Here is a 72089-nt window from a genome sequence, read left to right on the forward strand (position 1 = left end):
TTCAAATGGATACATATCCATACTGCTTCCCTACCACTGACGTCAGGCTCACAGGTCTGTAATTACCCAGATTAGCCCTGCGAACATTCTGAAACCAGGGGACTACGTTAGCAATTTTCCAGTACTCTGGGACCTTCCCCGTGTTAAAGGATGCTGCAAAGATGCCTATTAAAGCCCCAGCTATTTCCTCACCCACTTGCCTCAGCAACCAGCGATAGATCCCATCTGGGCCTGGGGACTTGTCCACCTTAATACCTTTTAGTATACCCAAGACTTTTGCACTCCTTCCTCCGACATGACTGAGAGTATTCAAAGATCGATCCCTCACCTCCACATTCGACACGAACCCCTTCTTGTGGAATACCGGTTCAAAGTACTCAGAAGAATGTCACCTATTTTCTCTGGCTCCACGCGTATCTTTCCTCCTTTGTCATTGAGTGGCCCAACCCTTTCTTGAGTTAAATGTTTGCTCGCTTTATATGAAAAAATAATGTTTCGGGGTATCTCTTAACCGTGGTCGCAAAGGATATTTCAACAAGACGTTGAGAGTATTGAAGTCAGAAACAAGGTTTCACGGTCACAGTGGAGGACACACAAGCAAGACGTTGTTTTTAAATGTGTCTACTTTCACACCAAGAGCATTTGGAATAAGGTGGATGAACATGCACCATGGGTTGGTTCCTGGGATTTCGATATTTTGGCCATTTCAGAGACATGGGTAGAGGACAGGACTGGTTGTTGCAGGCTCCAGGATGTAATTGTTTCAGGAATAACAGGGAAGATCTTTAAAAACGGAAGGTGTGGTATTCTTTGTCAAGGACGGTATTGCAGCATCAGAACAAATGTTTTAGGATTCGTCGACTGAGGTAGCATGGGCTGAGGATAGAAACAGGAAAGTAGAGTTCCCTCTGTCGGGAATTTTGTTTAGGCCTCAGAAAGTTCCAGTGACGTGGAGGAAAGGATAGCAAAGGTGATTCTTGATCGGAGCAAAATCGCATGGGGTTTGTTATGGGGGACTGTAACTTTCCAAATAATGATTGGCAATGTTGTCGTTCAAGTTATTTAGATATGTCAGTTTTTTGCCCAATGTGTGCAGGGGGGCTTCCTGACACAGTACGCAGACAGGCCAACAAGGGGCGAGGACACATTAGATTTGTAATGAGTAACGAAACCGTCCAAATGTTAGATTTGGAGGTTGGTGACCACTTTGGTGATCGTGACCACAATTCGGTCACGTTTAGTTTCGTGATAGAAAGGAATAAGCATATTAAGCAGAGCAAGATTTAAAACGGGGGAAGGGCAATTAGATGCGACTGGGCAGGATTTAAGATGCATAGTACAGGGAAGCAACCTGCAGGAGATGTACATAATAGAAGTGTGGAGCTCAATCAAGAAACAGCTAATGCCTGTCTTTGATCAGTATGTATCTGTCAGGCAGAGAGGAAGTTGTCGAGCGCGGGAGCAGTAGTTTACAAAAGAAGACGAATCACTTGTCAAGATGAAGAAGAAGGCTTATGTTAGGATGAGGTGTGCATGCACAATTGGGGTGCTTCAGAGTTACAAGTTAGCCAATAAAGACGTTAAGGGAGAGCGAAAAAGAGCCAGGAGGAAACATGAGAATTCGTTTGCACACAGGATCGAGAAAAAGGCTCAGGCTTTATATAGGTATATCAGTAATAAAATAATGACGAGAGGAAGATTTGGGCGAATTAATGATTGTCGTGCGAACTTGTGAGTGGAGTCAGAGCAGTTGGGGACGGGCTAAGTTAGTATTTTCCGTGTGTTTTCACATTAGAAGAAGACAATATTTGTGAGGAGAATACTGAGAGAGAGGCTACTTGACTAGATGGAATTAAGGCTCACAAGGGGGATATGTTACGAATTCTGGAAAGTCTCAAATTAGATAGGTCCGAATGGGATTTATTTGAGGATTTATTGGGAAGCCAGGGAGAAGATTGCAGAGTCTTTGGCGTTCAACTTTATATCGGTATTGTCTACAGGAATAGTGCCAGAAGACTGGAAGAAAGCAGACGTTTTCCTTTTGTTCAAGAAGAGGATTAGCGTCATCACTGGCAATTATAGACCCGTGCACCTGACATCGGTTGTGCGTTAACTTTTGGAAAAGATTAGAAGAGATAGGATTTATAGTCATGCTGACATGAATAATTTGATTAAAGATATTCAACACGCTTTTGTGAAGGGGAACGCATGCCTCACAAATCTTAATGCGTTCTTTGAGAAGGTTACCCGACGTGTGGATGAGGGTAAAGCGGTTGATGTGAAGTATATGTATCTCAGTAAGCCTTTTGATAAATTTCCCCATGGTCGGCTGTTGCACAACATGCGGAGGCATGTGATTGAGGTTGATATAGAGGTTTGGATCAGAAATTGGCTACCTGAAAGAAGACAGAGTGTGGTAGTTTATGGGAAATGATCATCCTGAAGTTCATGTTACTCGTTGTGGACAGCAGGGATCCGTTTTGTTCCACCATTTTCTGTCATTTATAAATATCCTGGCTGAGGGGGCAGAAGGATATGTTAATAAATTTGAGAATGACACGAAAATTGGTCAAATTGTGGATCGTACCGACATATGTTGTACGTTAAAGAGTGACATGGATAAGCTGTGGAGTTGGGCGGAGAGGCTTCAAATGCAGAACGTGTGAGGTTGTTTCCTTTGGACGAAGTAACTGGAATGCGGATTACTGGTCGAAAGGTAAGAATCTTGGTAGTGTGGATGAGCAGAGAGATCTCGGTTTCCATGCACATAGTTCCCTGAAAGTTGCCACCCTATTTGATAGGTTTGTTAAGAAGTCATACGGTGTGTTATCTATTATTTACAGAGAGATTGAGTTTCACAACCATGAGGTCATGCCACAGCCGTACAAAACTCTGGTGCAGCCGTACTTGGCTATTACGAACAGTTCTGGTCACTGCATTATAGGAAGGATGGGGAATATTTGAAAAGGGATGAGAGGAGACTTAAGAAGATGTTGCCTGATATACAAGGGGCTTTTAACGAAGCAAGGTAGAGTGACTTGAAGCTATTTTCTTCCGAGAGTAGAAGGTTGAGAGGTGGCATAATTGAGTCATATCAGATAATCAGAGGGTTAGATCGAATGGATAGTGAGAATCGTTTTCATCGGATGGTGATGGTTGGCACGAGGGGACATAACTTTAAGTGAGGTGTGATAGATATAGGAAAGATTTCAGATGGAATTACTTAAGTGAAAAATTAGTAGGGATATGGAATGCACTGCCAGGCACATTAGTAGATGCACCAAATATAACAGGATTGAAATTATCATTGGATAGACATTTCGACGGAAGTTGAATAGAATAAGTTAGATGTCCATCAGATTGGTTCCACAGCTCAGCGCAAAATGGAGGGCCGAAGGGCCAGCACTGTACTTTAATGTTCTATGACTATTCTATTCTATGATTTTCTCCTGTTCTCGAGTATCGATTTGTGGTTCTCTGTGTCTCTCTCCATGCCCTCTATTTTCTAACTGAAATGCCCTCTCGTCCATCAATTCCGTTCAAACTATGTACCCATGTCCCAATCCTGTCCAGGTGACATTAGCTACGTCAATATCGTATTTTGGGGTAAAGTAATGAGACGTGTTGGGGGGTTTTCTGGGCTGGGGAAAGGAGAGATGATACAACCTATTCACATTTCGACCATCAGCAAACGGAGTCCAGGACCTGTGGAGAGGTTCATGTGATGTCAAAGGGGCTACCCACAGGCTGGCTGATGAAAAGAAAGAATCCACAGTCCGTAGTCGGTAGATTCGCTAATGGAGTTCCTGCACACAATTCCAGAGAACTCTCCACTTCCAGACAATGAGGACCGTGGACAAGGTGAATGCAAAGTTGTTGTCGCCCTTAATCCAAGGGCCAATAACGAGGTGACATCATTTTTCGCTGAAAAGGACGAGGTTTAGATGAGATATGAGGAAAACCCTTCTCACGTGGAGGATTATAGCGGCCTTCCAAGCAATGCATTGAAGACAGTTAATGTAGGAAACCTCACAAAATTAAAAAAAATATGTTTTTGATGAGCACTTGACATCTCACGACATTCACATCTATCGGCTACATTTTGGAAAATGGGACTGATGTAAACGAAATGTCATTTTAGTTTAACAAACACAAAGGACCAAAGGAGCTCATTTGTTCTAAATGGCTCTGAGTTGTAGAATTCTGCAGTTCAAGTTCTGAAATAGTTTATGCTTACTTTGTACTTATTTTCAGAAAATATTACTTCGTGGAAGTTCTAACTATTGTTCACATCAGTGTCAGCTTCAGGTTCTGAACTAAAGTTTATATTCATATGTAGAATTCCCCAAATCATTTGCAATACTGAACTACAACGGAAAGCAGTCGGATAACAGTCTGCAGCAGAACAACGATCCAGGAGCTCTGTACAATGAGTTACTGAATAACTGAATCGCCTCAGCAAAATGACGACCATCACTGAAAAGATTATGAAAAGATGTATTAATATTGGTAGGATTGGCAAAGTGGGATATAACGCACATATTGTTATTTGAAAATAAATTGCAACTAAAATTTCAGACCGACTAGGATGAGATTAATTCGGTCTTTGGGGTATTCAGCAAGAACTTGAATCTCAATGATATCATGTCATTAAAATAAAGCCGTTGTTTTAATCTGTTTGTTCAAAATGATGTTAAAAAAAGATGCAGTCAAACTTTCCCAGTGGAGATATCACACAATATAAAATAATGCACCTGGAACTGTGTCAGCTCAAAGAGAATTCTTCAATTCTGACAGATTGCCAGAAGCAGAAATGGAGAACTTGTTTGACAAACAACCAAATGCATCTTCCAAGACAAATGGTCGCTAAAGTGTACTACACCATTCTTGCCATTATTGGCGTTCCTGGTAAGTCTTCAAACAACTTACGTTGATCAAATTTCTTTGGTAAATTATGCTTACATCTACTCTGAACGATAATTATCTAATTTCTATTAACCAAGGGGATACTGAATCCAGACGTTTGTATCCTGACTTGCTGAGTTTAGAGTGAGTAGTTTGTCAGTTAGGTGGCTCTTCAGTAATGTGCAGCATTGTGTGATTCTCTATACTGTGCAGAATGGGTTTGCATTGAGATGACATTGATGGCGTTTAGCTGACCAAAAGCCCTAGCTGGTCACGAAAGTGTTTAGCAAGACCACACTCTCGCTGTGGTAGATCAAAGCCTGCTATCAGTCTGATGTGTTTAGCAACAACCCCTCTTGTCTGTAGCTTCAGACACTCTGCATTACCCAGTGGTTAGCTGAAAATGTGTTGATGGAAAAGCGCAGCAGGTCAGGCAGCATCCAAGCAACAGGACAATCGACGTTTCGGTCATAGGCCCTTAAACAGGAATCCGAAACGTCGATTCTCCTGTTCCTTGGATGCTGCCTGAACTGCTGCGCTTTTCCAGCAATACATTTTCAGCTCTGATCTCCAGCATCTGCAGTCCTCACTTTCTCCTCGAAGATTACCCAGTGGTTGATTGGAATGTTGCACGCTGTTGATCCAAATATCCGAAATTACTCTGAGCTAAGGCATTACTGACCATGGAATTGTACTAAATGGGGATCACAAACCTTAGGCTGGACCCTCAGATTGTTGTATCCTCATACAACTGGGAGGATGTGTCACTGTAGAATTGTACTGACTAGGGGTAACTCTCAAATACGAATCTCTGACCCGGTATTTTTGCCTTGCTTAAAGTATCTGTAATTGTAGCATTGTAGTAAGTGTGGAGCAATAACAGGAGACCTCCCTCAATTGCACATATAATTAGGAATATTTTTCACATTAGAGCTGTATTGTTCTTCACCTAATTTCAGTGGCAAAGTGAATAGGTGATCACCTTTCTATTCGAATTTTACCGAGTGTAGTTTCCGAGTAAAAGGGAAAAGAATACTAAACCCGGTGTCCTAGTTTTACAGGGAGCATCTCTCAAAGTCAAATTACACTGAGTGGGATTACTAACTGGAGGGAAACTAACTGGAGGGCTTGTGTGAGGAGGAGTATCTCTGATTACGGAATTTAACAGTTTGTAGGAACTGCATTAAATGGTATATCTGACTGCAATGGTATCGAGGGGAAGATGATATGGATCATTCATCGAATATTCCTGATTTCTGTTCTGTCCACTGTTGGAGCTGTCAATGGGTCTTTTAAATATGCAATGGATTGCAAGTGGGAAAATCGTCAAAACTGACTGTATATGTTTGGTGTTAAGTTTACAAAATAAAATATCTCATGGTACATAAGCAGATGTGAACTATGTCATAAAATGAAAACGGCAGAGCAACAATAATAATTCAATAAATTAGACATAATCTGTTGACGGAAATAATATTTTTATAACTGATTAATCTTCTACCAACGTTACGACAAGCCTTGGGATATGGCTACACTAATTTATAGTCCTTACCCTAATAATAATGGATTTTGAGTTGGAAATATTGACACAATATCACATTGACAGGTGGTTCAATTTGGATGAACATTTTGTAACTTTCAATTTGTAATATACTCATAGATAATTTTCCAGATATAGCTGCTCTTCGCATTGTGATGTGTCGCCTCTTTGGGAGGAAAACGTTTTCATGAGGATTGTGCATCAACCAGTTTTCAGGCAAAATTTAAAAACTAAATGCTAATAGTCACATTAACAAACACGGTTCAACAAATAATGGTATTTATAATTTTTAGTGTTATGACTATGGTTCATAATTGAGTTGGAGAACATTACATAAAATTAACATGCCAGACTGCAGAATATTTAGCAAGATGTTTTTAATATAACATGTACGTCACTACAATTACCAAGATTTCTAAACCTCAGCTCCGGTTGTGATCTGTCTCATTAGTGGAAGTATCATTTCCATATATGTACCTGAAAGTCCTTTATATTCTTTGTAACTTGATGTGTCAGTCTATCTCACTAACACAGCTCACAAATCAAATTTCGCTTTTTGTGAACACCACTCTTCTTCTAGTGAGATGATGACAAAATGTGCGACTCTGGTGGGAGCTCAGATCCTGTCACTATTTGCTTGTTCTGGGGTCAGTCGTGACTGAGTTGTCAACACAATTACGTTAACTATGCACTGCATGAGTCGCAGGATTGTTCGATTTGCATTAACAGAAGCATTCATTGGATGTTTATCAATCAGTTGTGCGTATTTATACGGTTAGAACTCCTGAAAGAAAACATCAGTTCTTAAACTTAGATGTTGTGAACACACATTCAGAATGAGGACGCCTCGGAAAACTGAACTAAGTGAGATTACACCTGTTGGAGTAGAAGAGTGTTGCACTAGAACAACACAGCCAGGCAGGCAGCATCCGAGGAGCAGGAGAGCTGACGTTTCGGACACAAGACCTTCATTAGGAATGAAGGGATGTCTAAGGGGATTGATAGATAAATGGGAGCTGTGAGGAAGGTAGCTGAAAATGCAACAGGTCGATTACCTTAGGGGTAGGGGTGATAGGTTGGAGAGGAGGTTGAAGCAGAAGGTGGGAAGGAAGATGGACAGGTAGGAAAGTTCAAGAGGGCAGTGCCGAGTTGGAAGTTTGAATCTGGGATATGGTGGAGGAGGGGAAAATGAGAAACAAGTGAAGTCCACATTGATCCTGTGTGGTTCTAGTGTCCCAAGTCTGAAGATGACGCGCTCTTCCTCCATAGGTAGGGTTTGGCGTTGGAGGTGGCCCAGAACATACATGCCCTTGGTGGAGTGGGAGGCGGAGTTAAGCCACAGGGAAGTGGAGTTGTTTTGTGCGTGGGTCCCAGAGATGTTCTCTGATACGTTCCACAGATTTGGCAATCTGTCTCCACAATGTAGAGGAGGCCACATCGAGAGCAACGGACACAGTAGTTAACGTGTGTGGTACTATGGATATATCTTTGTCGGATGTGCAAGGATCCTTTGGGACCTTGGATGGAGGTGAGGGGGAATTGTGGGCACAGGTTTTGCACTTCCTGCGATGGCTGGAGAAGACCGCTGTATGTTCTCCAACTCCCCGACCTCCCACTAAATAAGAACAAACGATCAGTCCTCAGTAAGGGCTCATGTTCATCCCCAACCCTCCCGGATCACTGAATTCGACTTTGAACTTTTCTTCCACCGTCTCCGGCTCTGGGTTTATTTTTCTCATCAGGACTACCGATCTTCTTCCGAGGACGCCTTCAATCTCCTCCAAAACACTTGATCCACTTGGATACCGCGTGCTGGCCTGTCACCTGCCCTTGACCTCTTCATTTCCAACTGCCACCATGACATTTACCTTCTCAATCTGTCCAACCGCTGATCCTCGTAATGCGCAGCTTTCCACTACGTCCACTCCAACCCCAATATTGCCATCAAACCAGCAGTCATGGGTAGTGCAGTAGATGAAACACAGCTGAAACCAGCTGCCAACTCACGAACACCTGCACCTACTGCCCCGTCGACCATGACATCACCTTCCAACACCAAATTATCATGTCCCAGACTAAACACAGCCTCAACACCTCAGGGTACCTCCTTTCCACAGACCCAAACCTCATAATCCGTGAACCCCACACCACCCATTTCTACCTCCTAACGAAGATTCACAAACCTGACTGCCCCGATTAACACATTGCCATCATCTGTTCATGCCCCACATAACTCATGTCCACATACTTTGACACTGACCAATCACCACTGCTCCAGACATTTCGCACATATATTCGGGATATCACCCACACCCTCCACCTCCTCCAACTCATTTTTTTCCCACGGCTCCCAACCCCTGATCATCACCATGGACATCCAGTCCCTGTACACATCATTCCAACATGGTGAAGGACCGCAAACACTCAATTTCCTCCTCTCCCGCCGACCCAACCAGTAACCTTCAACCGACACACTCATTCGATTGGCTAAACTGGTTTTCAGCCTCAATGACTTCTCCTTCGAATCCACCCACTTCCTTCAGACGTAAGGGTTAGCCATGGGTTCCAGCATGGTCTTACATATACCTGCCTCTTCTTCAGTTATGTGGAGCAGACCTCCTTCCACAGCTGTATCGGCATTATTCCCCACCTTTTCCTCCGCTACATCGATGTCTGTAGCGGCGCCAACTCGTGCTCACACGAGAAGGCTGGCAGTTCATCAACTTCACTAACACGTTCCACCCTGACCTTTCAATCAACTAGGTGATCTCAGATATCTCCCTTTCCTTCCTGAGCCTCTGCATCTTCATTTCAAGCCACGGAGTCAACATGGACATCTGCTACAAACACACGGACCCCAACAGCTACCTCAGCTGCTCCTCCTCCTACGCACCCCTCCTGTTAAAAGGCCATCCCTTATTGCCAATTCCTGCACCTCTGTCTCATCTGAACCCAGGAGGAACAAGTCCAACACAGTTTGGTGATCTCCTTCTGAAAGACGCAATTTCCACTTCCTCGAGGCCTCCTATGCATCTCCTGCAATTCTTGCTCCTCTGCCCTTGAACTCCACCCGTCCGTCTGCAACAAGGACATAATCACCCATTCCTCGCTATCCAACACAGCAACCTTCGAATACATCGCAGTATTCTCCGGCACTTGCGCCACTTACAAACAGAAACGACGACTGGGGAAATATTTTCCTCCCCATGACTATCAGCGTTCCTGAGACCATTCCCTCCGCAACTGCGTTAAAAGGTACATGCCCACCACCAGTCCACACCCCACACTCATCACCTTCACTTACCACGGCAAGAAGTGCAAACTCTTCGCCCGCACCTCACCCCTCTCCTCCGTCCAAGGCCCCAAAAGAACCTTCCACAACCGACTGAGACTGACCTGGACTTCCACACACATCATCTACTGTGTCTGATTTTCTCGATGTCGTCTCCTCAACTTTGCGGAGACAGGACGCCAACTTGCGAAACCTTTTAGAAACAGCTCTGGGACACACGCACTAAAGAAGGCCACTGGCCCTTGGTGGAACATTTTAACTCCACGTCCCAATTCACCAAGGACTGCACGCCTTGGGCCTCCTTTATTACCAAACCATAACAACTCGACGTCTGGAGCTGAGAACGCCTTATCTTCCATCTTCGGAACTTGCAACCACATGAGATCAATGTCGATTTCACCAATTTCCTCATTTCCCTTCCCCCTACCTTATCTCAGTTCCAGACTTCCAATTCAGCACTTCTGTCTTGATCTGTCCTACCTGTTCATCTTCCTTGTCACCTATCTGCTCCACCCTCTAATGAGAACTATCACCATCCCCCCAACTTCATCTAACTTTGTCATTCCCACCAATCTTGCCCAAGTCCTACGCCCGTGCCATTTATCACTCTCTCACGTGGCCCACATGCCTTATTCGTGATGAAGGGATCATACTCAAAACATCGATTATTAGATTAGATTACTTACATTAGATTAGATTACTTACAGTGTGGAAACAGGCCCTTCGGCCCAACAAGTCCACACCGACCCGCCGAAGCGCAACCCACCCATACCCCTAGATTTACCCCTTTAACCTAACACTATGGGCAATTTAGCATGGCCAATTCACCTGACCCGCACATCTTTGGACTGTGGGAGGAAACCGGAGCACCCGGAGGAAACCCACGCAGACACGGGGAGAATGTGCAAACTCCACACAGTCAGTCGCTTCTGAGTCGGGAATTGAACCCGGGTCTCTGGCGCTGTGAGGCAGCAGTGCTAACCACATCCTGACCCTCGGATGCTGCCTAACCTGTTGTGCTTTTCCAGCACCACATGCTTCGGCTCTGATTTCCAGCATCCTCAGTCCTCACTTTCTCCGATAGCTGTTTGAGGTCAATAACCTCGGTCGTCGTCCATCTCTGCACCAATGTTTCAATGTCTTATCCTCAGTCGCAAAACCTGCAGCTGCCTCATCATTGCCCTCCCTCCATCATTATTTTGAAATTAGAGATATTTGCTCGTGCATGTACAAATTTCAGCACCATTTAAAACTCCTGAGACAAAGAACAGGTCTCCGTCCATGCACCATGAGATAAGATCAAGCTTGGTTGACAGTTGGCAAGTAACATTTACATCTCATAGTTACCAAGCAATAGAAATCCCCAAACTGTGAGAATTTATCAATTCCTTTACTCTGACGCGAAACTTACTGAATGTCTGACGAGCAATATCTAGGACCAAACATTCATCAGCAAATGACCTGATCCAGACAAACTGAGGTTGTGGACACAGTTTTACTTGGGACAATCTGATGACTGTCGAATTGAGCTCCTTACCTGTATCTCCAACCATCTTCTCCATTCCGGAAGCATAGCTCAGGGTCCGATGGAATTCTCTTCATGTATCTGGCTGAGAGCAGTTCAAATTCAAAACGGAGTGCAACATTCACAAAGCTCCGTATTGTGCAGGACAGATAGCCGATTAATTGACGTACCAATCGCCGTATTACTTTTATTCAAGAAGTGGTGTCATTGGTCGCAATGCGTATCCGAACGGTATTTTAAGACACAGTTAAATGTAGTTAAGAGAAGACTCAAAGAAAGCAATTTGCGTAAAGATTAAGATGCATTGAGTTATAATTATAGATGAGAAAAGAAAGGCACATTAAGAGACTGACCTATGAACAAATGTTCATAAAGAAAGAACGGAAAATAAAGCAACGAGCGTTATGACCTCCTGCACGTCAGGGACCCCTGAATCGACGATTAATCTGGAGGCTGAGGTTGTTCCGGGAAGTGTTCGCCATTTCGGTCCGAGGTGAAGTCCAGTTTTTGGAATGAGACTCTCTGTCCCTGATACAATGTAACAACCAGTTACGGACAATAAAAGTTGCCTGTTAGTACTGTTACAGAAACTAAACTGCTATCCAATACAGAAAACAACTCCAGATTCACAGAATGCACAGAGTCGTAGATATGTATTGCACGGAAACAAACCCTTCGGTCTCACGGTACCATGACGAACAGATATCCTCATCTGATCTCGCCCCATTTGCGAGCACTTGGCCCATATCACTCACAATCCACGTACACATCGAAAAATATTGTAATTGTAATTGTACGAGCCTTCACACTTGCTCTGGCAGGTCATTCCATACACACACCATCCTCTGCGTGAAGAATTTGCACCATACATACGTTTTCATTTTTCCCCTTTCAACACAAATCTTCGGCCTCTAGTTTTGGATACCCCGTCCCAGGCAAAATACTTTGTCTGTTTACCCAATCCATGCCCCTTAATGTATTATAAATGTTATAAGATCACCCCTCAGCCAACAACCCGACAAGGGAAAAAGAACAGGTATTCAGCCTCTCCCATGGCTGAAACGTTTCAACCCTTGCAATATCCTTGGAATTCTTTTCTGATCCCTTTACTGATTCCCAAGAAATTTCAGGTAGGAGAGAGAACATAACTGCGTACAACATTCCAAAATTGGTCCAACCAATGTCCTGTACAGCCGAAACATGACGTCTCAAATCCGAGACTCAATGCTCTGACCAATAAAGGAAAGCATACTAAATTCCTTCTTCACTATTCTATATTCCTGAGACTCCACCTTCAAGGAACAATTAACCTGCACTCTAAGGTCTCTTTGTTCAACAACACCTCCCAGGACTTTACTATTAAGTGTATTAGTCTTATTTTGATTTAACTTACCAAAATGCCGCACCTCACGTGAATCAAAATTAATCTAGATCTGCAACTCCTCGGCCTATTGGCCTATCTTATCAAGTTGCCGTTGTATTCCGAGATGAAATTCTTCACTGTCCATTACACCTCCAGTTTTTGTTGTTACCTGTAATCTTCGAACGAGGCCTCCTATATTCACATCAAAACAGTTTGTAATAATGACGAAAGGCAGTGTTGGTACACTACTGGACACAGATCCAGTCTGAAAAACAACCTCCACCACTACCATATGTATTCTAAATTCGAGACTGTTCTGTTTCCAAATTGCTAGTTTTGCCTGTATTCCATGAGATCCAACTTTGCTAACCGGTCTCCCATTAGAAACCTTGAAGAAAGCACTTAAATATTGCGTGCAGTTCAAGGTAGTGCATTAGAGGAAAGATGTGGAAGCATTTGAAAGGATTCAGCGGAGATTTACTGGTTTGTTGCCTGGCATGGAGGGAAGGTCTTACGAGGAGAGGTTGATAGACTTGAGGCTGTTTTCGTTCGAGAGAACACGGTTGAGAGGTGACTTAATTGAGACATAGAAGATAATCAGATGGTTAGGTCGAGTGGACAGTGAAAGTCTTTTTCCTCGGATGGTTATTGCCATTATGAAGAGGCATATCTTTAAATTGAGGGCTGATTGAAGTAGGATCGATGTCAGAGGTAGTTTTGTTATCCAGAGAGTAGGAGAGGCGTGGAGCGTACTTAATGCAACAATTGTAGACTCGCCAAATTCATAGACATTTAAATGGACATTGGGGAGGCACATGGACAACAATGGCACTGTAGAAGTTAGATGGACTTCAGTTTGGTTTCCAAGGGCAGCGCAACGTTGAGAGAAGAAGGGTCCGCACTGCGCTATAATATATGTTTCATGTAACGCCTGGCTGAAGTTCACATAGATCATATCCATTGCCTCGAGCCTCTTCGCTACTTCTTCAAGGAAAACTTAATTACATCAGTGAGACATGATTTCCCATGCAAAGAAAAACCCACGTTGCCTGCCACTAATCAGTCCATGTCTTTTCAAATACATGCAAATCCTATCCCTCAGTATTCCTGCCATTAACTTACCATCCAATGTCAAGCTCACCGGTCTATAGTCTCCTGGTTTTTCCTTAACAACTTTCTTACATATTGGCAGCATGTTCACTAACCACTAGTCTTCTGTCACCTCGCCTATGACTACTGATGACAGAAATATATCAGCAAGGGGCACAGCAATCACTTCCCTAGCTTCCCACAGATTTTTATGGTACACTTGTTCATGTTTATCCACTCTTTTGCGTTTTAAGACACCCAGCACCGCCTCCTTTGTAAGATGGAACATTTTCAAGATGTCACCATCTACCTTTCCACATTCTATGTCCTACATGACCTTCTCCACTGTAAACACTAGTGTGAAATACTATTTCAGTATCTCCCTCATCTCCTGCAGTTCTACACATCTGCTGTCTTGCTTGTCTTTGAGGGCCCCTATTCTCTCCCGAGACCCATTTTGTCATTTGCGTATTCATTGTATACATTTGGATTCTCCTTAACACTATTTGCCAAAGGTATCTCATGTCCACTTTTGTCCTCTTAATTACTACTTAACTTTACTCCGACTGCATTTATCTCTTCACAGCATTCAGTCGATCTCTGTTGTCTATAACTCCCTTCGTTTTCTAAGCCAAAATCTAAATTTCTCGAGGCGTACAGCTTTACTTACAACTACGAGTCTTTCCTTTCACTCTAATAGGATTATACTATCACTGGAATCTCGTTGTCTCAATTTTGAAATATTACCATTTTCCAGCTGTACCTTCGCCTTCGAATATCTGCCCCAATCAACTTTAGAAAGCTCCAGCTTCATAACAGCATAGTGGGCCTTCTTCCAATTTAGAGCTTCCATTTTTAGATCCGGTCTATACTTTTCGATCACTATTTCAAAACTGGTAGAATTATGGTCACTGGCTACAAAGTTTCCAATATTGTCACTTGCCCTGCCTTATTTGCCAAGGGTACGTCAAGTTTCCAATTTCTCTCGTAGCCACATCCACATACTGAATCAAAATATTTTTCCTGACACACTTATCAAATTCCCGTTCCTCGAAAGCCTTAACATTATGGCAGTTCCAGTTTATGTTGGCAAAATTAAAATCTCTGACCATAACCTATCTAATACCGTTTCAGATTACTGAGATATCCTTACAAATGAGTTTCTCAATTTTCCGCTGACTAATCGGGAAATCTATAATACTACTCCAACAAGGTGATGAGCTTTTTCTTATTCCTCAGTTAAATACAAATAACTTTCCTGGACACATACCCAGGAATATCCTCCCTCGTGTTGCTGTAAAGCCACCCTTTATCACTCCACCTCCTCTCTTGCCCCTCTTTCAATGATTCCTATCGCATTTGTATCCTAACATTAAGCTGCAATTCTTGGCCATTCCTGAGCCTCGTTCCTATGATTGCTGTGACCTACTCGGCTCATGTTCGTAACTATGCTCTGAGTTCATCTGCCTTCTCTCTTAGGCCTCTTCCATTGAAATATATGTAGATTAATTTATCAGTCCTACCTTGTTCTCTGCTTTGTGCATTTCTGCCTTGACCGTTTGCCTTGCGTCTTTTTTTCCAAATGTGGCTGTCTCAGATTTATATATTTCGTCACTACCACACTGGGGCCCACGCACACCACCATTCCCCTCTCAAGTTTAGTAGTCTAAATCCGCCCGTGCCTCTCTACCAAATCTTCTTGCAAAGAACAGTCCCCTTCCCATTCAGAAGGAATCCGTCTTCATTATAAAGGTCATTTCTACCTCGAAGAGATCCCAATGATCCAAAGCATTGAAATATTCTACAGAGCATCAGCTCCTCAGCCACACATTCGTTTGCTCTGTGTATCTCACTAGCTCTTATCACCGAGATTAATTCACCTTTAATTTCCCTTGAATATTTCGGTTTTGCTTTGCTGCCCAAGTTTCTGTATTCTTTCATGGGGATCTCATTCATTTCCCTCCTATGTTGTTGGTTCCTATACGTACAACGACCTGCTGCCGGTCCCTCTCTACTTGAGAACATTCTACATCTTCTGCGTGATATCCTTGATCCTTGTGCCAGGGAGGGTACAAACCATTACGATTTTTCGATGGTGGCCACAGAATCCTCCGTTTGTGTCTGTGATTAGAGAGTCCCCTTTTACAATCAATAGCATGAAATCGTACGTACCCCTCACTATAGTTGCGCGATTCTCAGTACCAGAAATCTGGCTATTCGTGCTATATTCCCTTGAGAGTCTATTGTTCCCTACATTTTCCAAAACAGCATACTTGTTTGAGATATGGTAAACCATAGGAGATTCCTGCTTAACCTCCCCCCCTCTCCTATTTTTCGTGGCTTTAACCCATCTACCTGACTGCATCTGTATATTTTCTCCCTTCCTTTAACTGCCATTCTTCACACCATCAGATCCTCTGAATTCCACATTGCCTCAAACTGCCACTCCAACCGGTCCGTGGGATCTGATAGGATTTGCAACCAAACACAAATCATGCAGACATAATCATCAGGAACATGGAAACTCTCCCTTATCGTCTACATCCAACAGGAAGACCACATCAGTGTACTAAATGCCAGCCTTGCTCCTTCACAAGCTACAGACCCAGAAAATAGCACCGACTTATTGTTCTAAAAATACAGTACTCCCGGTTAACATAGTACTTCTGGTTTATGCATTTTACATTTAATTAAGAGACAGATCTAATCAAGAAATATCCCACTCTGCTCACTCTTTCAGATTTGCAGCAATTTTGCACTTAAGAACTATGCACTCCTCATTGGCTGTGAGCTCTCACACACAAGTTCATCCAAACTCAGCCTGTGAATTTCGGCGTTCGTTAATTTTTTTTTGATTTATTCAGATGTCCAGTGATGTTTGAACACAAACAGCATAAACTGTAACCTTGCAGATTCATTGTTGTGACAGATAGTATTGTAGGTTTCTTTCACTGACGTTCTGGTCACTGTCTTTGTCTCTTTTCCTCCTTTTTAAAGTTGCATTGTTTTGAGAACAATGTGACATCTTGTAAAATAATAATTAGGGCTCTTGAAATTCGAAGCAATCACCTCCATCCCTCGTCAAATATTTTAAAAAGGAGTGACTCCTTCAGCCAAAAAGCTTTCCCAACATCCATTTGGAGTCATTCAATATCGTGTAGCATTTTGAGTATCAGAAACAAATGCAGCTCTTCAGACGATCCCAGAATTTTTTTTTGCCTCATGCATCTCTTGAATATCATTAACATTTAGTGCTTCGGCCCATACTATACAATCCATCCTTACGATTTATGACAACACGTGTTGTAATAACAAAGATAGATGCAAATCAGCGACAGCCATGCAAGACTGCATACTAAGTATGGAAAAGAACTGGGAGATTAAAACTACTGTAAAATAACTAATATCCATATGGATACAACACCAATAACGTGCATCATTTCAATGCCATTTCGTGACCAATCGTTGTATCGCCGCACTCCCTGCTCTATAGTCAATACTGAAAAGGAACCAATGACTCTGCCAAGTGCCTGTCTTCCTGAGATCTCGTCAAAATTGAGAGGCACCCACAAAGGATAAGCACTTTTATTCTTACGCTAATATTAGTATTACCCATAATTACAGTCGCTGTGCAACAACAGCGTAACATATATTTAATTGTGATCTCAATCTATCCCACCTCTCATTCCAAGATATGGATCCCGTTTCTGACGAGGGCCTTAAAACCTGCAAGGGGCTGAGAGAAAAGAAAGATAATTTACAGAGTAGCTATATGTTCTTTAATTCCTTTGTGATCTGGCGGCTGGATCGTTCTATGTACATTAATATTAATTAATGATTCAGGTTCATTAACTTGTGTTTTTCTTTAATGCTCCAGAAATCTCTCCATAGATCACTTCACCAAATAGCAGGAAAATAGCACCATACATGGACTGAAACTTTCGGCTGCTCTATTTATGAGTTTCTGTCTCGTGGATGACTCTTCAATATATTTCCCTTTTGCCAATTTTATGAATAGCTGTATCGGTCAGTGCTAACTTTCTGCAAATGCAAGTAACCGCTTTTCAGATAAAATGTTCAACCTATTAATCAATACAGTTCTAACGTTCAGGGTGCTTTACCTTCAACTTGTGCTTCCTGCATTTTATTTTACCTAGGAGTCTGATGCACCACCTGAGACTTAGCTTAGAATTTTTTTCACGGAAACTAACTGTCTTAATGTATTACGACCTCACCAACCATCTAATTATCTAAAAGCTCATGATGGGCAGTGGGGTAGAATCTGTGTGTCATCCGATGGGCCCCATCAAACAGTCCAACATTAATCTTCCCAAAGTACATTTTCTTTCATTTCTGTAATATTATGGCTGAATGGCCAATCACAGTCATTCTCTTGATTGTAATTATTTTGCCGCGCCGTCACTAATGATACTCTCAAAGTTTTAATGAAAGTATCTCGACAGATTTTGTGTCAGTGTCTTCTCGTTTAAGCTGTATTTTTCTGCTCTTCCAAATCACATTAATACTTCTGTAAAGTAGATGTATATGTCTGGGAACTGGTCTTTTGTGCATGTTTTCCACTGTATCATGTTTGTTACATCCAAGGTAACATGCATTGTTGCACACTTACGCCGGATCCAAACATGACCTCATCAAACGATCAGAGAGATTTAATTAATCTCTCCACACACGATAATGTTGCCTCGGGTTGTGGCTTGATCACCAATTCAATGTTTCCTAAAATTAAAGACAATGACAACACATCATCACAAGAAAACGATCAGTTTGGTGCTATCGTCTAAACTTCCTTTTCACTAAAATTCATTTTAACCTTCATTAGCATTTCAACACATTCATCTGATATTTTCTTCTGCTATTAATCTCCACCCCTAATTACTTCATCAGAAATAATTTTGCAGCTAAAATATTGCCACCATCTCAAAATCCCCAGAGATCTTCGTGATTTGCATTGGATGGAACATAATCGTATAATATTTTTACGCAGATGTCAAATATTTCCTCTTGATTCAGGCACAATATACTTTATTTGTACTTTCTCTAAGATGACCCACATTTTTTTAAAGTTGCTACGCAACACGCTCTAGAAATTTGAAATGTCTCATTGTAAATTTGTTCAAATTCAATATTGTGCAGACTCCATCAAATTTACTTCCATTTTGTGTACATTGAAAATATTGAGACTGTGTGCATGCACTTTATCATCTTTAAAAAATCCCTTTAAGTCATCAGATAACTATTACAGTTAAATGTTTTAGAATAACATTCCACCTGAATCTAAATTTACTTTTAATTATGAAGGCTCATTAGTTTCGAAATTCCTGACATTCACGAAAATTAATAATTCCACAGTCCTTCCCAAGCACTGAGATGCGTTATTAATAAATGGCTTGATGTGCTCATCCATCATTGTGTTGTGACGTTGAATTCCACAAACAGGTTCCACTCTTCAGTGTCTCCAATTCCTGAAAATACGAACAAGTTCCATCCACTCCACTTCAAGCAGAATGGGTTTATTTGCATCAAGCTTATACGGATTATAAAAAGAGTTGGGATGAAAACTTGTACATGTAATTACTTTAGCCGTCTCTCTTCCGTCTTGAAGGAAGGGAAAGCTCATTCATTTGTTAAATTTGGATTTCTTAATCTTTTTGCGCATCGGCAATTGCATTTCCCGCATTCCGATGTCCCTACCATAGAACGTAGAACATATAAAAATACAGCACAGAACTGGCCTATCGGCCCTTGATGTTGCGCCGACCTGTGAACTAATCTAAGCCAGTCCCCCAACACTATACCATTGTCATCCATGTGCTTATCCAATGATTGTTTAAATCTCCCGAATGCAGCTGCGTTAACTGAATAAGCATGCAGGTCTTTCTACGCCCTTAGATCTCTATGAAAAAAGAACCTGCCGTTGACAACTGTCTTAAATCTATCATCCCTCAATTTGTAGTTATGCCCCTCGTGCAAGCTGATGTCATCATCCTGGGAAATAGACATTCGTTGTCTACACTATCTACTCCTCTGATCATCTTGTACGTGTCTGTCAAGTCCGTTCTTCGTCTTCTTCTTTCTAAAGAGAACAGACACAAGTCTCTCAACCTTTCCTGATAATACATTCCTTCCAGATCAGGAAACATCCCAGTAAATATCCTCTGCACCATTTCCAATGCTTCCACATCCTTCCTGTAATGTGGAGACCAGAACTGTACACAATATTACAAGTGTGACCACACTAGCATTTTGCATAGTTGCAGCATTACATTACAGCTCCAGAACGTAATCCATCTACCAATAAAACCGAACACATCGTATGCCTTCTTAAAAGCACGATCAACCGGGTGACAACTTTAAGGGATCTATGTACTTGGAATCCAAGATTTGCACATCCACACTAAGAAGTAGCTTTCCATTGTCCCACTATTCTGTCTTCCTGTTATTCTTCCCAAAATGAATCACATCACATTTATCTGTATGACCTTCATTTGCCACCTCTCAGACCAATTCTGCAGTTTATTCAATTCCCCCTGCAACCTGCAACATTCTTCCACAAATTCCACTACTCAACCGATGTTCGGATCGTCTGCAATCTTACTAATACATCCCCCTATGCCCCCATCTTAGTCATTTATAAATTGACAAACAGTAGTGGTACCAAAACAGATCTTTGTTGCACATCACTTGTAACCAGACTCCAGGATGAATACTTTCCATCAAACCACATTCGCTGCCGTTTTACAGAAAGCCAATTCCTAATCCAAATTGCTACATCCCACTCAATCCCATGCCTCCGCATTTTCTGCAACAGCTTACCAGATGGAGCCGAACCAAAGGCTTCACTGACGTCCTTGTGTGCACCACATTAACTACCCGCATTAACATGTTCGGTCACCTTCTCAAAAAACCTCAACGAGGTTTGTGAGATATGACCTGCCCTTGACGAAACCATGTTGACGATCTGACATGAAATTGTTGCTTGTGAGATGCGTATAAATCATATCTCTAATAATCCTTTCCAACACCTTTCCTACAACAGAGAGAAGACTTACTGGTCTGTAATTACCCGGGTCATCTCTACTGCCCTTCTTGAACAAGCGCACAGCATTTGCAAACCTCCAGTCCTCTGGTACTGAACCTGCAGACAATGACGACTGAAAAATCAAAGCCAAAGACTCTGTCATCTCCTCCCTAGCGTCGCAGAGAATCCTCAGATAAATCCCTTTGAGAGCAGGGCACTTGTCTACTTTCAGTCCTTCCAGAAATGAGATACCGCTTCCTTACGAAGCTCGATCCTTTCTAGTCTAGCATCTCATATCACATTCTTCTGCTCTACAACATTCTCTTTTTATTGAGTGAAAACCAATGAGAAATATTCGTTTAGCGCATCTCCGATCTCCACAGGGTCCACACACAGCTTCCCAATTCTACTTTGACTAGCCCTGTTCCTACTCTCGTCATCCTTTTGTTTCTCACATACCGAGAGAAAGATGTAACGTTCTCCTTTATTCTACTTGCTAATGACCGCGTATATCCTCTCTTTTCTCTTCTCAACTCTTTTTTCAAATCCTTCCTAGTTAATCTGTACTCCTTCCTTGCCTCAAGCGAACTATCTCGTTTCATCGCCACGGAAGCGTCCGTATTCTCCTTCGCAATGAATGCAATCATTTCCTTAAAACAGCTCCACATTTCGATTGTCCCCATCCCCTGCATTTTGCTACCCTTCTTCTATGCATCCTAAGTCTTGCCAAACCAACCAAACCATCTGCTCTCAGAAAGTTCCAGTCGATATTTGGAAAGTTGAATTCACCCATGACAACAATTCTGCTACAGCTGCATTTTTCCACAATCTGAATAGCAATGCTACACCGTCTTTTTTTTTTCCATCCTCGATGTTCTTTCTAAACGTTCTAAACTCTGGAACATCAAGAAACCTTTCGTGTACCTGTGAAACCTATGTCTGCTTATGGCCACAGCCTCATAGACTCAGGTTCTGATCCATGCTCTCAGTTCATCAATCGTTTTTCTGATACTCCTTGCGTTAAAACAGACACACTTAAACCAAGCCCTTTGTTTCATCGCGTGGGAAACCTTACCAATGCATTCACTACATCCTGTCAGTGGCTCTGATTTCCACCCAATCTAGTTTAAATATTCCCGAAACACACAACCAAATCTCCCTCCCAGGACAGCTGCGACCCTCCAGTTTAGGTGCAGCCTGTCATTCATGTACAGATTCAACCTTCCCCCGAAGGTTTCCCAATGATCTAAGTCTATGAAGGCTTCTCTCCTGCACCAGCCTCGCAGCCACGTGTTAAGTTGCATTCACTGACTCTTCCTCACCTCTCTATCTAGTGGCAGTTATAGCAAACCCGACATCACTACTCTACTCGTCCTGCTTTTCAGCTTTCAACCTCGCTCTCTGTAGTCACTTTTCAAATCCTCAATCTCTTTCCTGGCTATGACATTGCAGTCAATACGTAACACAATTTCTGGTTGCTCACCTTCCCCCTTCAGAGTCCTGAAAACCCGATTGGCGACATCCTGGACCCTGGAACTGGGTAGGAAGAATATCTTCTGGGAACCCCATTACTGACCATAAAATCTCCTGTCAATCCGTTGAACTACTGAATACAGTAACACAAGCGCTTTTCTATTTTCCCCCCTTATCTTCTGAGCCACAGCGCCAGGCTCAGTTCCAGAGATCTGACAACTCTGACTTTCTGCTGGTCGGCCGTCTAGACCAGCAGTAACCAAAGGGGTATAGTTATTACTGAGGGGAACGGCCACAGGGGAACCCTGCTCTGACTGTCGCCTCCATTTCTTCCCCTTATTTGTAGCTTCCAGTATTTGTTCTATTGTTCGGATTTGGGATGAGGATTAGAGTACTAGAAGGCAGCAAGTAGTAGATGTTCATGGATTTTCATCCTCGTCGTAAATTTGGTTGTTCCAAACAGTGCTTGTTTTAGTAATGCCTCTTCTAATTACTCAGAGTTTTAGGACGGTGGAAGAAGTGCTTTTTGTGTGTTTCACGAATGTAAACGAAGCAATAATGTTGGAATTACTAGTTAAGCAATTAAAAATGACGCAGCTTGAGTTAAAGACAAAAGAAAAATTAAAAGAAAAATAAATGAAACGGCATGAATTATGATTAGAAACAGAGGTAAGCAAAATAACAAAACCTAGTAGACCAAACATGAAAGGTAGAATTACTTTAGCAGTACTAAAAGAAAATGAGAGAGAAGAAAGAGAAAATGAGACACAGCAAAGGTAGCAATTGGGCGGGTGGGTGTTTGAACATCATAAATTGTCACTTAGATAAGAAGCCAGTTTAAATGGATTGAGATGCAGGCTGAAGGTAAGCTTCAGGTGGAAGAGAATGAAGTTGAGGAAACGCACGGTAGCCAAAGTCCTGGTAAGCACCTGTTTAAATACATTCAGGCATTGTCTAAACTTTATGAGAAGGATGTCGAAGCCTTTATTGTTCTTATTTGAGAAGGTGGCTGAAGATAGACATTTCTATCTCAGAGCAATTAACTGAGTTGCAGTGGCAGTGGCCATGTGGGTTTTGTTGATCCAAACATAACTGATAAATAGAGGGAGTGAAGTATTTGCATCATTATCAGACTAGGTATCCGGTGTGTATGAGAGGGTGAAGAAAGCCAATTTAATTGCATGTGATCTTGGACCAGACGCCTACAGATAATGTTCCAGAAATCTCACGAGCGTACCTGGTCACACCTGCACTAGGTTTGAAAGGATCAACCAAAATAATTTTGATAGACGGGTAAGGCTATCAAAATACAACAAATCTCTGGTGCTTTACGAGAGACGATTATTTTGGAAGAGTTCAAAAATTCACTTCCTAAGGTAATGAGAAGTCATATGAAAGAACAGAGCGTTAAAACGTCAAGATTAGCGGCTAAATTGGCTGATGTTTATGAGTTGTTTCATAAATCGAACTTCAGCTTCCAACATCAATTTCAGTCAATGAGGCATAGGATTGGGAGTAAAGAGAAATCCTCATATGGTAAAGGAAAATAGATCACTGTGAAGATCGTAAGCATAACTTACCACATGGCGAAAAGGAAACCCTTGAAGCAGAAAGATAAATTATAAAGCTCCGGTGGTTTCACTACAATGAAGCAGGGCAGGAGAATTCGCTGCGTTTGTGGGTTAGGAAAAACACTGGGAAGACAGATGTAGGAAAACAGGATAAGCCAGTTTTGTTGGAACGCAAACAGAAAGCACAATGGAGGCGAACAATCTCCACCAGAATGTACAACCTGGATGTAGGTTGGTTCAGGCGGAAGTGGCAGATCTTCTTAAATCATATACCTGCGAAGGCAAGTTTACTCGCAGAGGCCAGGAGGAGCAGGTGAAGAGATTACAATATGAAGAGACACAAGATCGTATCAACCTTTGATTTTGAAACTTGAGTACAGATGGACCTCTAAAAGGCCATTACCAGAAAAAAATGCTATTAAAAGTATTTCACGGTGAGACAAGAAGTATTCAGCTATGCAGAATGAGATTTGGGAGTCACTGAAACGTGGAATAGTCGTGGCAGGAGTACTGGACATTTGCTGAACTCCAGGCGTGCAATTTGTCCTGGCTAATGATACATCTGCCTCACAGGTAAGAGCGCTACCTACTGTGGTTCAAAAATGAGTGGAAAATCAGGCAACTAATCTATTCTAGAAGCATATTGAAGCATTTTCATGACTGTGTGATAACGATTTCACAAAGTCAGCAGTTGAGCAGGAGAGATCAAAGAGGAAAATAAGGAATTTGAAGGTGAATTCACAGAGACCCTGTTTGACAGGAGCAGATGGATAACAACATAGACATTTGTATCTCACAGCAATTAACTGAGTTGCAGCAGGAAAATCAAAAACTAAAGCAATTTATCATAAAACCATACACAGAAATATTGTGAATGTGTTTGAGTATGAGTGTGTTAAAAATATGCCTTTTGAGGAAATGTAGACCATCATATATTCAGGCAGATGAGAAATGGGCAGAAATACATCAAATTGTATTGGCAGTGACTTTTCGAGGAGATATTGAGGTAGCACATGCAGTGCTAGTAGACGGTCATTTAGAGTTAAGGAAACTCAAGCTAAAATGCAAAAACATCTTTTTTTCTTGCCTGGTCTGCACAAGGATGCAATTGAATTTTTTCCAGATATGCCATACATGTCAGCTAATTGAAAAACCACACACAGTAATAAAACCCGTATCTTTAATAACTATTCCTGCTTTTGAGAAACCTTTTCCAAGTGTCTTAATTGATTGCAGAGGACTCGTACCTAAAACAATTCCGTATTTGTTAACAATAGTGAATGCCCACTAGATTTCCAGAATCCATTCCATGCAAAATGTTACAGCTAAAAGGATTGTGGAGGATTTACTCAAATTTTTCAATAGACATGGAATACCAAGTGAGCAATAATCAGATTAATGGTCAAACTTTGCATTAGAATTATTCAAAGAAGTTACGGACTGTTTGGAACGGAGTAATTCAAATCTGTTACATGACAAACAGAATTGCAGAGAACGCTCGAAAGTTGGCATCAAACATGAATGAACACACTGAAGACGGACTGTTAAGTCAGTCCAGATGATTGTGAGAAAGAAATTATGTTTGTAAATTTTGCCATCAGAGATGAACCAAATGATCATTCATTTGCATTAGTGTTTGGGCATGAAGTGAGAGGGACGTTAAAATTAATTAAGGAGAAATTTGTAAATCTTAATTCAGACACCATATATTTGAACAAAGTGTCAAACTTTCTGGAATGACTAAGAAGATGGGAGGAGTTGGCTCAACGGTATTAAAAGGTGTCACAGCATATAACGAAACAGGAAGCAGACAATTAATCCAAAACTCACCATTTTGCTATTGGAGATTACGTATTAGTTTTCCATCCAGTGACAGGTACACCGTTAAAAGTAGGGTTTAGTGGAACTTATCAAGTCGAAAGGAGAAGAAAGAACCAAGATCAGAGGATTCTGAAATAGACAGTTCACAAATTAAATTGGAAAACGTGGATATTGTTAAGCATTGATTTCAAACTTATTGAATCAACTTTCAGAGTAAAATCAAAATGACCTGAATTAACTTTTGATATCAAATGGGGAGATATGTGGAAATAAGCTGGGAAATACTAACTTAATTATGCATTATGAAGAAATCGGAAATGCTGTTCTGATAATGCAACATCTGTATCAGCGTAAACCTCAAATTTGGCAGAATTTCAAAAAGAGATTGAATGCATGCTTCAAGTGAACATAATCGAATTGAGTTAGTCACTGGAGCTCGTCCGTCGTAATGTTGCCAAAACCAGATGGTACGAAATGGGTATGTGTTGTCTATTACAAAATCAATGAATTTGGAAAGTCTGATCCGTATCCGACACCCTTGCGGAATGCTGTATTTAATGGAGGGAACAAGCAACTTATATTTATAAGTTGGACATGCTCAGAGGACACTGGTAGGTAACATCGTCAGAAAGAGTGGAGACGATTTTGTCTCTCGTAACGCTGAAGGAACTATATCAATTTAAATTCATGGCATTTGTCATGGAAAATGCGCCAGCCGCATTTCAAAGACAAACCAACAAGGTCATTGCCGGATTGCACCGTTGTGCAATTTATATCGACGACCTGGTGACTTTTAGTTACACACGAAGAAACATTGGCAAAATTTATCAGAATTATTCAATCGACTATGGGAGGCAGTCTTGCTGATAAACCTGGCTCAGAGTGCATTTGTCAAAGTCCAAGTCAAATGCTTTGCCATGCTATTAAACTTGGACAAAAGACCTCATGGGCTGCAAACATAAAGGTAGTTTGCTAGTTTCGCTTACCATGGACAAAAGGAACCGTGCCACCATTCCTGGGATTGAATGGATTTATTCAGAAGGTCGTTCCAAATTTTAGTTGTATGTCTGGTATACTCAGTGAGTTGCAGAAGCAAGTCACGAAGATTCAGTGGACAGCGGACTGTCAGAATATATTTGACATCCTGAAATCTCTGTCACCACTGCCTCAGTGTTAGCTCTATCTCAGTTCGCAAAGCCTTTCCAGATGTCTATCTATCCAATTGATTTGGGAGTCTGTGCAGTATTCGTTCTGGAATACAGGAGAAAATAATAAAATCTATCGCGTATTTCTTCAGGATATTGAACATTCAACAGCAGAACTATTCGACAGTTGAAAAGGAGACTTTGAGGTGAGGGTTGGCATTACAGCATTTCAACGTTAGTGTTACCAGTAATCGATCTGAGACAATCTTATACTCTGATCATAACACACTGAAGATTGTAGAGAGAAATAACGTCAAAAATGCCAGTCTATCTAGATGGATCTTGGTCTTGCAGCCACTCAATTTGAAAATTGTGCACGTGGCAGGACGTGAAAAACTGATAACCAATATATTGTGAAGACTTGGATGACAATTGGAAGTGTCTGCTGGCAGCAGTAACGTGCTTGAAATAGAATGAAATATCGCATGTTTACATGGTGACTGTCAATGTAATGTATTTGTATTGTCGTGCACCAACAATCGAAAGTTAAGGGATTTAAAAAGGAAGGCAGCTTGGATATTGATGTTTCGGTTCTGTCTTGAGTGGAGAACCGTGAATTTGTTGCTTATTTAATAAGATTATGCTATTTTGGTTATTTTTCGAGGGATGTCATAAAGACAGATGTGCTGTAATGTCTGAACTGGCCTTAAACCATGGTGAATCGACGCTGCTGAAGTCAAAAATGAGAAAATGCTTTCAGTGTTTTTTTAAACACGTGTGCAATGAAAGGGGAGCGGCTACGTTCAGGATGTTTTCTCGTTTAGGGTTAACTTTAAATTGCCCCAAAGAAGCAGCTCCATGCTGATCCTGTCTGTTTCTGACTTCTCTCTCCTGTAAAATCCTGTGTTTGAATTTACCATTTTACAAAGGCGTATGGTTATGGGGTGTTGCAGGAAATGGGAACAGCTCTTCATTAACTTAGGTTTTAGTGTCAGTTGTGTTTTCAAATATTTCTGGGTTTTGTTTTTGTCTGTGAGTAAATAAATTCTGTTTTGATTAAACCCAAGTGGTTTGTCCAACTGCTTCGCACCTGGAATATTCACCTGACATCTGTTGAAAACAACTGGAAAATTTAGGTTCTGGTTCCCTTCCTGTAATGTGTTATGTGGTCTGGCCAGTGTAGTGATAACGTCATTAGACCATCATCTCCCCAATCTTTAGCATTGGCCATAATCCAGAGAGTCAATCTCTGTTGCCAATCAGTTTGTACAATGTTTGGTTCTCGTAAAAAAGGCTGTAAAATAATTCTGCTGATCTCTATGGAGAATGCTGGATAAACGATGGAGTATCTTTGAAACAAAGTGCGCTCTGAATATGAGATCAGGATCTCTGTTTACAAGAAAAGGGCCCAGAAGAGGAGCACAGGTGCAGGACATCTGACATGATGCAGGACGCTTTGCTTCAGACAAGATAAAGTCTCTTTTTTCCCAAACCAGAGCATTGCAATGACCATTGCATGGAATCAGGTTTTATTTGTGTGGGAGGTTTGGTGTACCGAATTGGACGGGTTGCGGGAGTCCATGCCAAATAGCCAAGTTCGTCTGATTGTGTTGGGTATCCAACCTGTGACGTCGTGATTGGCTTTTCAGCGTGATATGCTGAAAATCAACATCGTTCAGGTTGTCAGGATGTTCAAATGCGGGTTTTCACGGGTTTGTTTATATCATGGAGGCCATCCATTCCTGGGCAGTGCAGAGTGGTTCAGTGATCTATACTATAGTTTATATAGTGTGGATGTACAATTCTAGACGTAATCTCAACTATGATGGCTCCAAAACCAAATGCAAGAATTTTGCAAACCATGTTAGAATTTGGTGTTTCCTATTCATGTTTTCAATGATTGCGGGTGTCTATTTATGCATGTTATTGTTTTATGGAAATATCCAGCCAGTCAGACTAATCAATAAAGCAGAAGAAATCAAACACTGCCTACATCAATAAATCACAAAATACGAGACCATATCTTTCTCTAAGCCTTTTCAAAGAGGCAAGGAATCATTTCAGAATGAAAGCTTGTTCGCTGATTTGATATGTTTATTCTCAGACGTTTCGTCGCACCCTGCCAGTTAATATCATAAGTGAGCCTCTGTTGGAGCGCTGGTTTTCTATCCCGTTTACTATTTATGTTTCTTTGTCTGTGGTGTTGGGTGATAACAATTCTAGTTCTTTTTCAGATTGTTTGGAAAGTGGGGTCCCATCGATTTGTTTCTTGATGGAGTTCTGGTTTCAATGCCACGAATCTAGAAATTCCCATGAATGTCAAGGTTCGCCTGTCCCAGGATGGAGAAACTCTCCATGTCAAAATGGTGCCCCTCATCATCTCTGTAGAAGAATACCGGTGAGAGTTGTTCATATCTTTTGGTGTCTAATTGGTCCTGGTGTATCCTGGTGGTTAGTTAAATGCAGTCGGTTTCATGCAGTATTTGTTGCAGTCCATGCAATGCATTTTGTATATAAGCAGAAAGCAGGACAGAACACTGGCACTTCATCGGAAGCTCACTGCTGTTGTTACTAAGCATGGCGACAAAACATGTGTGAATATATTTTCCATCTCACTGAGGAAACTTAGAACCTGCACCACAAGATGAGCTACAGATCTCCAGAGAAATCACAATTATTTCAGGAGTTCAGACTCATTAAACTTCAGGTGATATGGAATAAAAATTACCTTTGTGCAAAAATCTCTTACGGACTGAGCTCAGGCGCGGACAATTTTTTATCAGTAACTTTAAGTTCCGTTTTTTTCCCTTTTCTCATTCTTACAGTTCGTGTCTTGGTGATTATAGTGCTGACTTGGCGCAACTGTGGTCTATCCAAATGCACCACTCGCTATCTGGTGGCCACGGCAACGTCTGATCTCCTCTTCATTGTTTTTGATACAGTACTTTACCGATTTCGTTCCTATTATTATCCAAAGTGTTTCCTGGACATCACTCCTGTTTGCAGTTTCATCCATGTCCTGAGTGGTTTGACCATTGGCTGTTCTGTCTGGTTCACTGCTGCTTTTACTTTTGATCGATTGGTCGCCATTTGTTTTCATCAGATGAAAATTAAGTATTGCACAGAGAAAACTGCAATGAGGCTTCTAGCAACGATCTGCATTTTCTTTTCTTTAAAGAACATTCCTTTCTACTTTCAATTTAGACCCGGAAATGTCAGCAACAATATTTCATGGTACTGTTATACCAAGTCCAGTTTTTTAAAGACCGTCGCTGGGCAAGCTTTAAATATTTTGCACAATTTCTAACACCATTCCTCCCATTCACTTTCGTTCTTTTTCTCAACGTTCTGACAGTGAGACATATCTTTGAGACTGTTGAGGTTCGTAAGAGACTGTGGGGTCAGAGAAAGACAGAGAATGACTCAGAGATAGAGAACCGATGGAATTCCGTGGCTTTACTCTTTGCCATATCCGCCAGCTTCATACTTCTCTGGTTGGTGTATATTCTATATTTATTTCAAGCCGGTTATTCCTTAGATTCTGCTGCTTTTTATCTCTTTGAACAAGTCGCATTTCTGTTGCGGAACCTCAATTGCTGCACAAATGCATTTATTTATGTGGTGACACAGAATAAGTTCAGAGCCCAGTTAAAGTATGTCGTGAAATACCCAGTTAGGAAAATAATTCAATGGATGAATAAATCTAACTGAGATCCAACATTACAGACAGTAGGTAACAGAATGAGGAGGCCACGTGCGGAAGGAATCGAAATGAGAAAGAGAGTCTCAACATGGCGTCATTCCTTTCCTAACAGGCTGCGAATGACTCCACCTGAGGAGCAAAACGAAAGAGATTGAGGGAGTAAAGTCAGAGCAAAATATTGTTTGCAATGAACAACCCTTAGTCGATATCCGAACCACAAAAGCAGAACCACAAGACGTATCAGGCATACCAAAATATCAATTTGTCCCCAGCAATCCATTCTCAGTGAGTGAATCAGATCCAAACACAAATGACCTGGAGGCAAGTATAATTGATCACAGCACGCCAGAGTGGGAAACGCAACGACAGTCTCCTGTCTACTCTTCCTCACTGAATTCACTGATCCACACATCTGACACATGTTAAAAGAAAAGATATTGTTTAAATAAATTAAATAGCATTCTGTAAAAATAGTCTGTCTTTTGATTTGAAATGCTTTCTCTGCAATACTGTGATCCGTTTGTTCCTATTTTGCGTCCCTAACCTAACGGTATCACTCGTTTTAGATATTCATTTCTATCCATGAAACAGCTGCTTATTGATGAGGGAATCCGAGGCCCATTCAAAGGGCTCCGTAACAGAAGGAACCCGAAGCTTGGCCTGGGTTTCGATGAGCCAAAATCCTCAGATTTTCCACAAAAACGTTCTGTGTCTCTCATTAACTCCATCGATTCAGCATGAACTGATTCTGAATAAATCCTGTTTGCTTGTGACTTCATATTTCAAGCTGACATCAATTAAAAAGACACTTGCATCATCACCAGCAATTACTGTTTCCATCCGCAACACAGCTGCTAAACACATCCGCGCCTCAGCTTTTAATTGGTGAGATAGTCATTCATTCCATTGTTGCCTCTGAAGCCTGGTATTCCACTGTCACATCGGCCAGACACCAGATTGGAAACTCCATGCATTTACATTGTTTAAGTTCCTTCCACCCTCCTGGTTCGTTTTCCCAGAAAATTCCATTTCCTGATCACCCAATGACCTTCGTGACATGCGGCATATTGTCCTGCAAATTTTCGTTTTCAATTTGTTACTCACGTATTTAAAAATTTCATGTTGTCGATTCACTTCTTTCCTTTTTCGGGCTGACGTAAATCTTGTTTTCTAAATGCTCTATCATAGTGTTTCATGTTATATTATGCTGCAAATGTTACTAGTTGCTGTAAATGTTACCAGCTGCTGTGATGGTTAAAAAGTTACACATTGCATTGCAATACATCAAATGAAATGGTATCTCGTCGTGCCAGAAGGAAAGGCAAGTCTGAGGATTGGGGGCAATTCAGTAACCAGTAAAGGAAGAACCGAAAACTGATTAGGGGAAGGACAAAATATGAATGCAGCCTTCTCTTGAAGCCAAGATCTTTCTAACAGTCCCAGGCCATTTCCAATCTAATTTATTAACTTCCCAACAGCAGTCCAAAACCTATTTGTGACAATGTTCACTATAGTCCTGTCAAGATGTAATCTTTCCATCTTGTTGAGGGCCAAACTGCTCTAGAGCTGGTTCCACTGCCTCGGAACAATGCTGCCTGCCTCACAAGTCCGATTTCTACCCACATTTCAATGACTCAATGCTTGTTCCGATCATCACGATCAGGTTGGACTGTCAGTAAATCTGAGTTCACTCTGTTACAGTTTCTGCGTTTCAACCTTGTTGCGAGCTGTCTCAAATTTTCGCTTATTAATAACATCCCCAGCATCCGATCGTGATCATTGCTAGGAGCATGGAACATTACCTCTGCCGTTTGATTCTGCTCCAGCAGAATTTCCTGCGGCTGTTCTGTGATATTCTTAACCCTTGCGGCAGGGCTGTTAACAGAGCACGCGGAGGGTATGTTTATAAGTGTAGAAACTGCAGCGTGTTCCTCTAATGAAAGCACACAATGCCAATACTGCATGCCCACTCTTCTCCCTCTCTTTCTATTCAGATAACTCGTTTCCTGCTGTCTCTGATGTGTCTGTGTCTGCATTCCTCCGATGAATCCTCTCCACCGCAAGTTTCAAAAGTAGGAAATCTAGATACGCTCAGTAAACTACTAGATTATCACGCATTTGCACTTTGCACGCACACCCCTAAGCTATGTTTTGAACACCTACACAAATATGTTATTTCACTAATCTTCCTATCCAGCATGGGACACAGTCACTCTTGTTCCAGAAAGTAGAGATCCAGTTTATGCAGACTATGACATTTCCTGCAGTTGTGTTTCTCTCCTGGACATTGAGGTTCTCTGAATCCCATATTTCGCCGGGTGACCACTTCTTATGGGTGCAAGTGTCTGAGCATATTCAGAAGTTTCTGACGAGTTTTAACGTGTTGAACACTTTACTATTTCGTCTCAAAATATCTCCTTCTTTCTTGTTCCTGCACTGCAGCGCCTTTGATGACACCGCACAGTAGGTAACAGAATGAGGAGGCCACGTAAAGACATAAAGACACACTCCTTGCCATTTGGAAAGTTTAGAGCAAGCGCTTACCTTGCGAATGATTGGTACTCCAAAGCAAAAGAATCTGAAATTTTATCTAACCATGTGCTGTACCTTTCCTGGGGATGCTTGAGACCGATAGTGCAGGTGGAGTTTTCCTCTGTAACCTGACATGGATTATTTTACCGGGGAACGTTTAGAGATCTTGCTTTGTATCTGACCGCTGTTTTACTTGGACAGAGCATATACACAATGCGCCTTCAGGAACAATTAATTTTATCCTATACTAAAAATTGAATGAAATTTATAATGATGTATAATTTCTCTGCCGTAAAGGACATTAATTGCAATTTTCCAGACAATTGCTTACTTGTAGCATGTATTCCTGTTCAAATGTTCCTTGCCTCTCTGATACAGTTATTTGATCGTCACACGATACTATGTCAGGTACACAGCATATTTTCATTTTCATCACCATCAGACTGGTTTCTGCACACTCAGTCAGATCAGTTGTTCACGCAATACACCACTGCATCACTTTGATGATTATGAAACCTCAAATTAAAAAAAAAATCTCTGTTCCTGATAAAACTTCAGACATTTCAATATGACACGATCTGATAAGAGAAGTGATTTATCACTGTGTGTGATCTTTGTGAATCTGCAGGATCTCCATTTTGGAACTCAACACTTACAAGTAAATGTATAATTAAAGCTGCAATGGAGGAAGCAGTACTAAGAATTTGTGCCACGGTCAAAGAATCACAGCGGCATAGAGCATGCAACCTGACCATTTGGACCAACTAGTCCATGCTGAACAGAATCCCAAAGCAAAGTAGTCCGACGTGCCTGCCCCTGTTTCATGTTTCTTCTTATCTTACCTATTCATGTATGTATCGCGACGTCTTTAAAAAATTGTAATTGTACCCACATACACTAATTGGAAGTGTAGTGGACAACGAAGAGCGTTACCTCAGATTACAACAGGATCTGGACCAGATGGACCAGTGGGCTGAGAAGTGGCAGATGGAGTTTAATTCAGAAAAATGCGAGGTGCTGCATTTTGGGAAAGCAAATCTTAGCAGGATTTATACACTTAATGGTAAGGTCCGAGGGAGTGTTGATGAACAAAGAGACCTTGGAGTACAGGTTCATAGCTCCTTGAAAGTGGAGTTGCAGGTAGACAGGTTAGTGAAGAAGGCGTTTGGTATGCTTTCCTTTATTGGTCAGAGTATTGAGTACAGGAGTTGGGAGGTCATGCTGCGGCTGTACAGGACATTGGTTAGGCCACTGTTGGAACATTGCGTGCAATTCTGGTCTCTTTTCTATCGGCAAGATGTTATGAACCTTGAAGGGGTTCAAAAAAGATATCCAAGGATGTTGCCAGGGTATGAGGATCTGAGCTACAGAGAGGGATTGAACAGGGGGGCTGTTTTCCCTGGAGCGTCGGAGGCTGAGGGGTGACCTTATAGAAGTTTACAAAATTATGAGGGGAATGGATAGGATAAATAGACAAAGACTTTTTCCTGGGGTCGGAGAGTCCAGAACTGGAGGGCATAGGTTTAGGGTGAGAGGAGAAAGATATAAAAGAGACCTAAGGGGCAACATTTTCACGCAGAGGGTGGTACATTTGTGGAATGAGCTGCCAGAGGATGTGGTGGAGGCTGGTACAATTGCAATATTTAAAGAAGGCATTTGGATGGTTATATGAATAGGAAGGGTTTGGAGGACTCTGGGCCGGGTGCAAGCAGGTGGGACTAGATGGGGTTGGGATATCTGGTCGGCATGGACGGGTTGGACCGAAGGGTCTGACTCTACTTCCTCACGATGTTTATTCAACACGCATACCACGTTTTGTGCAAAACGTTTACTTGTCATGCCTTCTTTATATCTCTGCCTTCTCACAGTAAGAATGTCCCTGCTAGTCTTGAAACTCCCCATCCTAGGTTCGTAACATCTCAGAAATTTACACCACGGAAAACGTCATTTCAGTCCAATTTGTCCATACCAACCAGATAACCCAAACTAATACAGCGACATTTGCTATCGATCTGCCAGAATTCCTCTAAACCGTTCCTAATCATGAATCTTTCCAGATAACTTTGAAATGTTTGCATTGTAGCAGCGTCCACCACTTCTTCTGACAACTCATCCCATACATGCACCAACATCTGCGTGAAACCTTTCCCCCTTACATCCCTTTAAAATCTTTCCCTCTCATCCTATACTTAAGCCCTCCAGTTCTGGACTCCACCATCCCAGAAAAATAAATTATTTATTTGCTGTATCCATACCCCTCATGATTTTTTAAACTGTATATGGTCAACTCTTTGCTTCCGACGCTCTCGAGAAAACAACCCCAGTCAAAACCCCTCTCTTTACTGATCTTAATATTCAGCTCTGGCAGCATTCTTGGAAATCTTTTCTGAATCCTTTCAAGATTTATAATACCCTTTCTATAGGAGCGACACCAGAAATACACACAATATTCCAAACAAATGTGGCCAAACCAATGTCATGTACAGCTGCAACATGATTTCCCAACTCCTGTGCTCAATGCTCTGAACAATAAAGGAAAGCAGACCAAATGCCTTCTTCACGACCCGAGCTACCGGCGACTTACCTTTCAAGAAAATGTCAATCTGCATTCCAAAGTCCCTTAATTCAGCGACACTCCACTTACCATTTAGTGCATAAGTCCTGTCCTTATTTGCCTTTGTAAAATGAAGCACCTCAGATTTATCTTAATTGAACATCATCTGCCACTCTTCAACCCGTTGGCCCACCTGATAAAGGTCTCATTGTACGGCGAGTTAACCTTAATCGCTGTCCACTGTACCTCCAATTTTGGCGATATCTGCAAACTTACTAACTGGACCACTTATGTTTGCATCTTCTGCACTCTCCCATCTCAGTCTTGAAACACTTCCTATCTCTGAAGTATGTGTCAAAGACTACATCAACACCTTATGTCTTAGCGAGTTTCGATGCGATTTGTACCTCACGTTGAGGTGCTTGACGTAATTTTGCTCGCTGAGCTGGAAGGTTCTTTTCCAGACGTTTCATCACCACACTAAGTCACAGCATCAATGAGCTTCAATTGAAGATTCAGTGGAGGCTCAGTGCTTATGTCAACTATTGTGGTGAGGAAACGTCTGGAAACCAAGCTTCCAGCTCAGCGAGCAAACTTACATCCTGAACGCCTTCCTTCTGAAACTAGCTCCAGCACCAATAAACCTATTTATCGAAACTCCTCCAACCCCAACACACCTCCTCATCTCTGTAGCCCCTTCCTGTGTCTGTAGTCTCCCGACCTCTGGATCTTCTTCCAGCGCTTATGCCACTCCATATCTTTGCCAACTCCTCTCATGCCTGAAACTCTCTCAACTTCTGTATCACCCTTCAGCGATGCTCGGATTGACTCAGACAGTCGTGAATTTTGGGACTAAAGGTGCTGAACCATGTTAAAAATCATTTCTTCATTTTTATCAGTTTATGTATGAGTTCATCTTCCTGAGAATAAATCATTGAGCATCAATTCCTCATTTTCCCCCAAAGCCTCAGTCAGAGCAAAGTGAAGAACTTCTGGCTAGTCTATTTAACCTCACCATCATCTGCCTAATCACCTTGCTGCAGTCTCTTCATAACGTTGTGTTGTATTTCTAAAGTGAGGCTGTTTTGATCTTTGTGTTCACATTCACGACTGGACAGATCAGCCAGAGATATAGTTGGTGCAGTGACTTTGTCTTCCCTGTATTTACACGTGAAGCCTCGTGCCGCAAGTCAAAGCCAGCTTAAAAACCGATTCTGATGTCTCATCTCTCTCTGTGATGTACACCGTGAGATCACACTTTTTCTGTGAGATCACACTTTGCCCCATTTAGTTGATGGGGCCTCACCGTGATCAAGCAGGGAGGTACTGAAACTCTCACTTTTCTCAGATTACAACAAGTTTATATTGCAGAATGCACAAAGCTCTTCCAGACATAAACAGTGGAGTGGATGAATATTGATCAGTGATGGGGCTGTTATAGTTCTTTGTGCCTTCACTGAGTAATAACCAGTAAACATTTGTTACTATTTACCACTCAGTAGTGGTAATCCAGGGCTGGGGGAATGATCAGTGATGGGGCTGAGAATTAGTATCAGTTGCCACCCATCCTTGTTTCTGCAAACTCCGCCAGCCCCCTTGATACCAAGCTATCTCTGTAACATCCAGTAGTCTTGTAGGAGATTATCAGAATGAGTTTGCCAGAGGAACGTCACACCTAACAAATATTTGGATTTTTTTTTTGAAAACATGGAAAGGTGTATGGATGAAGGTAGTTCGTTTGATGCAGTTTCTATGCATCAAACATTTCTATTTATCAAAGCATTTAACAAGGTCTTGCATAAAAGACTAATTAAGAAACTGAAAACACATGGAATCGAGGGAATATTTTCAAGATGGATCAGAAACTGGTTGAGTTATAGGACATAAAGGGTAGTGACAAAAGGCTGTTTGACTGGGAACCCTGCTCAGTGGTGTTTGCCCAGGCAATCAGAGTTCACAGCTAAAAACACAAGAGCAAATAAAGGATTCAACATTCATCTTCACTGACGTGTACTCATCTAAAACTCAAAACAACGGGTTGAGAATGGAGTTAGAGACAGATTAAAGCTCTCTCCACACTGTCTGCATCAAACATTTCCGGGATAAGAAACACACAAGAAACTTGATCAGTAATGTTGCAGACAAATATTTAAAGGAAAGGCACAATCCGAAAAGAGATGAAAATGTTAAACTCAGTCTACACTGTCTCCAGCACACATTCCAAACACAGAAGCACACGCATACTTAGTGACTTATCAAGATGTACAGGGACAATAGGGATGTCAGTGATGTCTCTGGACAGACAGTAACACTAAGAGATAGATCAGTGATGTTTCCATTGTTAGAAGTCCATCTTGTTCACTGAGCCCCCTTCCCTCAGGAAATGCAGCATGTTCTCTTCACTTGGTCCTTCATGTGACACCAGATCCTGGGAAATGGAGGATGAAGAATACGTTCTGACCCAACAGCAATGTACGTATTCAGTATATGAGAAGATGTACATTTCAATCAGTGAGTCCAATGCCCTTTATTAAAGCAAACAGCTACAAACGTGAAGTACAGAAGGACATCTCTGAGACACATTTCCACAATTGGAATAAAATGGCTTGACGGAGAATTAGCTGCAATAATTTGTGATGTCGGGATGGGACTCATGGTGTTTGAATGGTCAGCATTATTGCTGGCAGATTCCACATACTGTTTTCCCTGTTTGATAACGATGTACTGAGACGATATGCTCCATAACTGGGCCTAGCTCATGACTCTAATGAGTTAGCTCAATAACAAACATTTGAAAGACAGCAACACCACTGAGCAACGCTGCAAACTCTTTCTGCCCAAGGGGCTTCCATAAAGTACAAGGCAACATCTCTGGTAACGCATCAGGTCACAATTTCAAACAAGGAACTTGTCAGCTACTTGAAGAGACACATCACCTCACACAGAAAAATGAATAGATCAATTGATCTCGTGGATTGTTCTATACCATCTTTGCATTTATTGGCATCACTGGTATGGTATTGTGATGATTGAACTCGTTTTAATCTGATGCTGACCTGATCTCCGGCTTCAGCTTTTGAACAATAATGTCTCCAGCTCGCTGAGTGGTCAGCATTAACTTGACATCGGAACTGTTACAGTAATACACTGAGCAGCATTCTCGGTAAAATTCTTCACTGACAGAGATTCACAACTTCACTAGTGTGGCTGCATTTTTTGATCTCACTATTCTGATATCGTTTTCGGTTTTATATGATTTGAAGGTATGAAGAGAGATCATGCAAGTTAGATCTGAAGAAGGGTCACTGGACCAGAAACGTGAACGCTGCTTTCTCTCCCACCGATTATACCAGTTCTACTGAGCAAGGTTGGGTTTTGTTATGCAAATAACGCTTACTTTCTGTCGAATTTTGAAGATTCAGCGAGGATCTGAATAAATTCCGAAACATTATATCAGGAAATGTTGACTGTTTCTGTTGGTTGGAGATTTTAGGATGAGGGAACAGTGTTTGAGAATGTGTGCTGGAGTGTTCAGGAGAGATGTTATGAATCGCTTCTACACAGAAAGGGTGGGATAGAATTCGGACTCTTCCAGAAGAGGGGAGAGATACTATATACATTCTAAAATTTAAATCTGCAACTGTTTTCATTTTCATAAGCAAAGAAATTGGGAGATATGCACTCCGTTTTGAGCTGTAAAGCTTCATGTAACTACCAACCATCCGAAATTCTGTAACTCCTCAACGTCTCTGGTCAGGAGATTCACATAGTGACAGATTGACGTCCTGGTTCCTGCACGTTGAGACATTTTCCATGTGCAGACATGTAGATCTATGGCGTAAATGTCACAGCAGTCATCGCACTCTGACAACATCACGCAGTTAGCCCTGTATGCACTTTGGATGCTGCACTTATGGAAGAAATACCTGGCAACTAGAGCCGAATCAGTCTGACGTCTGTGGTCAGCAAATTTTGGTAAGGATTCTGAGGGATAGGATTTATGAATATTTGGCAAAACATAGTAGAAATAAAAGCAGTCAGCATGGCTTTGTGAGGGGAAGGCCTTCCTCACGAATCTTATTGAGTTCTTTGAGGAGGTCGCAAGACAGGTCGACGATGGTTGAGCAGTGGATGTGGTGTACATGGACTGCAGCAAGTCATTTGACAAAGTTCCCCATGGTAGGCTCATTCATAAAGTCAGGAAGTATGGGACACAGAGAGATTTGGATTTCTAGATTCAGAATTGTTTGACTGGTAAGAGACAGAAAGTGGCTTTAGATGGAATGTATTCAGCCTGGAGGTCAGTGTTGAGTGGGGTCCCGCACGGCTCTGTTCTTGAGACTCTGCTCTTTGTAGTTTTTATAAATGACTTGGATGAGGAGGTTGAGGGGCGCGTTAGTAAATTTGCTGATGACACAAACGTTGGAGGTGTCGTGTATAGTCAAGAGGGCTAATGCAGCCTGCAGCGCAACATGGACAGAATGCAGAGCTGGGCAGGGAAATGGCAGATGGAATTCAACATGGATAAATGCGAGGTGTTTCATTTTGTAAGGTCGTCCTCGAATGCTGAATATAGGATTAAAGACAGGATTCTTGGCAGTGTGGAGGAACAGAGGGATGTGGGTGTGCAAGTACATAGATCCCTCAAGTTTTCCATCCAATTGGATAGGATTATCGGGTTATAGAGTGATAGAGATGCACAGCATGGAAACACACCCTTCGGTCCAACCCGTCCATGCCGACCGGATATCCCAACCCAATCTCGTCCCACCTGCTAGCACGCGGCCAATATCGCTACAAACTTTTTCCTATTCACATACCCATCCAAAAGCCTCTTAAATGTTGAAATTGTACCAGCCTCCACCACATCCTCTGGCAGCTCATTCCATACACGTACCACTCTCTGCCGGAAAAAGTTGCCCCTTAGGTCTCTTTTATATCTTTCCCCTTTCACCTTAACCTTTGCCCTCTACGTCTGGACTCCCCGATCACAGGGAAAATACTTTGTCTATTTATTCTATCCATGCCCCTCATAATTTTGTTAAGCCCTATAAGGTCACATCTCAGCTTCTGACGATCCAGAGAAAACAGCCCCAGCCTGTTCAGCCTCTCCCTGTAGTTCAGATCCTCATACACTGGCAACATCCTTATAAATCTTTTCTGACCCCTTTCAAGTTTCGCAACATCTTTCCGATAGGAAGGAGACCAGAATTGCATGCAATATTACAGCAGTAGCCTAACCAATGTCCTGTATAGCTGCAACATGACCTCACAACTCCTGTACTCAATACTCTGACAAATAAAGGAAAATATACCAAACGCCTTCTTCACTAACCTATCTACCTGCGATCCACTTTCAATGAGCTATGAACCTGCACTCCAAGGTCTCTTTGTTCAACATCACTCCCGAGGACGTTACCATTAAGTGTATAAGTCCTGCTAAGATTTGCTTCCCCAAAATGCAGCACCTTTATTTATCTGAATTGATCCCCAATCTGTCACTTCTCAGCCCATTGTCCCATCTGTTCCAGATCCTGCTGTAATCTGATGTAACCCTCTTCCCTGCCCACTACACCTCCAATTTTGGTGCCATCTGCAAACTTACGAACTGTACCTCTTCTGCTCGCATCCAAATCATTTATGTAAATGACAAAAAGTAGAGGACCCAGCACCGATCTTTGTGGCACTCCTCTGGTCACAGGCCTCCAGTCTGAATGCAACCCTCCACCACCACGCACTGTCTTCTACCTTTGAGCCAGTTCTGTATCCAAATGGCTAGTTCTCCCTGTATTCCATGAGATCTAACCTTGCCAATCAGCCTCCCATGGGGAACTTTGTAGAACGCCTTACTGAAGTCCATACAGATAACATCTTCTTCTCTGCCCTCATCAATCTTCTTTGTTACTTCCTCAAACAGCTGTGTTGGTGGACGCAGAGTCACTGGGGATATTTAAGCAACTGCTGGTTGTTTCGAAAGCATTTGTTTTTTGTCTATCATTAACACGGGGTTCGAGTTAATGTCCCGTGAGGTTTTGCAACAGTTCTGCAAGTCCCTGGTGAGACCCCACTTGGAATGTTACGTCCAGTTCTGGTTGCCCTACTTTAGGAAATGTGCGGAGGTTTTGGAGCGGGAGCAACGTAGGTTTACCAGGATGCTGCCTCGACTGCAGGGCTTGCCTTATGAAGAAAGATTGAATAAGCTCGGACTGTTCTCTCTGGAGAGGAGACCTGATGGAGGAATACAAAATAATAAGTTGAATAGATAGAGTAAATAGCCAGAAACTTTTCCTCAGTGTAGGATTTACTGGTACGAGGAGTCATAGTTTGAAGATAATAGAATGAATGTATAAAGGAGACTTCAGAAGTAGGTTCTTTACACAGAGAGTTGCGAATGCATGGGATGCGTTGCCAGCTGTGGTGGTGGAAGTAGAGTCACTGGGGACATTTCAGCGACTGCTGGACACGCACATGGATAGCAATGAGTTCAGGTGTGCGTTGGTTAATTTACTATGTTTTACGTTTGGATTAAACTTCGCTATAACATCGGGGGCTAAAGGCCTGTTAGTGCTGTACTTTTCTATATTCTATAATCTATGTTAGGAACGAGTCCTCTGTGGATTCCACTGGATTGCATTTTACGTTCACTTTTCCGATACTGAGGTTGGTGCTGGATATTCTGGTCAGTTTTCTCCTTTAGTACCTCGGAGCAGATTGATACAATTGATTGTCTTGCTTGGCTGTTTCAGAGACCATTGAAGATTTTATCACATGTCTGAAAGTCTGGAGTAACGTTTAGGTCAGACCATGAAAGCTCGGGAGATCTGCTTCCTGAAAGTACAATGAAGAGGCAAATCGATCAAAAAAAATGACATGCGCTTCAAGGTCACTATTACTGCCACCCAGTTTTAGGTCTCGATATGTCATTAATTGATTTTAACTTCCATCAGCTGCCAGAGCATTAGTCTGATCTGGATGGGTAATCCTGTAACATTTCCACAAAAGCACTATCTCAACACAGGGAACTGGTGGAAACCACACCAATCAGGTTATTTGTGGACCGCTTAAGAGCTTTGTCAAAAAAAGAGCTACCACCAATTTGACTGTCGTTTAGGGACGGAGGTAATGGTAATTGGTCAGAATGTAATTATTCTCCTCACATGGCACGGGATATAAATGAGTTATTTTCCATATTACCAGGGAGATGTCAGAGTTCGAGTGGGAATGTAACATCTACTCTTGGGACACGGCTTGTTGTGCAGCACATGTCTTCAGTACTATTTCAGGACGGCTATCAAGGTGTATTTCCTTTGTCCTATCTACTGTGTGCAGCTGTGTGTTTTTTACTCGCAGCAAATCGAACTTCTTGATGACTGGCATCTGTGATTCTGTAGCATCGTGACGAGGGTGAATTGGATCATTCACTGAACACGTCTGGTTGAGGATGATGCAGATAATACCAACTTGTCTTTTGCCCTGATGGATTTGTTTGTGCAGCTCTCTCCCTCCGTGGTGTGTTTCGTAGTCAATCATCATTTTTGATTGGATTGTCAGGATTGCAGATCTTCGATCTAACTTGTTGCTGTTACAATGTTTTCTCCCACTTTATCAGATTTTAGTTCAATTGTCTGTAATGTAGCCGAACAGGTGGGGTAGCCTTAAAGGATTTTCGTCGCTTTTAGGGAACCATGATTCTGACCCTGACATGTTCACCAACACTCGTCACTGAACCATAGATCAGTTTGATGGTGATGGTAGACTGACAGATTATCTTGGGCAAAGAAGTTGCAGATTGTGGTTGAATACAATTCTGGTTCTGCTGCTGTTGTGGTCTACATTGTGACATCCATGTTATGAATTCTCTTTTCAAAGTAAGAGTAACTCGATAGTTAAAGAGGATTTTTGACAGAGAAATGAATTGAGTGCAACAAAGAATTGATTATGAAAGAAGTGTTATAGTGTCTAAGAGCCTTTGAATCATGCAATAAGGAAACAGACCTTTTGTCCCAACTTGTTCATGCTCACCAGATTTCTTAAACTGGACTAATCCTATTTGTCGGCGTTTGGCACGTACCTCTCTAACACCTTCCTGTCCATATACTCATCCGAATGTCCTTGAAATGCTGTACTGCTTTCTCTGAACGCTCAATGCGCATACACAGCACAGTCTGTGCGAAACATTTACTTCCTTTAACTCCTTTTAATCTCTCACCTCTCAAATTAAGCGTCTGTCCTTTAGTTTTGGACACTCTTCCCTGGGGAAAATACCTTGGCTGTTTTCCTCATGATGTTTTCACCATCGACAAGTTCATCCTCAGCCTAATACGCAAAAGAGAAAAAAAACAATCCAAGGTTAGCTACATATATCCATTTATCCATATATGTCAAAACCTTTTGTCTCTGTCCCATCATTTTAATTTTGGCACCTCTTCCAATATCATCCTTCCAAAGCAGGGCGACAATAATTGTACTCAGTACTCCAAATATGGCCTTACTGTGCTCTTGAAGAAACACGACATGATATCCCAACTCATACTCAATGCTCTGATCGATGAAAGAACCATGCCTAATGCCTTCTACACCGCCCTGCCCCCTGGTAAATTCACTTTTAAGGAACTATGTACCTCCAGCCCTTCTAGCCCTGTACGACAACACTCCACTGGGCCCTTTAATTAACGTATAAATCGTGCTATTGTTTTTAATAACAGAATGCAACACCACACATTTATGTATATGAAGCTCTATCTGCCAATCCTCGTCCCACTGGCACAGTTGATAATGATCACATTGTCCTTTTAAATGACCTTCGTCACTCTCCATTATACAAGCAATTTTGGCATAGTCTCCAAACGTACAAACCATCTTTTGCATATTCTCATCCAAATCTTCGATAATAATATCAAACAACACTGGACCCAGCATTGGTCCTTGTGGCACACCGCTAGTCAACATAAATCTCTCCACCATCTTCTAATTAGATATTAGCAAAACAAATATCTAATTGGCTAGCTCTCCCGATCCCAGGTGACCTAACCTTATTAACTAGTCTACCACGAGGAAACTTGTTGAGCCTCACTAAGGACCACGAAGACAAGGTGTGCACTTTAACTTCATTATTTTCTTGAGGGCATCTTGAAAATATTCAAACACGTTCGTAAGACATAATTTGCCACAGACAAAAGCTGTCCTGAGTATGGAAGAACAGTCCTTATCCTTCCAAATGCATGTGGATCCGATCTTTCAGAATCTCCTCCAAACGTTTACCTACAACTCTTCAGGAATGAGAAGGCTTATGCCCGAAACGTCGATTCTCCTGTTCCCTGGATGCTGCCTGACCTGCTGCGCTTTTCCAGCAACACATTTTCAGCAGCCGCACAATTTCTTCCCTATTTTCCCGCAATGACCTGGGATAGACTTAAATAGGCCCTGGATATTTCTCTGGTTATTCATTTTATGTACACCAGCACTCAGGTAATATGGCCTCATTTCGTATATCACGACATGTATTTAATCCCCTCGTCCCACGCTTCCACATCCTTCTCCACAGAACATACTGACCCGGTATGTTCATGTGGGTCTCACCCATCAAGCAGGAACAGGCTGTAAGGCAGTGGAGTGGCAGTTTCGAGTCTTTGAGAGGACTGTGTACCCAGCAGGGCCAGGCGTTTATGGACTGTGATTTTGAACTGTTGACTGTGTTCTCCGCTTTTTATACGAAGTACTGTCATGTTTTCAATTTTTGTTTCCTTTACATTTTGTTTTGTACTAAGATTTTCACCCGGGCGGTGTAGGAGTTGGGGGTGGTGTGGGGACGTAAGATTGCATCACATGTGACGACTTCTAAAATTTCACTGTGCTCGTGCGATGACATAAGCCAATAAACTTAATAAACCTAATTCATCTTCTGTGGAAACACACATCCTTTAATTTTTAAGGGGCCCTATTCTCTGGATAGTTTCCCTTTTATCCTTAATATGCTCGTAGTATCTCTTTTGATTCTCTTTAGCCTTACCAGCCAAAACAATCTAATGTCCCATTGTTGCCTCCTGACTTCCCTTGGAAGTGTCCTCCTACACACCATATGCTGCTCAAGGGATTCCCTTTATGCCAGCTGCCTATACATTACATAAACCTCCTTCTTTATTATTGACCTAAGATTCAATACCTTCTCTCATTTATTGTTTCCTACCATGGCTTGCAAAATTATTCATGGACAGCAGGAGTTTAAAATAGATTCAGTTGCCAGAAGTCAATCTAGCTGCGAATAGTTTTTCCCAATTATCTTTTGAAAGTTCCTACCGAACAACACTGAAGTCGGCCTTCCATCCATTTGATAAGGTTAAATTGCCATCTTCTCTTTCAGAACTAAATTCAGACTAAGAGGATAATGGTCACTTATCTAAAAATGCTCCCACAGTAACAGCATAGTCACTTTCCCTGCCTTATTTATAAACAGGAATTGAAGTTGCAGCCTAGATCAGATTTTATTGAATTGCAATGCAGGCATGAGTAGCCAAATGTCTGCATATACCAGTGTGTTTGTGCTTGTATATGTGTGTGTGTGTGTGTGTGTTTGTGTGTGTGTGTGTTTGTGTGTTTGTCTGTGTATCTGTGTTTGCTTGTCCCATTGTGTCGGTGCTGTTACGTATTATTGTGTGTGTCTCTGCATCCGCATTTCTGAGCATTTTGGTTTCTGGTGCTTTGAGAGTGTATGCATTGAAATGGCGAGAAAAATGTCCCTCTTTATTCCCCCGCCATCTCTCTGTCCCTCCTGTGCTAAAGTGATGTAATGCCACCATCTTCTGGCCCCGCCATGCCAATACAGAAAGAGTAGCATTGTTTGGCTTAAGGCATTAAAGTCAGTAACTGTTCTATCTATGAATGGAATTGGTTTGATTGTCACGTGCACTCTGATGAATGCAGTGGAAGGTTGCAATGTCCTTGTTTAGGGTGCCATCTTGGATACAAGATACTGAGGTACAGAATCATAAGTATTTGCAACAAAATGGAAAGAATAATGAATAAAATCGCAATAGAGGAATAAAAACTGAAGACAAAATGGACTGGATTTACAGTTCATTCACGACAGACTGTGAAATCAACAAGTCTCCAGACAGCAACGTGTCCAGTCTCCACAATGCACCAGGCCAAGTCCATAGACTACACCCGGCCCATTCTCCAGATTTCACCAGGCACAATCTACACGCTGGACCTGGGCCAGACTCCACAACACGCCAGGCCTATCTCTCCGCAGCACATTGAGTCCAGTCTCCAGACCAGCACGAGCCCAAACTCCAGACAATACCACACCCAGTCTCCAGACTGCACAGAACACAGTCTCCAGACTGGCCAGATCCAATCCCCACACCACAACATGCCCACTTCTCCAGACCTCACTGGGGCCAGTTTCCAGGCTGCATCAGGCCGTCTGCAGATTGCACCATGCTCCTGCAACATCCTTCAGTGTGTCCAGTCTCAAGAACACGAGTCCCAGTCTCCAAACCGCATTGTGCCCTGTTTCCACATCTCATCAGGCCTAGTCACTGGTCCATACCAGGTGCAACCTACAGACCGCAGCAGACCCAGTTTCCAATGTGTACTGGGCCCAGTGTCCAGCCAACACTAGGCCCAGTGTCAACACCACACTGGGCCCAGTCTCAGGCCACTCCGGGCCCAGTCTCCAATCCACACCGGGCCCAGTTTTCTAAGGCACTTTGCCTAAATTCCTGACTGCATGTGGCCCAATCTCCAGCTGCACTAGACCCTGTCTCCAATCAGCAACAGCCCAAGTCTCCAATCTGCACCAAGCACAGTCTCCACATCATACCTGGCCCAGTCTCCATACAGCACTGGGCTCAGTCTTTCATCCATATCAGTCCTAGTCCCCAGACTGCGCTGGTCCCAGTCTTCAGAACATAAAAGGAGCAGTCTGCAGGCCACATTAGGCTTGCTTCCAGGCCACACCTGGCTCAGTCTTCAGACCAACCTCGGTCCAGTGTCCAAGCTACAGCAGACCAAGTCTCAAGAGGCCACCTGGCCCAGTCTCCAGACGGCACCGGGCCAAGTCTCCAGGCTAAACCGTGTCCAGCTCCACACCATACCAGGTCCACTCAGCAGACTGTACCGGGCTCAATTTCCAGTACGCACTGGGCCAACTCTCCAGTTAAGACAATGTCCAGTGTACACACTGCACCAGGTCGAATCTCCAGGCCGCAGCAGATCTTGTGTTCACCAGTACTGGGCTGAGACTCCAGACCGCACTTAGTCCAATCTCCACACCACGCCACCCCCTTCAGGAGACCCCACTGAGCACAGTCGGCAGTCGTACCCGGCCAAGTCCCCAGACCCCGCCGATCCCCGTATGCGGACCACTGAGCCCAGTCTCCCGGCCACACTGGAGCCAGTCTCCAGGCCGCACTGGGGCCAGTCTACAGACAATTCTGTGCCCAGTATCCAGACTGGATCCTGACCAGTCTCCAGGCTGGACCAGTCCCAGTTTCCCTTCCACACTAGGCTCATTCTCGAGACAACACCGGACCGAGTCTCCAGACTGCACCAGGCACAGTTTCGAGCCAAATCAGTCGCAGTGTCCGTCCTGCACCAGACATGGTCAACAGTCCACACTTGGCCCAGTCTCCAGTCCTCACTGTTTCCCGTGAGCAGACCACGCCTGTTCCAATGTCCATATCAGACCAGGCCCAGTTGTCATGGTGCTCTGGTCACTGTCTCCAGGCTGCACTGGGTCCAATCTCCAGAATGCAACAAGACCAATGTCAGTCTCCAGAAAAAGTCAACACCAGTCACCATACGACACCTTGCCTCGTGTCCAGAACACCAGGTACAGTCTCCAAAAAGACTAAAATCCGTCTCCTGAACTCACTAGTTCCAAGCACAATCCTGCAGCAGGTCCAGTCTTGAGAACACCAGGCCCAGTCTCCAGACAGCACTGCGCCCATTCTCTAAGATAAACCGGGCCCAGCTGCAGACCATACCAGGTCCGGTCTCCAGACTGTACTGGGCCAAGTTTCCCGTCCTCACTGGGCACATTCTGCAAACACCAGACAACACCATCTCCATTGACTACACTCCACTGGGTCCAGTCTTCAGGCCGCTCTGGGCCCTGTGTCCAGCAGAACCGTTCTGAGACTTCAAACAACACTGTGCCAGCGTCCAGATCACGTCAGGTCCAGTCACCAGACCGCAATGAGCACAGTCTCCAGTCTGTACTCGGCCAAGTCCCCAGAACCGCCGGACCAGATCAGCAGACTGCACTGGGCCCAGTCTCGAGACTGAACCTGGCGAAGTCTGCAGACTGCACTCGGCCTCATCTCCAGGCCTGACCATCCTCAGTGTCCAGAACGCACCGGGCCCAATCTCCAGACCAAGCAGGGCCAAGACCCGAGGCAAAACCGGGCCCAGTTAGGAGACTGCACAAGATCCAATCTCCAGAATGCAACAGGCCCACACTCTGTCCTGCACCAGATCCAGTCAGCAGAACTCACTCGGCCCAGTCTCCAGTCCGCACTGGTCCCAGTCTCCACACCACACCTGCTCCAGTGCCCACACTCAACCAGTCACATTCGCCACGGTGCTCTGGTCCCAGTCGACAGGCCGCACCGAGTCCCGTCTCCAATCTGCATTGGGCCCAATTGCAGATTTCACCAGGCCCAGACTCCATTCTGCACAAGCGTAAGTCTTCAAAAAAATACGTGCCACGTTCACCAGACCGCAATTGGCTCTGTGTCCAATCTGCACCAGGCCCAGTCTGCACGACGCCCTGGGTCCATTCACCACGTCGCACTGAGCCCAGACTCTAAATCGCACTGGGCTCAAATCAAGACTGCACGAGTCCAAGTCTCCAGACCGCATCAGGCCTTGTCTCCAGGTTGCACTGGGACGAGTCTTCAGATGGTACCAAGCCTAATCTACAGATAACGCCAGGGCCATCTCGAAGGCTGCACTGGGCATAGTATCCAGTCCATATGAGGCCGAGTCCCCAGACCGTGCTGGACCTAGTCTTCAGATTGCATCAGGCACACTGTACACCACACTGGACCCAGTTACCTGGCTGGACTGGGCTCAGTGTCCCGACCACACTGGTCCCAGTCTCCCGACCACACCGCGCCCAGTCTCCCGACCACACCGGGCTCAGTCTCCAAACTGCACTCGGCCCAATCTACAGAACACAGGGCTGAGTCTTCAGAACACGCAGCGTCCATTCTCCAAACTGTCTGGACCCAGTCCCTAAACTGTACCGGACCCAGTCTCCAGACAGCACTTGTTCGATTCTCCAGACTCCACCAGGGAGAGTCTCCAGAATTCACTTGGGCTAGTATCCAGTCCTCACTGGACACAGCCTCGAAACTTCATCGGGCCCTGTCGCCAGACTGCAGCACGCACAGTCTCCCGAATTCACTGGGGCTAGTATCCAGTCCTCATCAGACACAGTCTCCCGGCTGCACCGTGCTCAGTCTCCAGACCACAATGGGACCATCCGATGGACTGCACTGCGTAGAGTCTCCAGATGGCTGCGGGCCCAGCCTCCAGACCGTAGCGCGCCCAGTCTCTAAACCACAGCGTACTGAGTCAGCAGACCACACCAGGGCCTGTCTGCGGAGTATGCAGAGTCCAGTCTCCAGAATACAAAGGGCCAAGTCTCCAAATTGCACAAGGCCCACACTCCACACAGAATTGGGCCCAATATCTAAACTGCATCGCGCCTCCTGTCGAGACTGCACCCCCCCCCCGCCGCCCAATCTCCAGACCGCAACATGCTCTGTCTCCTGACCACGCTGGGCCCAGTCTCCAGACAGCACAATGACATTTCCTGGAACATTCTACCCCCGACATTCCTTGGAACATTCTAAATCCGAGATTCCCCGAGGCAATTATTTTCCTCTGACATTTCCCGGAAAATACCATAGCCAACGTTCCCCAGAACTTGGAGTAACCGACTTTCTCTGGAAGATTCTACAATCGACACACTCTGGAACAGTCTATAACTGATATTATCTGGATTATTCTATAACATTGTAGGTCTGACATTATCCTGAACATTCTATAACCAATTCTGCGGAACATTTTATATTTGGCATTCTCAGAACATTGCATAACTGACAAATTCCATAACATTTCGAAAATGACATACCCCGGAACACTCTATAGCTGACATTCCCTGGAAGATTCCAGCAATGACATTAATTGTGAACAGCGGGATGTCAGTGAATTGAACAAAAGATAAGATCATGAGAGAGGAGATCCCATTCCAGGGCGAAGGAGATACTGTTCCGAAGTACGTTCAGGCAGTTAAAGAAGTGAATACCTTTTCCCTGCAATCAGGTTTCTTCACGACAGAACATCGAAAACAACTTCGACTAAAACACAGCAATGCCCAATCTTCGTTAGTGTTCAAGGAACAGCGAAAGAATCCTTCAGGACAGCAAAGATTTCAAGCTCCCTACTCGGAAAATTAAAGAAATGACCTGTGTATGCTCTCAAGTAATAGAACATAGAACAGAGAACATAGAACAATACAGCGCAGTACAGGCCCTTCGGCCCTCGATGTTGCGCCGATCCAAGCCCACCTAACCTACACTAGCCCATTATCCTCCATATGCCTATCCAATGCCCGCTTAAATGCCCATAATGAGGGAGAGTCCACCACTGCTACTGGCAGGGCATTCCATGAACTCACGACTCGCTGAGTAAAGAACCTACCCCTAACATCTGTCCTATACCTACCCCCCCCCCCCCCTTAATTTAAAGCTATGCCCCCTTGTAATAGCTGACTCCATACGTGGAAAAAGATTCTCACTGTCGACCCTATCTAAACCCCTAATCATCTTATACACCTCTATCAAGTCACCCCTAAACCTTCTTTTCTCCAATGAAAACAACCCCAAGTGCCTCAGCCTTTCCTCATACGATCTTTCTACCATACCAGGTAACATCCTGGTAAACCTCCTCTGCACCCGTTCCAGTGCCTCCACATCCTTCCGATAGTATGGCGACCAAAACTGCACACAATACTCCAGATGTGGCCGCACCAGAGTCTTATACAACTGCAACATGACCTCAGTACTCCGGAACTCAATTCCTCTACCAATAAAAGCCAGTACGCCATATGCCTTCTTCACCGCACTATTTAGCTGGGTGGCAACTTTCAAAGATTTGTGTACATGGACACCAAGATCCCTCTGCTCATCCACACTACCAAGTATCCGACCGTTAGCCCAGTACCCCATCTTTTTATTACACTTACCAAAGTGAATCACCTCACACTTACCTACATTGAACTCCATTTGCCACCTTTCTGCCCAGTTCTGCAGCTTATCTATATCCCGCTGTAACCTGCCACATCCTTCCTCACTGTCTACAACTCCTCCGACTTTCGTATCATCCGCAAACTTACTCAACCAACCTTCTAACCCCTCCTCCAGGTCATTTATAAAAATGACGAACAGCAATGGTCCCAAAACAGATCCTTGCGGAACACCGCTAGTGACGGCACTCCAAGATGAACATTTGCCATCAACTACTACCCTCTGTCTTCTTCCAGCCAGCCAACTCCTAATCCAAACCTCCAACTCACCCTCAATGACATACATCCGTATTTTTTGCAGTAGTCGACCTTGGGGAACCTTATCAAACGCCTTACTAAAATCCATATACACCACATCTACTGCTTTCCCCTCGTCCACCTCCTTAGTCACCTTCTCAAAGAATTCAATAAGGTTTGTGAGGCACGACCTGCCCTTCACAAAACCATGCTGACTATCCTTGATCACATTATTCCTATCCAGATGTTCATAAATCCTATCCCTTACAATTCTCTCTAAGACTTTGCCCACAACAGAAGTGAGACTCACCGGCCTATAGTTACTAGGGTTATCCCTACTCCCCTTCTTGAACAAGGGAACCACATTTGCTCGCCTCCAATCTTTTGGCACTACTCCTGTAGACAACGAGGACATAAAAATCAAGGCCAATGGCTCTGCAATCTCTTCCCTTGCTTCCCAGAGAATCCTAGGATAAATGCCATCAGGCCCAGGGGACGTATCTATTTTCACCCTTTCCAGAATTTCCAACACCTCTTCTCTACATACCTCAAAGCCATCCATTCTACGTAATTGTGACTCAGTACTCACATTGACAACAATGTCCTGTTCCTGATTGAATACTGACGAAAAGTATTCATTCAGTGTCTCCCCAATCTCTTCAGCCTCCACTCGCAACTTCCCACTACTATCCTTGACTGGACCTATTCCTACCCCAGTCATTCTTTTATTCCTGACATACCTATAGATAGCCTTCGGGTTTTTCCTAATCCTACCAACTAAGGACCTTTCATGTCCCGTCCTTGCTGCTCTTAGCTCTCTCTTCAGGTCCTTCCTGGCTACCTTATAACTCTCAATCGCCCTAATTGAACCTTCACGCCTCATCTTTACATAGGCCGCCCTCTTCCATTTAACAAGGGGATTCCAATTCCTTATTAAACCAAGGCTCCCTCACACGACCCTTTCCTCCCTGCCTGACGGGCACATACTTATCAAGGACACTCAATAGTTGCTCATTGAACAAGCTCCACATATCAATTACACCCTTGCCTTGAAGCTTAGTTTTCCAGGCCACACATCCTAAGTCATGCCTTACAGCATCATAATTTCCCTGCCCCCATCTATAACTCTTGCCCTGTAGTGCACACTTGTCCCTCTCCATCACTCGAGTAAAGGTCACCGAATTGTGGTCACTGTCCCCAAAGTGCTCACCTACCTCTAATTCTAACACCTGGCCTGGTTCATTACCCAGAACCAAATCCAGTATGGCCTCACCTCTTGTTGGCCTATCTACATATTGTGTCAGGACACCCTCTTGCACACATTGGACAATCGAGTGATGAAGAAATTTTCTAGAAACGTTCTTTTGGATGTGTCTGTGTATTTGGAAAGGAAGGACTTCTTGTTTTCATTGGGTCATTTTTTTCAGTAATTCACAACTTCCAGGTTTTTTTAAAATTTCCGTTCCAATTATTTTGATAAATCTCTGAATACAGTGAATGATTTAAGCATATCACTGTGTCCTTATTCAAGCTGCTCACTTTGCCTCCAGGCTGATGGATAATGTGTTTGCTTTTCTTCCTCAGATTTAACGTAGTGAAGATCTACGTCCTGCTTCATTAAAGTTGTGGACTGTCTCCATGTATGAAAACTTTCCTGAAGTCTACGTCACTGGTGGATCTAATCGTCATTATCATCGACTTGATATTGGGACACATTCCCATTCTATATCGGAAACAATCTTATTACCTGGAGTCTGTCACCGAGTGTGATTTACAAGCCGTCCGGCTTTATGCAGCCACTGACGATTCTGTCTGGTTCACCATCATTTTCGCCAGTGATCCGTTGGTGGCCATTTATTGATTGAAGCAGAAAAGTAAATATTGCAATGCGAACACGGTGGCTGTAGTTGTGGGAACAGTGGCTGTACTGAATTGTTTGAAGAACATTTTCAGCTACTTTATGCTCACACCTCAGTATCTGCTGCATACCTCCCCCGGCTTTGTAATGACAAAGACAACGTTCTATTATACCGTGTCTGAGGCAAAATCGAGCTCCTCCGTCACATTGTAACCCCAGCTCTCCCATTTATCCTGATTCTGTTGCTCAATGATTTCACCATCAGATATATTTTAATGACCAGCGGAGCCGGCAGGAGATTCCGGGCTCACAACAATTGAGACGCTCAGTCTGACACAGAAATGAGAAACCAACAAGAATTCCGTCGTTTTATTGCTTGTGATGTCAGTGAATTTTATCCTGTTTTGGTCAACGTTAATGGTATACTCTATATGGAACCAGGTGGACTGGATTGTGTTTGGGTCCTTGTTTTGTCATCCCTTTGTGACGGGATTGGTTTTCATGCTGCAACTCCCTAGTTTCTGCACAAAAACCGCCATTTATGCCGTGAATCAGACTAAGTTCAGACAGCACTTAAGAATCTGCTGAAATATCGCTCTGCCCAAATTCAGCAATCAATAAAATTCACTCATTAATCAATTCCTACGAGATTTATTCATTTCAGTTCTGCACTGAAGCAGCTTGTGACTATGGTAATAGACTGAGGGTAGTTGGGGATGTCGAACATTATTCCAAAATGTTAATTTCTTTTTCTAAACTCAGGAGTAAGAGGGAAAATGCACCATACGACTGACAGTATCCATAACTTCAATTTATTAATAATAGAAGTGCTCAATAAAAAGTGCTAAACAGCAGAATGAACGACATTGTGGTGTGTTTGTGTGTTGAAGAAGTTGAGCTGGTGAAAGTGAGACAAAGCTTCAAGTGCTGGACCTCGGGTAAGGTAGAATGAACAGGACTGATGTCAGGAGGTGGGTTTAAGTACCTCTGACCATGTTTTCACACGAGTGACATCGGGAGTGAGGGAGAAAAGTACATGAGGAGTGAATGTGTGAGAATTAAAGAGAGGGACCAAGCGACTGAGATCGCGAGGGGAGGGATTAAATGAGACCAGAAGGAAGGGAGGGAGCAAGCGCGACGAGGAGGGTGGGAGAGAGAAAGACAGTGAGGTGTGTGGGAAGGAATGATCTTTGGAGTTCGGGCGTCAGGGTATAATTAAGCAAGACCAGAAGGGAGGCAGCAAGCAATCAAGAGCGGGAGCGACGGAGCGAGTGTGCGATACTGGGAGAGAGGAAGGAAGTGATCGAAACCGGGACAACGGGGAGGAACAAGTCAAACTGGGAGGGATGGTAGGAACTCGCAAAACCAGTAAAAAATGAGCAAACCAGACCAGTAGGCTGGGAGGGTGTTTGTGAGACATTGCAAACAGGTGCAGAGGGAGCAAGCAAAAGACACCGGAGTGGAACTAGTGAACCTGTGACCCTGGGAGGGTGCATGAGAGTGACCGATACTGGGAGGGACGAAAGGAATGAGGGTGGACTAAGAGCAAATGAGACCGAGAGGGAGCGAGGGACAAAGGGTACAATCGAGACTGGAAGGGAGGCTTGGATCGAACGAGATGAAGAGGGAGTGCCAAGCAACCAATATTAGAAATGATGGAGAGACGAGCCAACAAGTCCAAGAGAGAGGAAGGTGGGAGCGAGGGAGCAAGTGAGACTGGGAGGGAGGGAGTGAGCAAGTGAAATGAGGAGTGAGGAAGCAAGCATTTTTGCGCGAGAAGGTGGGGGTGGAATGATCAAAACCGGGATGGACGGAGCAAGCAAGACCAAAAGAGAGGGTGGCAGGGAACAGCTGAGACCAAGTAAGAGGGATCAAGCGAACGAGCCAAGAGGTAAGGAGTGAGTGAGACCGGGAGGGAGGGAGGCAGCGAGCCAGTGACATTAGGAGTAAGGGAAGGGAATGAGTGAGTAAGACTGGGAGGAAGGGAGAGAGTGCACCAGTGAGATGGCAATGGAGGGAGAGAGCGAGTGAGATGAGGAGGGAGAGAGTGAGACAGCCAGCGAGACTTATCTGGAGGGAGCGAATGAGACCGTGAGGGAAGCATTGAGTGTGAGAAAGAAAGGGAGTGCGCAAGTGAGACTGGGAGCAGGGACCGAGTGATTGACTCAGACCAGAAGGAAGGGAATGAGTGACTGAGACCAGGAATGATGAAGCGAGTGAGCAAGTCCAGGAGGAAAAGAGGGGTCAGATAGTCTGTGAGTGAGCAAGTGATCCAGCCAGTGAGCCTGTGAGGGAGGGTGCGAGCGAGATCAGGAGGCAGGAAGAGTGAGAGTGCAAGACAGGGAGTGAGGGTGCAAGTGATCGAATGAGATAGGGCTGTAGCGGGAGGGAGAGAGCAAGGTTAGGAGGGAGGGAGCGAGCCAGTGAGATCTTGACGAAGACAGTGAGCAAGTGAATGAGATAGGGAGCCAGCAAGCGAGACTGGAATGGGTGCGGCGATATGGTAGCACAGTGGTCGACACTGCTGCCTTACAGGGCCAGGGACCGGGGTTCAATTCCCGCCTCAGGCAATTGTGTGGAGTTTTCATATTTTCCCCGTGGGTTTCTTCTGGGTGCTCCGGTTTCCTCCCCAGAGTCTAAGGTGAACTGGCTGCAGTAAATTGCCCGTAGTGTTAGGTGAAGGGTTAAATGTAGGGGAATGGGACTGGGTGGGCTGCTCTTCGCAGAGTCGGTGAGGACTTGTTGGGCCGAAGGGCCTGCTTCCACACTGAAAGTAATCTAATAAGCGAGCGATCAAGCGAGAAAAAGTGAGAGGGAGGCTGTAGGCGACGCCAGGAGTGAGCAAGAGAGTGAGTCCACGAAGGAGGGTGCCAGCGAGAATGGAAGTGAGGGAGCAAGCGAACTCGACAGGGAAGGAGAGAGTGAGACCAAGTGGGATTGAGCGAGCAAAACGGGGTAGGTTGGAAAAAGACTTGTGAGACTGCAGGGGGAGAGTACACTGACAGGGAGGGACAGAAAGAGACATTGAGGGAGCGAGCCAGTGTATCGTGTAGAGAGAGAGAGAGAGGAAAAAGGGAAGTGAATGACCAAACCCGTGAGGATGGGATCAAGTTTGCCAGTATGATTGGGAAGAGAGAGAGAGTGTAAGTGAGTCAGGAAGCGAGAATAGGAAGGAGGGATGGAAGGAGCAGGTCAATGAAACTGAGACGGGGGAATGGAACGACTCGAGCGATCTAGTGAGCCTGGGAAGGAGGGATCCTGCGATTGAGACGTGGAGGGAGGTAGGTAGGAAATAACTGAGAATTGGAAGGAGGGAAGGAATGTGCGACACTGGGAGGGAGTGATTAAGTGAGCGAGATGGAGAGCGAGTGAGCAAGCGAGACCATGATACCAGAATAGAGGACTCGAGTGAGAGAGGGAGGAACGGAGTGAAAGTGGAAAAGAGGGAGGGAGCGAACAAGCGAGAGCGCAAGGAAGGGAGGGAGACAGGAGTGAGGGAGGGAGTTAGATGATGATGTATAGAAGGAGCAAGAGTGAGGCAGCGAGCAAGCCAGTAAGTCTGGGAGGGAGGAATGGAGTGGGTGAGATAGTGAGGGAACGAGGAGCGCGGGACCGAGCGAGACAACGACGAGAGTATCGACTGAGTGAGTGAGATAGTGAGGGAACGGGGGAGACTGTTATGGTTGGGAGGGAATCAGCCTGTGACTGTCACCAGGGGTTACAGTGCAAACGAGCAATACTGGGAGGTAGGAAGCGAACGAGTTAGAATCAGAGGGAGGGATAACAGTGACACGGCCAGTGAGCAAGTGAGTGAGGCCAGTAGGAAAGAACTGAGTCACGGGGCAAGCGAGCTCAACGGCGATGAATGGATAGGTTGAAATGGTGAGAAATGTGGCAAAGAGTGACCGAGCGAAATTGGGAGGGACGGGGGTGAACGAACATCACCATAAGGGAGGTACAGAGCAAATAAGTGAGACGTGGAGGTTGTAAACTGGACTGTGTGACTTGGAGGGAACGAGCAAGACCAGCAGAGAGGGAAGGATGGTGTGAGTTCCCGATTGAGACTGGGAATGTGACACGCATCCGACGAGACCTGGAGAGTGTGAGCGAACGAGAACCTGAGGTAAAGAGTAAGCAAGAGGAGGAGTCAGGGAGTGGGTGAGATGAGGAGGGAGAGAGCTATAGCGGGAGGCAGAGACTGAGACCTGGAGGGTGGGAGCGAGTGAGAATGAGAGGCAGCGAACGAGATTGGGCGAGATCGAGTGAGTGACACAGGGAGGGACAGAACAAATGAGATGATGAAGAAACGAGCCCGTCAGAATGGTAGGGCGGGAGGGAGCGTGTGAGATAGACCAGTAGAGAGGGATGGACGGAGAACATGAGAGTTATATCGAGCGAGTGAATCTGAGAGTGAAGGAGTGAGTGAGCTAAACTGGGAGGAGGGACGCTAAGGCAGCGAGCCTGCAAGCGATCCAGCGAAACTGGGATGGAAGGGGTAAGCTAATGAGAGAGACAGGGCGGAAGAAAGTGAGTGAGCGAGCAAAAACTTGAGGATGGGAACAAGTGTATCAGTGTGACCAGGAGGATTGGAGCGAGTGAAACCAGGTGGGAGGAAATGTGCAACCACATTGACTGAGACCCAACCGAGCAACTACTGCACAGAACTACCAGAACTTGTAACTGGATGCAGCAGGAATAGAACCATATTAATTTCAGGAGAGACATTGCAGCAGTGATTGAAAAAAAAGCGCTAAAGCACTGATGATGTCAATTGCACATCGGAGGGTCCGTCTGCAACTCAACTTCCCATTTCGGAAATGTGCACACAACTGTGGCAACCTGAGCCACAAATCTTCACACAAACCTTGAACAGAAGTATTATTCCTATTAAAATTGAGAACGTCCTGTTCATGTTATTCATTTCCTGAAAAATACCTTAATTTGAAACCAAAATTGCATTTATTTATTGTGACGAAAATATATACCAATATGCTGTCTCTGAGCTAGACTTACAGAACTTTCCATATATATGTGCTCCAAGCTTAAGTAAAGTCATCTTATTCCAATCTTCTCAGGTCTGAAGACTCAATATTTGCAAATAACTACTAACACAGAAAGAATGATATTTTATGACGCCCATTTACTCCAGCGTTATGATTCATTGATGCAATAGCCGGCCAAACGGAGCCTGAATGTTGAATATAATCGTTCTCAGCTCCGGAGGTCAGCTGCTTCGTCCATGTTTGCACCGGGAAAGTAAGAAGGTACGGAGTTGAGAGATCCTTGTTCAGCAGCGCATGAAATCTCTAAACATGACATTGCAAAGCAAGTGTCACTTGTTATAATTGTTGTCGCCTTGTTATCACCGATTGTGAATAATCTCCGAGAGCAACAGGTGACCGGGTGTCACTGTGGACTCAATGAGCTGAACGCCTAAAATCCCTGTGGGAATGGCACCATGCATTTCTGCTGTCCCTCAACCTGTCTTTGGGACAGAGTGACTGATGGAGAGACAGTGGCACATTTTTAACATTGGCTTCTACTTTGGAAGGTCTGCAGTCCTGCATCTCAGCCCTGTGGTATTGACTCTCACTGAGCTTGGGTTTCACTCGATTCTCTTCACCTGCGAAAGTTGGGGCTCAGATGTAACCACTCCCTAGTCTCCGCAATGAAATCAATGCCAACTTTGCATCTTATCTACAAGTTTGCTGTATGAAGACGAATTCGGAATATCAAACAGGCCGCTGACAAGAGAACTCATATTAGTTTACCTGAGGTGAGAGATTCCAGTGTCCATTTTTCCTATCTCCGCTAGCTTAACATCTTCCTACTCTTGGAGAACAGACGTTTGCAGTAAGTTCACAATCAGAGTTGCTCATTTCCTGCGCATTTGTGTAAATGACACATGCTGTCCGAAGGAATTGTGAGGGAGCAGTAGGGCGAATGAGCTCTGACAGAAAGTTTACCTATCCAGCAATAGATACAACCCACTCCTTAGGAATGGAAGAAAAAGCAGTGTTCCAGGCGCAGGGAGAAAGAATGAGAAGATGTCCTGGAAACTCTTGGTTCCTTTAAATTCAGGGAGCAATGTGGAATATATTTCACGCTGTGTGAGTTTCAGCTGGTTTAAGATGGAGCAGTATGGCGAGCTGTGGCGAGCATGTGGTTCATTGGCTTGCATGTGGCGACCATGCGGCTCGTTGGTGCGGTTTTCACTTCGGGCTTTCAGTGTCATACATATGCAAGAAGTCCCGGGCTCAAATACAAACTTCTCAGTTTTGCAAAATTGAGCGATCTTTTTTTAAATGAAGGTTCGTTTAACAAGGTCGGATGGACGAACACAAACAAAGTAAAAACTTGTTCAAATTGAAAACACGTGTTTAAGAATGTGCGCCTGTGCAATCTGACAAGGTACCAACGTGTGATACCTCCGGACGCAAGGACATAGAGTGTTGGGAGACAGCGCTGAATAGGTTGACGTGAACCATGCCGTGTTAGAGGAATGTCAACAATGAAGGTAGATTAGATAATTGGAACAATTCTCCTTGTGGAACACAAAGCTGAACGCCAGTCTGATTTATGCTTTCCAAGCCATGAGGGGTCTAGACAGAGTAAATAAGGGAGTGAAAACGCTCCCACATCTGAAAAGTTTCCCAACCATTTAGGAGACATTTAAAGTCATGAGCAAAAGAAATAAAAGTGACATGTGGAGAAACATTTTCGTACAAGGAGTTGTTTGAATCTGCAAATCAATTTACGACAGGGACAACAAGGGACGTCCAATGGACACAAAAGTAATGCAATGGTTGTGTTCAAAGTGACAACGTGCGGAATTACAGGAAGGAGGCTATGGAATTTTCCGAAAAGACACATTCATTCAGTCATTGTGTACTGCCAGCAGCGCGAAGATGGACTGCTTGGCCTGCATCTGCTCTCTGACACATTTTGCGATTCTGAGTGAAATCGGAGTTGGATCAACAGAATGTGGTATGTTTGACAATGTGCATATTTTACCCAACAGAGCATTCTAGAACAGCAATTAACATGTTCTGACATCATTCAAAAAGGTACAAGCCACATGTCAGATGGAGAACTGAGTTTTCCGCTGAACCACTGAGTTATTTTGTTCCAGTAATTTCGGTCTGGTGAGCTGAGTGACACTGTGAGTTCACGGTCCGTGTAACCCCGCAGTTGATAGGTCGAAGCCGTTTTCTCCTGTGTGGTAAGTCGATGAGTGTTCCAGTTTGCTGTGTTCTGGTAAGCAGCTCAAATAAACGTCGCCACGATTACACAGCTGTGGTGACACACATGTGAAGTTCTGAATGATTTTATCCTGTTCTCTATTGGTCTGCTGTGATCTGAATCCTACAAACTCTCTTCTCTGAGATGAAAATAAGGTGGGAAGATGAAGCACATCAGTTACGTGGTGTTCCATGCTCACGCCTACTTGCAGGCATTTCCCACGGTACTTCACAGAACAGCGTGCTCCCAGTTAATTATGTTTAGCAAATAACGCATTGAATAACTATCCACCACTGGATTTTACCAGCACTGTTTCTCAAGTCAGTCTTACCGTTAACTTGTCGACCGGCTGGGAGACTGCAGGTTCTGTTCCTTCAGAGGAATAAAGATACTTTAACTATGTCCAGTAAAAGGAAAGGACTTTCTGTCACATAAGGAGTTGGAATCTCCTGAGAGTTTGAATAATAAAGTTGGGTGTCTATAGATTAAGTTGTAAAATGTCAGTACAAAGATATTAACACGGCGCTTTCACCAACTGAACGAAGTGTGGCCCAGTAGGAGGCGGCTATGTGTTTGAACTCCATGACGATCAGATTGCGTTTTACTCACACTGGGGGAGCTGACTATTTTCTTAAACAATCGTCATTTGATATTAGATTAGATTACTTACAGGGTGGGAACAGGCCCTTTGGGCCAACAAGCCCACACCAACCTGCTGAAGCGCAACCCACCTAGACCCATTCCCCTGCATTTACCGCTTCATCTAAGGCTACAGGCAATTTTTGCATGGCCAATTCACCTAACCTGCACATTTTTTGGACTGTGGGTGGAAACCGGAGCACCCGGAGGAAACCCACGCAGAATGTGCAAACGCCACACAGTCAGTCGCCTGAGGCGGGAATTGAACCCGGGTCTCTGGCGCTGTGAGGCAGCAGTGCTAATCACTGTGCCAGCGTGCCGCCCATAATCATAACACATACCTGACGCACAACTCCAAAATAAAGCTGACGGCAAAGCATTGCATGTGTTCGAAAATAGCCATAAAGAAAATGTTGACTAATATATACCCGCAAAGGACAAACTCTGTTGGGACGTAAAACTCAGGGACTTGAACATTCCTGAAGCACTGTGAGACTCATGTGACTTCAAAATACATCCTTCTGATCTCGACTTTGACGCGCCACCATTGCATCCTAAGCCTACATTTGTGGCTTTGTTGCTGTGCTGGATTAAGGGATGTGATCATGCTCTAATGTCACAGCGAGCAACAGGAACCAATGTTAGATCCCTGTTCTGCGAGGGGTAAAAATAACATAGTGGGTTTCCGTTCGCATTGTTCGGTTATTGTCCACTAAATTCACTCAGCAAGACATAATATTACTCGAAATAGTTCAGGATAAAGCAGCATGGATATCAGTAATAAAGCAAATAAAAGAGCAGAACAATTAATTAATCCGAAGCCACATCCGGAAATGTTTGTGAATATAATGTACATCCCTAGAGATGAAATAACATTCCATTGAAAGGCTCAGCACCATACAAAACATGGCTACTTCATATTCATGTTCCAGGTGCCCGCGTCATGATTGTGTCACAATAGCTGCAGGACATCACCGCATATGCACTATCACATAACCGTGCAGCTGGTAACCAGTTTATTAAAAGAACCTCTTTGAGAGGCAGACAGCAGTGAATCGGAAGCATTGGGAAGGTCAACAATTATTAGTTTACATGAGGACATATGTCCACATTATACAGCCTCGAGGCAAACTTTCCTTTCTTCTACTTTATATGAAATGCCCATCAAATCGTAATTCATCAGGTATGTTTGGAAGCATTTCTTCCAGAGGTTGGCTAGTTATTTCTGTACACTCTTCAAGTTTAAACATAGTGAGAAACAATGTCGACATCACAAGTACATATTGGCCATTAAAACCAGAACCTGAAGTACTCAACTCTTTCTTATAGTATTGGTGGTGCTATAAACCTGTTTGCAGCAGGGAAAGATTCCATTCGGCTCGACTACTTCTTGTTACACCACAACTGACACTGAGGAAATTGCAGGCAGGCTGCACATTGACTTTGTCGGTACCCATGCAAAGGGCTGGTTCCTGGTGAAATGGATGGTTTTGTAATGGCTGATTTCAGAAAGTTTACATTACTCCACAATTAAAGTCACAGCCTGTGTTTTTGAACAGTAACACTGAGTGAGCGAATTGTTACTTCAGTCGCTGAAGTCTGCAGCTTCAAACTCGCTGATGCACAGGTGTCAGGGAACTTACAGCCGTTTACACCTTAGACGCTATACTGCATAGAGTCAGCATATTTAGCAGTTCAGCAAAATATTTCTGAGGTGAAAGCGGTGTAATCTATAAATGAGGGCAAGAGTATTCAGTAGACAATTTCGAAAGCACATCTAAACGGAGCGTTTGTCAGTTATTTGGAACTCTCTTGCACAAGTGGCAGTGGATACAGGACCATTTGTTAAAGTGAATCATTTCCAGACTTTTTTGTTAAGCAAACGGTTTAAGGGTTATGGGACAAAGACAGGTAAATGGAGCGATGCCTCATATTAGCCTTGATATATTTGAATGTTGAATCATTCCAATAATGTGCATTAGAGCATTGTCCATTTTCTGCTGCTTTCTGTCAAGTTTATCTTTCTGTGCTGTTTACAATAAAGCGAATCTTTTTGAAAAATAAAGGCAGAACAAAAACAAGCACCTCACATTCAATGCTGCAAAAGAAACAAAATTGAAATAAAATCTCAATGATTTTACTCATTTTTGAACATAAATCGTTGGAACTGTGGGCATCTGGTGGTCAACTTTATTCATGCATGGCTTCTCAGCAGTTGTTTCTCCTTGATAATGAATTGCTTTTCAGCAGGTTAGCTATCCAGCTGCATTAGTTTATAGAACAGGAGATATTAAATCTGGGGTCGTGTGAACAATGTTCATTCGAAAACTTGCTTTTTCATCTGAACGTTGGCAAGTCATGCTGACTTAACAAACTGTGAATTACATCATGAAAATGTAGTGATCTTCAGTCCGCCCTGGAAAGATTATGTAGTGCAGTTGGCAGAGACACTTCAAAGATTAAGAGAAGGAAAGCTTGTAATAAGCTTACAGAAAATAGCATTCACAAAAGCAAAAGTGAAATTCTTGAGATATTACACTGGCCATGGAAGATTGACACTGAGGATTGCTACGTCGAAGTCACTCCAGGAATTTCCACGACCAAACTCGAAGAAACAGATCCTTCGATTTCGCTGACTGAGCGGATCTTACTGTAGGTTTATTCCAAACTTTAACAGCTTAGCTCACCATTAACGCATTTGCTGAAGAAAAACACAAAATTTCGATGGTCAGAACAGTGCCAGGTGGCCTTTGACAGTTGAAAGCCATATTAATCACCGCACCAGTTTTAGCTACACCAAACCTTTTGAAACTCTTCAAAGTTAAATCGATTCTTGTGACATAGGATTTGGAGCTGTACTGTTGCAGAGAGATGATGACGGATTTGAACTATAAGTTGGTTACTTTTCATCGAAACTGAATACCCATCAGAGATGATGCTCTACTTTTATAAAATAAACTAATTCGGTCCCAGCATTGCAACATTTTAATGAATATGTCATGAACAATGTGTCGGAATCGATTGTATATACGGATCACAATCTGGTTACATACTTGGAAAGCTTTAAATGCAAGAAAATTAGACTATTTCGTTGGAGTCATATGTTACAGACTTTTAATTTAGAAATCGTAAATCGTGTTGTGGGTCCCAAGATTGTTTTGTTGTTTCATTTGCCTGCGTCCACAGTGCTTGAAGTCTTTCAGAATCTTGGATGCTTTGTTAATTTTTTTCTCTGGTTTTTTCGAAACTGAAATTAGTTCAAGCTGATTTTGCTCAGCTTCTTCACATCAGAAATTCGCTGCATTCCCTGATCAGCTCATTGAACCTTCACTGGCGCATCTCCAATGCTAGATTAACTTTCCTTCATGAAATCATGTTGTTCTTAATATTCTCGGTGTGGTCTGATTCATACTTTGCATGGTTTTAACAAGACCTCCCCAGTTTTCTACTCCATTGCCTTTGCAATAAATGTCAGAATTTGATTTGTCTTCTCTATGACCTGCAGAAACTGTACGTTTCCTTTTGCACATTGATGCAGTAGTTCATCCAAACCTCTTTGTACATTCTGTCGGAAATCAAGTGGTTAGAATGTCACAGTGACTTGGAAATATGCAGGAATGTATTGTACATTAATATGACAGGAATCAAGTACTGGATTATTAAGAAATAATGGGAGCCATATGATTTTATACAAGAGAAATATATTGTTGAGTCTATTTCATTTTATTTGTAGTGTGATTGTACATGACGTTAATGAACTCGGGTAAAGTAGAGCAGTTCTGGTCGGGTAATATCGTTTATTTGACATTTCAGAAGCGCTTTCGCAAATTTCAGTAAGGGCGAAAGAGTAATTATTGAGGGAATAGGGCCCAGTAAAGCTGAGCAAAGCCATTTACATTTGGAATGACTGTTGATGGTTGAGATCGTAAACAGAATTTTCATGCACATATTTACTCTTAAGAAAGACTTGGAAGCCCTGGGATCAAAGGAAATAAAAGTTGACATCTTGAAAATCCTCAACGTTAGAGAACATGTGATTTTGGAGGTCTTATAATGCATGAAGGTTGAGAAACCCTCAAGCCTTTACCATGGGGAGACTAAGATCTTTTGGAAATTGAGCGAAGAAATTGCATGGTTCCTCACAGAGTTATTTGCATTATCAGCAGGCATTATTAAGGGGCTGGAAGACTGCAGGGTGCTTATTGTTCACTTAAGAGTTCTAACTAATAGCCAGGAAACAACACATGAGTAAGGCTGACGTCAGGTGTATGTGCGTTTTTGGAGGAGATTCTGAGGACAGGACCATCATGCATTTGGAAACCAAAGAACTGATTAGAGGTAGTCAGTATGGTTTGGTGTGGAAAATTGTGTCAGACAAACGTGACTGATTTTTTGTGGAGGTGCCCAAGAGGTAGATGAAGGCAGAGTGATGCATGTTGTCTACATGAACTGTAGTAGTCCCTTGGACAGATTTCCAAATGAAAGATTGGCTGAAAACTTTGGATCACACAGGTTCAGGGAGAGCCTGTCTACTGGACACACAATTGGTGCGAATGAAGCGTGTTATCACCGGTATGTCGTGAGGTTGGCTGCTGGGTGCACTGTTGTGCATCAATCATATGAGCGATTTGGATGAGAGTACAGGAAACATGGTTCGTCTGTTTGTGGATGCCGCTGAAATTGCTAGTATCATGGAGAGTGATATAAGTTATCTCAGAATACAATGTATCATTAACCAGCTACTTCAGCGGTTTAAGGAAGAGCAGATGTAGTTAGATTTAGATAAATTCGAGGTGTTCCAATTACCTAAGACAACCCAGGGCAAAACGTCCACTTGTTAATGGTATGGCCTTGGCTCGTAGGTCAAAAAGAGACAGTTAGAAATGCAAGTAAATATTTCCTTGGCAGTGGTAGTAGTCGCATTTAGCGCATTTGCATTTATGTTCAAACCATTGACAGTAGGAGTTGGAACGTCATGCTGTAACTGTACAGGACATTGCTGATGCCAGTTATGGACATGTAATAAAGTAATTCCCGACTCACAGTAATAAGGCTAATTCTGACCTGCCTGCAAGGCAATTAACAATGGTCAACATATGGTAATCCAATGAGAGTCACTTCCATCCCACGAACGAATAAGCAAATGTACATATTTCCTTCTCTACTTTTACAAACAGTTACAACTGTAGCATTTCGTTACTGGCTTTGTAACATCGTTCAGGGTCCCACCATACTCGGTAACACTCTCCCACCTGCAGTACATTTACTTCCCCCTGTTTCTGCCTCCTTATTGAACCCGAACACTGTTTCCTTTTCTGACGGCACTCCACCTGCTTGGAGACCCCTTGTAATCCGGTTCACATCTTCAATATGTTGTTAGTTCTTTGAGTGTTCCTAAAACGCTCACATTATTCAGAACTGTGAGGTTCGTTTTGGTAATCTTAATTGAATCTCATCTTTAACCTCCTCAGTGAGGGACAGGTGAGAAACTCGTGCTGAGATCTGTCTGTTTAAATAGAATGCCATTTTGTTGAACATTTTACACTATTCCTCCAAATGTTTTCCAGGGTTCTTTTGCAGGAAAACATTTTTATCTGTTTTCCCATTTTACCTGGCGTATTTCACTCTCGAAATAACGTAATTGGCTTTGCTTCTGTTTCTGATTGTTGCTTGTTTTGTGTGGTCACGATAAAATTTCATAATGACTTCAATATCCACTCCGTCATAATTTCTCGGATGATCTCTCAGTGTGACAAAACACGTTCACTCAGCTTGATCACTCAACGGTCGTTACGTTAGTTACGTCCCTCGCGAGTTGCATACATTGTTATTTGAAGAAAATCTAACAACAATATTGTTTGACCTCCTCTTCGAGTATCACCCTTGCCAGTGTGATTGTCCCAGATTATATAAAGATTCAAGTCTTCTGAAATTATCACATAGACTTTGCAACAAATTCCAATTAATTCCAGTTTAATGCAGTAATAAGCAACGACTACTGTTGGGCAACCAGAAATCATGCTCTCACTTATGTTGTAACACGTATGAAACAGAATTGACATTCATAGTTGTTCTACGTCACAATCTAAGGCCAAACAGTTTCGTTTTCGTTGTGCCTTTGCTACCCATTACTGTCATTCTGCCTGAGTCCGCCAAGGTTGTGTAACGTTGAACATTTATGCTCCTCCTTTTGTTCACTCTGAAACTAATTCTATCCAGTGAATAAATCTCATTTATCTCCGTGTGATATATATATATATGCAGACATTCTATCTATTAAAAAAAGGACATTATAATACACATTTTCTCATGTAACTAACTGATTCGCTGGTGAACAGTCTTAGTTAAACTCTGTCCATTCCATTCTCCTTTCTAAATGTCTTCAGGCATATTACAATGCTCCAGTGATTCATATGTCTTCTTTGGATTTGGAAATCTCCTTTCGCATGTACCCTGTCCCTGCATCCACTCTGTCTCTACTTCAAGCTACGGATATGATTGGCCAAGACACTAGTCCTAGCACGAGTCCAGTTGTATTTTTATTCACTCGTGGATGTAGCTGTCTCTGGCGGGCCAGCATTCCTTTCCACCTCTATTTGACCCTGAACTAAAGGGTTTTCCAGGCCATTTCAGAGGGCAATTCAGAAACGGTCAAATTGCTGTGGGTATGGAGTCGCACTCAGTCGTCCAAAGCTGGTGAGGTTGGAAGATTTTCTACCCAAAAGCAGATGATCCATTCGGATGGGATTTGTGGTACATTAGCAGTTGTTCAATGCTCACGTATAAATTGTAATTAAAGATTATTAACAATTATTGAATTGAAATGTCATCATTTGCAACAGTGAGATTTGCATTTTGGTCCACAGCACGAGTGTTCATAGCCTCGTTGACACGCCAACAGACATTCACTTTGCCTGCGTGCAATTTTCTCATCTCTGAGTACTTATCCCAGAGATTCCTGAAACAAATCGCCTTCTTCATATGCAATTGTGCGAACCTGAAATTTTCCTGCAATCTGTTTGTATCACCCAGGATCTCTCCCATAATTTATCACTCACAGAGTGGGACTAATTGTTTGGCAAAACTTCTCGCTCTTGCAGTTAATTCAGATCCTGACTAAACAGAACTCAACACTCCAGAGAAACGAGGCAGCTCAGGCCCGGGATGGAGACAGGAGGTTTCCAGATCACTATAGGATTCAGGGCCATTAAACATGTGTTTACTTCATTTCGTCAGCCTAACTATTGTCCCTGTCTTTTTCCCTGTCTCCTGAATGTCCTCAGGAAGTTCCTGACTCAGCCAAATTCCCGACCCCTGTCTCACCCATCACCGCATTGAAGACAGACACTCAGTCAGAGATACGAAGGAAAGGGAACTATGGAGTCATCAATAAAATGTGCATCAGTGTAAGATTACTCAGAGTGAACAGAGCAGAGAGCAATTCGCGGGCTCAAAACAGCAACTCATGACACTAATAAAATTCTGAAGGGAGAGTACAGTGCTGAAAGATTTCGTACTCGATCGCCCCACCCCCCCCCTCCCCCCACACCTCTCCCGCTCTGATGAGATGCCGACGTTCAACTCTGTTGCACTGCCCTATCCTACGAAAAGTATGGGAGTTGACAGTTACCAATCCTGGTCTGTGCTGACTTAGTGAGGGATCAGTACTACAGAGGTGAAAGCAGGCTTTTCTCAAGAGGGTGGAATTGAAGCTTGGAATCTTCCTGTTCTGTGCTCCCTCTCCAATACTATCTATGACTCGTAGATCAGTGCCTCCAATTATTCTACCTTCTATAACTGTTCATTTCCATGTGGCTTCCTCTCCTGCAGACAATGCCTTAATTTCTTGGAAACATACTCAAATCGTGATTAACATCTCTGCCTCTCACCATGGATGAGAACAGACTGGCGCAAGTGATTATGTATCACTGACCACGAAGAGAGCAGGCCGACCTCACTCTTTGTGTCTCACTTACTCGAGACAAAGTAGGCCGGTCTTACTGTTTGTGTATCACTTACAAAGCGGTGAGAAAACTGACCACACTGTACGTGCATATCACCGACCCCATGTACAGCAGACTCACCGCAATTTGTCTGCCTCCCTGACCCTGGGGGGAATAGCATGACCCTACTGTTTATGTATCACTGAAGCCGTTGTAGCTGACTGACCCCTGTATCACTGACACTGGGGAGAATATTAACGTCACCGAAAGCCTTGCAACTGGGAAATTAGACTGACCCAACTGATTTTTGTAACATGAACACCATGAAGAGCAGACTAAAAACATTGTAGGTGCACCGGCGACTTTGAAGAGAACAGTCTAACTCCACTCTGTCTATCTCCAAAACAATCCGGAGAGAGCAGTCTGACCATCTATATAATTGTTGAGAGACCCAGGGGTGAAAAGACAGACAGACACTACCCTTTGTGTATTACTGAAGCAGGAGCTGCCTTCACTGTGTGCATATCACCGAACCTGGGGAACAGTGACTGACTAAACTGTGTTTGTATCACTGACCCCACCGAGAGCAGACTGACTGCACTATCTCCGTTTCACTGGCCCTATGTTCGCACACTGAACCGACTGATTCTGTGTCATTGACAACAATTAGTTGAGACCAACCCCACTGTGTCAATATCACTGTCTCTGCCGTTAGCATAATGACACCACTGTGCTTTTATCACTGACCCTGGGAAGAGGAGACTGAAACCACTGTGTGTGTATCACGAACACTGTGTTTAGAGCACTGAACTCACTATCTCATATGACTGACCCCGTGAAGAGTAGACTGACAACATTGCTTGTGTGCTTTCCTTTTCTCGTCATGGTTTTGAGTGTAGGAGTTGGGAAGTCATGTTGTGGCTGTAATAGATATTGATTAGGTCGCTTTTCTAATATTGCATGTAATTTCGGTTTCCTTCCTGTCGGAAGGACGTTGTAAACTTCAAAGGATTCAGAAAGATTGGCAAAAAAGTTGCCATTGTTACTGGGTTTGACCTATAGGGACAGGGCGAATAGGCCGGGTTGTTTTCCCTGGACCATCCGAGGCAGAACATCGAACAATCGACCCAGAACAGGGCCTTCGTCCCTCGCTGTTGCACAGATCTCTGGACTAATCCAAGCCCACCCCCTCCACTATCTAATCATCATCCATATTCTTATCCAAGGATTATTTATATGTCCCGAATGTGGCTGCATAAACTACACTGGCTGGCAGGCATTCCACGTCCATATCACATTCTGAGTAAAGATCCTGTCTCTGACATCTGTCTTAAATCTATCACACCTCGATTTGCAGCTATGCGCCCTCGGACAAATCGATGTCATCATCCTCGGAAAAAGACTCTCACTGTCCAACCTATCCCATCCTCTGATCATCTTTTTTGTCTCTATTAAATCCCCTCTTCTTCTTCTTCTCCCTAATTGGCACATACACAAGTCTCTTGGCCTTTGCTTATAAAGCGTTCGTTGTAGATGAGTCAACATCTTTCCACTATCGCATTTCCGACGCCCCTCCCCCAAGTCCCTCCTCTCTACCTTTTATCTTAGCCTGCTGGACAAAATTTCCTCATTCCTGAAGAAGGGCTTATGCCCGAAACGTCGATTCTCCTGTTCCCTGGATGCTGCCTGACCTGCTGCGCTTTTCCAGCAACATATCTTCAGCAACATCCTGGTAAATCTTCTCCGCACCTTTTTAGAAGCTTCCACGTCATTCTTCTAATGGAGCGTCCAAAACTGTACACAATAATCCAAGCAAGGGTGCACTAGCGTTTTGCACAGTTGCAGCATGACATCACGGCTCCGGAACTCAATACCTCTACCAATAATACCTAACATACCGCGTGCTTTTTTGACAGCACGATGAACCTGAGTGACACCTTTCAATGACCTACGTTATTGGATACAAAGATCACTCTGCACATCCACACGACACAAGATTCTTTCCACTGAGCCAGTATTCTCCCTTCTTGATATTCTTTCCAACGTTACTGACCTCACATATATCTGCAATGAACTCCAATTGCCACCTTTCAGCGCAATTCTGCAGTTTATCTATTTCTCTCTGCAAACTGCAACATTCTTTCACACTGTCCACCGACTTTGGTGTCATCTCCATACTTACTAACCCAACCACTTATGCCTGTGTCCAAGTTATGCATAAAAATGACGGAAAGCAGTGGTCCCAAAACCGATCCTTGTGGCACACAACTAGTAACCGGACTCCAGACTGAATCATTTCC

This window comes from Chiloscyllium plagiosum, unplaced genomic scaffold (assembly GCF_037043375.1).
Source record: "Chiloscyllium plagiosum isolate Xiang-an unplaced genomic scaffold, Cpla_swu_hap1 HiC_scaffold_52, whole genome shotgun sequence".
NCBI lineage: Eukaryota > Metazoa > Chordata > Chondrichthyes > Orectolobiformes > Hemiscylliidae > Chiloscyllium > Chiloscyllium plagiosum.